The sequence below is a fragment of the Vicia villosa genome, linkage group LG7 (assembly GCF_029867415.1).
Source record: "Vicia villosa cultivar HV-30 ecotype Madison, WI linkage group LG7, Vvil1.0, whole genome shotgun sequence".
Taxonomy (NCBI): Eukaryota; Viridiplantae; Streptophyta; class Magnoliopsida; order Fabales; family Fabaceae; genus Vicia; species Vicia villosa.
The window spans coordinates 99,314,227-99,374,477 of NC_081186.1; the positions used below are offsets into that span (position 1 = coordinate 99,314,227).

The 60,251-nt window shown below is 32.7% G+C and overlaps 7 protein-coding genes and 1 long non-coding RNA gene across 9 annotated transcripts; 2 read left to right on the forward strand and 6 right to left on the reverse strand.

The window, feature by feature from the left end:
- Positions 1 to 11,768: 11,768 nt before the first annotated feature.
- LOC131617985 (uncharacterized) lies at positions 11,769 to 12,280 on the forward strand. Its single transcript, XR_009288712.1, has 3 exons — positions 11,769 to 11,824; positions 11,950 to 12,021; positions 12,181 to 12,280. It is a non-coding gene; the product is annotated as an uncharacterized LOC131617985 (long non-coding RNA).
- Positions 12,281 to 15,329: 3,049 nt separating this feature from the next.
- LOC131617986 (methyl jasmonate esterase 1-like) lies at positions 15,330 to 16,824 on the reverse strand. The gene is made up of 3 exons (XM_058889257.1): positions 16,361 to 16,824; positions 15,856 to 15,987; positions 15,330 to 15,763 (listed from the first exon to the last, which is right to left on the reverse strand). The coding sequence occupies exons 1-3, from the start codon at positions 16,784 to 16,786 to the stop codon at positions 15,476 to 15,478; spliced, it is 846 nt and encodes a 281-aa protein (XP_058745240.1). The 5' UTR covers positions 16,787 to 16,824; the 3' UTR covers positions 15,330 to 15,475.
- A 4,353-nt stretch (positions 16,825 to 21,177) lies between these two features.
- On the forward strand, positions 21,178 to 31,265 carry LOC131617988 (uncharacterized). Of its 2 annotated transcripts, XM_058889258.1 has the most exons (4): positions 21,178 to 21,379; positions 21,487 to 21,624; positions 21,692 to 21,914; positions 30,867 to 31,265. In XM_058889258.1, the coding sequence occupies exons 1-4, from the start codon at positions 21,248 to 21,250 to the stop codon at positions 30,941 to 30,943; spliced, it is 570 nt and encodes a 189-aa protein (XP_058745241.1). In that variant the 5' UTR covers positions 21,178 to 21,247; the 3' UTR covers positions 30,944 to 31,265. The 2 variants fall into 2 exon arrangements, with proteins under 2 accessions (XP_058745241.1, XP_058745242.1); XM_058889259.1 differs by lacking the exons at positions 21,178 to 21,379; positions 21,487 to 21,624; positions 21,692 to 21,914 and adding exons at positions 30,257 to 30,486; positions 30,566 to 30,749.
- Positions 31,266 to 32,020: 755 nt separating this feature from the next.
- LOC131617989 (methyl jasmonate esterase 1-like) lies at positions 32,021 to 33,153 on the reverse strand. The gene is made up of 3 exons (XM_058889260.1): positions 32,697 to 33,153; positions 32,497 to 32,628; positions 32,021 to 32,422 (listed from the first exon to the last, which is right to left on the reverse strand). The coding sequence occupies exons 1-3, from the start codon at positions 33,120 to 33,122 to the stop codon at positions 32,135 to 32,137; spliced, it is 846 nt and encodes a 281-aa protein (XP_058745243.1). The 5' UTR covers positions 33,123 to 33,153; the 3' UTR covers positions 32,021 to 32,134.
- Positions 33,154 to 40,166: 7,013 nt separating this feature from the next.
- On the reverse strand, positions 40,167 to 41,388 carry LOC131616115 (methyl jasmonate esterase 1-like). Its single transcript, XM_058887364.1, has 3 exons — positions 40,938 to 41,388; positions 40,723 to 40,854; positions 40,167 to 40,613 (listed from the first exon to the last, which is right to left on the reverse strand). Exons 1-3 carry the CDS (start codon positions 41,361 to 41,363, stop codon positions 40,323 to 40,325), a joined length of 849 nt encoding a protein of 282 aa, XP_058743347.1. The 5' UTR covers positions 41,364 to 41,388; the 3' UTR covers positions 40,167 to 40,322.
- Positions 41,389 to 45,761: 4,373 nt separating this feature from the next.
- On the reverse strand, positions 45,762 to 47,687 carry LOC131616114 (methyl jasmonate esterase 1-like). The gene is made up of 3 exons (XM_058887363.1): positions 47,240 to 47,687; positions 46,253 to 46,390; positions 45,762 to 46,179 (listed from the first exon to the last, which is right to left on the reverse strand). Exons 1-3 carry the CDS (start codon positions 47,663 to 47,665, stop codon positions 45,892 to 45,894), a joined length of 852 nt encoding a protein of 283 aa, XP_058743346.1. The 5' UTR covers positions 47,666 to 47,687; the 3' UTR covers positions 45,762 to 45,891.
- A 4,189-nt stretch (positions 47,688 to 51,876) lies between these two features.
- LOC131616116 (methyl jasmonate esterase 1-like) lies at positions 51,877 to 53,715 on the reverse strand. The gene is made up of 3 exons (XM_058887365.1): positions 53,286 to 53,715; positions 52,454 to 52,597; positions 51,877 to 52,355 (listed from the first exon to the last, which is right to left on the reverse strand). Exons 1-3 carry the CDS (start codon positions 53,643 to 53,645, stop codon positions 52,068 to 52,070), a joined length of 792 nt encoding a protein of 263 aa, XP_058743348.1. The 5' UTR covers positions 53,646 to 53,715; the 3' UTR covers positions 51,877 to 52,067.
- Positions 53,716 to 55,231: 1,516 nt separating this feature from the next.
- On the reverse strand, positions 55,232 to 57,186 carry LOC131617990 (methyl jasmonate esterase 1-like). The gene is made up of 3 exons (XM_058889262.1): positions 56,713 to 57,186; positions 56,491 to 56,634; positions 55,232 to 56,418 (listed from the first exon to the last, which is right to left on the reverse strand). Exons 1-3 carry the CDS (start codon positions 57,067 to 57,069, stop codon positions 56,131 to 56,133), a joined length of 789 nt encoding a protein of 262 aa, XP_058745245.1. The 5' UTR covers positions 57,070 to 57,186; the 3' UTR covers positions 55,232 to 56,130.
- Between the last annotated feature and the right edge of the window lie 3,065 nt (positions 57,187 to 60,251).

Consider the following 60,251-nt stretch of genomic DNA (forward strand, 5'->3'; position numbering starts at 1 on the left):
TCTAAATCATCCCGTCCTAATTCATAACGGACTTAGATTCCAAAACTTGCATACACATTGCATTGGAGTTACTTCTCAAAGGATACAACGTCATCTACAAGTATACACTTCGCATCGAGGAGACCTCAAAATTGGTTTAATCAAAGGCGATCTTTCTAACAAAGACTCTGGAATGGGGGGATTCACATCTAAGGGGGTTCCCCTTAACAGGGGCAAAAACTCAAAGATCGCAGGGGCATACGAGCAAAAATTCTATTAATTGGGGGCATTCTTCCTAAGGTTCAATCGACTTGGGGCACATCTCGAAACAATCTCAATCAGGGGCACGTCAAACATGGGAGAAATTTTAAAGGATAGAACACTAGGGATAGTCCTCCATATCCGGGAGATCAAGGGCATGCCCTTCAATCTAAACGTCAAAGCATATGGCAAGGTTATTTCCCGGGGCACTTCCTTCATAACTTGGAGATCATAGGCATCTTTCTCCACTAAACATTTGGGGCATTGGATATCAAATCCATAAAGTAAACAATCCAAAAGGTTAAAGGCGTGGAGTAATTCAAAGGGGCAAACTGGGGCAAGGCGCACAGCATAAGGGAAAGGTGTTCTCACACTTTACAACCTCGAACAAATCTTTCTCCTAACTACGATCTTCAAAGTTCAAAAGCAGGTATCGGGCAATCGCGCTAGCATCACACCCCGTCTTATCAAACAAACCCGCAACTCCAGCGAACTATATACGCTTTGGTTATTAATAACCTATCATTGGAGCATCATGCAAATACATAAATCATGCATTACATACATGGGTGGACACATTACACCTTTTTCAGGTAATCTTCTTTAAGATGGCCTTTTTCCAGAAACCTCTTCAGGTAGTCTTCTTTAAGACATTACTTTTCTAAGTTCCTCTTCAGGTAGTCTTCTTTAAGACAGTCTTTTTCTAAGAACCTTTTCAGGAAGTCTTCTTTAAGACAAATCTCACGATCCTTCCTAGGAGTCTCCTCAGGCAGTCTTATTCAAGACGAACTGTCATCCTTTCCAGGAACCTTTCTAGGTAGTCATTTAAGACATTACTTTCTAAAAACCTTTCTAGGTAATCTTCTCTAAGACAATCATCGCTATTTCCAAGGGCCTGTTTAGGTAGTCTTATTCAAGACGAATTGTCATCCTTTAAGGAACTCCTTTCTAGGCGGTCTTCTTTAAAATATTCTACAAACCTTTTTAGGTAGTCTTTGTAAAACATTTTCAACCTCTTCAGGTGGTCCTCTTTAAGATATTCTACGAACCTTTCTAGGCGGTCTTCTTTAAGATATTCTACGAACTTTTTTAGGTAGTCTCTTCAGACATCTTTCAACTTCCTCAGGTGGTCTTCTTTAAGACATTCTACGAACCTTTCTAGGTAATCTTTTCTAAGACATTCATTGTCCCTACTAAGAACCTTTTTAGGTAGTCTCTTTAGACATCCTTCAGCCTCTTCAGGTAGTCGTCTTTAAAGATATTCCTCATCCGTTGCAAAAAAAAATCTCTTTGGATAGCCTTATTGAAGACAAACACTCATTGTCATCCTAATAACCTTTTCAGGTAGTCCTTTTAAGACATCTCTCAGCCTTTATAGGTTGTCTTCTTCAAGACAAATTTCTATCCATTCTAGGAACCTCTTCAGGTAGTCTTCTCCAAGACAAACATTCACATCCATTCAAAAGACCTTTTCAGGTAGTCTTATAGAAGACATTACTTCGTTCCACTCATAACGTCAACCAAACATACGCATGAGCATAAGCATTACCCGCATACATAAACATTACCAAGCCGACATAAGCATAGCCATGGTATAGGTGCAAATATGGTTTAAACAAAGAAGATAAAATCTAGGGGATGACATCAACATCAACATACATGCATAAGCATTAGCATTAGCATATACATATCACAAAAGCCCAATTTTTATTGGCAATCCAAACCCGTCTGGTAGTCAGTTCCCGTCTGACTGTGACAACAGCCCAGTCTCCGACCCTCGAGTCGTGAGTCTAAAAACAGGTGAATCTTTTTCATACGGGTAAGTTCGCTAGAACTATAGCAGGCGGTCACTCTTATGCAGGTACGCTTGTCAGAACTATGGCAGGTAATTTCTTTGGTGCAGGTGAATTGTCCGAACTAGGACAGATGATCCTATTGGTGCAGGTGAACTTGCCAGAACTATGGTAAGTGAGAGGTACAAACTGCGACGTAGCTTGCCAGAATTATGGTAAGTGAGAGGTACAAACTGCGAGTAGCTTACCAGCACTATGGTAAGTGAGAAGTCCACAAACTGCGATTAGCTTACCAGCACTATGGTAAGTGAGAGGTTCACAAAATGCGAGTAGCTTACCAGCACTATGGTAAGTGAGAGGTTCACAAACTGCGAGTAGCTTACCAGCACTATGGTAAGTGAGAGGTTCACAAACTGCGAGTAGCTTACCAGCACTATGGTAAGTGAGAGGTTCACAAAATGCGAGAAGACTTACTAGAACTATAGTAAGGGAGGGGTTCACAAACTGCGAAAACTTACCAGAACTATGGTAAGTAGGGGTTCACAAACTACGAAGACTTACTAGAACTATAGTAAGTAGGGGTTCACAAACTGTGGAGACTTACTAGAACTATAGTAAGTGAGGGGTTCACAAACTGCGAAAACTTACCAGAACTATGGTAAGTAGGGGTTCACAAACTACGAAGACTTACTAGAACTATAGTAAGTAGGGGTTCACAAACTGTGGAGGCTTGCTGGCCATAGCAAGCCAATTACACAACCAACAGAAGGTCCTCGCTATTCCTTTTCAGGAACCTTTCCAGGAAGTCTTCTTCAAGATGTATTCCATCCTTTCTAGGAGCTTTTCCAGGCATACAAGATTTTTCAAACGATTCCTCAACTGGGTTTATCGCGTTAGTCCCTCGGCAGTGATATTCTCCAAAACTTCAACAAACAATCAAAGGTGCTATCTTTCTTTTCAGAATTACTAACATACTTCGGTTAACATAACTAACAACCATGCATCATTTCAACTAACTAACCTCATTCATACATAATGCATATACATACATTGCTCTCATTTATTTTGAGAAGCTCACTGCATCATACATCGCATGCATCATAACATTGCATAAAATCCAGGTTGCCTTTTTAGGCCATACTACAATCAAGCAAGTGGTTCTTTCGAAAGCATTTGCTTCACATGCTGAAAAATGGTGTTTACCTTGGGTGGCATCTCTAAGCCCATCCCCCACATAACTTTTTCCTGAACAATTGCAAATTTCAGGGCATTTCAGTGTCCAATCATCTTCTACCTTTAGATCACGATAGGCAGACGTGCCTATCTGACTCTTCAGGTTTAAGAAGATTGAACAGGGGCAGCTGTCATACCCTAAAAATTTGCCCGATCAAGTTCGCGTCTGTTAATTTACTGAGGGTGTTAAAATTAAGGGCTGCAGCGTTTAATATATCTATTGTTGAACCTGAGCTCTTATGAAACTCTTTTCAAACGGAGGTGTGCAATTAACAGATATTTAGGGCCCAACTGTTGGCCCATATATCTCAGGATTTCTTCTTCACCATTTTTTTTCTACAATACTTATTTATTCATTTTTATGCATGTGTATATGTTACTAACTAATATTATTAATTATTATTGTATTTGTTATTATAGAACCATTAACCTTTTTGTTATTAATTAATTAGGAATTAATCATACATTAGTTATAAGTTTGTTAATATTATTATTAGAATTATTTTTCTTTTTATTTTTATTAAATTAATTAGTTGGGCAATAGGCCCATTAGATTAGAAAACCCTAATTTGACTAAGATAAATAGGGTGCTTTTTTTGTCAACCAGGGAGGCCAATTTTTCTAACCATAATTCCTCCTTTTGCCGTACAGTATATCTTTAAGTTTTCATTCACATATATATCTTTTCATGCTTTTCTCTATAGAAAAAGACTCATTCATGTTATAGTAAGAAGTTTAACAATTACATTCATCACTAATTTTTGTTTTCACTAACAGTAACCAAGATGCTAACACATTGTAACAACAATTTTATTCACTAGAACAACACCACATCTCCTCCGCCGACAGCCAGCATCCCGCGCGGCTTCCATCCGCTGCGGATCTGAGATTCCGGCCACCCCTTTTGCTTTCCGGTCCCTCCCGTGCGCGATACTATTTCCAATAGGGGAGGATGCTTGCAATTTCATTTTCTATTTGATCCCTTATTTATGTGCTTTTTTTGTTTTGTTTATATAGAAATCAAAGAGGAAAAAGACTAAGCTTGTTGTATCTTAATGGTGGTAGAGAAAGAGTGGTCGTGGAAGAGATAAGGATTGGAACACCTTGGATCGGGCCCCACACGGACCTTTACTTTGACTGGGCTATTAACGTTTTTTTGCTTGTATATAATTTATTCCGTTTGCTCTTTCACAAGGGGACTACTTCAGTAGGAGTGGTAACGAGTGGCGCTGGAAAATCTAGAGATGGGGGTTCGAATCCCACCAAAGACCATTTATTTTTAAACTGTGATGTAACTTGATACAAAATCCGGTGCTGTACATCAGCGCTGACACACGATACGTCCTCAAGCCACAGTCGTCAGATCTCATCAGAATTGGATCCAACGACCCAGGAGCTGTAAGCTCATGGTGGACACTCCCAAGTGCATAGCGCAGGATCCAGGTTCCTATTCAATTTTTTCATTTATTTATTTATTAGGTTAAATAATGATGATTTGTACTTAATGTAATGAATTTATTTTTAGGATTAGTATAAATTAGGATTAGGTGATCCTTTGGAATTATTTTCCCGATCATCTCGATTATTCGAGTTAATTGATTTTAATCAATTTTAATTAATATTAAAAATCACAAAAAACCTAGAAAGGTTATATACGTTAGGGTTTGTCCAATCCCATTGCCCATTTGGCAAAGAACACTAACCCTTAATTAATTCTCTCCCCGAACCGACTAAATCTATTAGTCGCATTAGACGAGAGATAAAAATAATAAAAACAATCAATTCTAACTTCCCCTTTAACGGATAAACGGCGGATGAATATCTATTTCATCCCGCCTTCGAATTAGTCGACTCTCTATGTCGTACTGATCAAATATCCGAATAAAGCAATAAAATAATTTAATTAATCCTTTATTTAAATTCTCACCTCGACCCGACTAAATCTATTAGTCGCATTAGACGAGAGATAAGAATATACATAAATTAAAACACAGTCAATTTGCTGCCCGCGACGATCAATCTATCGATCTGAGTAACCAGCAATGCCCCATAATCCGTTAGCTATACTGACCAAATCTATTGGTCATCGCATCTAACGGTGCCATATCAAATAAGGGTTGTACGCCCAAATCTTAAAAGACACTAAACCACGACACTACGGATTTTCATCCTTGTCAATCAGGCAATTCAAAATGCCTTTCAAATCACAACTTCTAAAACTACGATAGGCCATTCAAAAAGCCTCAAAACAACTTCAATTCTAATTCAAAGGCGTACAACCCTGTGCCCGAACTACGTTGACTCTGATTCTCCCTAAGGAGATACGTAGGCACTTGGATAACCAAGGCGAGTCCCCCTCCCTAAAATCTCAATTCACTTAAAATCTCAATTTTGCCCTTTTCACTTCTTTAGCTATTAACCTTAACTTTTAGCCATAAACTGTTGCCTTAGATTCAAAGCCTTAGGAAAGGGTTGAGGGTGCCTAACACCTTCCCTCGACCTGATTATAATAACTTACCCCAATCTCTTAACTGCGTAGGGTTTCCTATTCGCCTTGGTAGAATAGGTGGCGACTCTAAACATTAAAATTTTAGGCAGGTTGCTACAAATACGAGCATTATTTTGTTTCATTTCCCGACTATCTTTCATATATATATATATATATATATATATATATATATATATATATAACAATGTTTAATTTATATCATTCTTTTATTTTTTGTTAATATTAACGTTATTTTACGTATCTGGTAAGAATGAATATCTTTTATGAGAAACGAGAACTATTGATATCAGTCATCAAATTTAATTAACGTTTAGGATTTATTGATTCTATATTAAGAAGAACACTTTACTGAATTTTTATCAATTATGATCAATATTTAAAAATTCCATAAATAAATTATTTTTTTAAAAGAATATTTCTATTTCTTTAATTATTAGAATATTATCAAAATAAGAGAATCCTTTTCAGAATTATATTACACTTAATATTCTAATAATTAAAGAAATAAAAATATTCTTTTGAAAAGATATTTTATTTATGGAATTTTTAAATATTGAGTAAGGTGCTCTTAATATTGAATCAATAAATCTTAAACGTTAATTAAATCTGATGGCTGATATCAATAGTTCTCATTTCTCATAAAAGATACCAGTTCTCATCGGACGTGTGCTCTATATATATGGTAGTGTATCCGGTGAGAACGGATATCTCAAATTTCATTTTTAGTCCCTACAAAATTTTATACATGTAGTTTTAGTCCTTGGTATTTTTTAAAATTTTGAAAAATGTTTAATTACACTTAAAATTTTAAATTTTTGAATAGTTTTTTTATACGTGTTTAGAGTACTATAACATATTTTTTTTTATCAAATTATAGAAATTTTTAAAAAGAGAAGAATTAAATATGAATTTATTAAACTTCAAAAGATAATGATAAAAGTAATGCAAATTTTGACTTAGAATTCAAATTATGAGTTTCTTTTTTTTGAGGAACTTTGTATAACGTTCTAAACATGTATGTAAAATAATCATTTAAAAATACACACCAGTTTAACAATAGGGAGTAACACTACGTGCATAATATTTTGTGGGGACCAAAACATGTCATTTTTTTAATAGGGACCAAAAACAAAATTTGACAATTTTATAGGAACCAAAATCATACTTAATGTAACACCTCAAATCTACTCCAAATTTATACAGGAAAATCAGAGTGCAAAACATCGAAATAAGCAACCAATTTGAGGCGTCACATATTCAACTTAAACAAATCACAAATCCTGCTCATAAAACATGGATACATAACACGTATAATGGAGGAATCATACATCATTAAACTTTCAAACCAAATGGTTCATATTATCGCAGCAGAAATCAATTAACATCTTAATCCAAATCATAATATCTTTGCCAACATGGTATCAATATCCAACACGTCTCAACATAAAGAAAACGACAACAAAATCCAATAAGGTATCACGACATAAACAAAACAAATAAACATTCCCTCCCGACTGTCACATATCAGAGCATAGACACACCGACTCGAGCTAACGGGTAAACGACTACTCCACGTCGTTACCTGCACGTTACCAACAAAGGGTAACATTCAAACAAAAGGGGTGAGATATCATTCATTATAAAGAAACGTATGATAATATTCAAAGCATGTGAAGATTATACATTGGTCACCACTTCTCATCACAACAATCAACACAACAAATTACATCACATAATCAACTTATGAAACGGAAACCATGTCAACAATCGACCATGACAATACATCACAAGTAAGGTTTCAACACATCACGACAAACAATCCATCATCTAATCATCACATCACGACGAACATAATCAAATAAGACTCAATGCAATTCACATGTGACTCGACTTATGCAAATGCATGTGATATTATTTGGAGTAAAACTCCCACGTCTCAAGATTTGCCATTGGGCACACGTCACTAGTTACCGTTAAGGCCACGTCTCTTTTGCCATTAAGGTCACGTCTCTCTTATGCAATAGATGTGACTTGATGAATGCAACATCCATACAAACACAACATATACAACAAATCACCAACATCGACTAAACATCAATATTACTTTTATAGTAAATCATCACGTCACTATGTTATAACATCATACAACAATACATCACTTCACAACGACAATCATAACAACAAACAATACGATTCAAGAAAAGGTTCAATAAGATAATCAAAGGTTTTAAATTCATATTCATTAGATAGACAATTATTAGAGCTTCATGGAGGTTCAAACAACACTTAAAAACGAATTACGGATCAAAAGATGCATCATTTAGAAGTTTGAAAAAGTTTTGTGAAACAGGGTCCGCTTAGCGGCCCACAAGCGCGCTTATGCTCCTAAAATTTAATAACCGCGCTTCAAGCGACGTGTGGCAGAAGCTTTTTATGAAACAGGCTCCGCTTAGCGAGCCTCTTTATTTTTCCAAATAAAACAACATCCACTTAGCGGGAGCGCGATTTTGCAGAAAAATGATAACAACAAAAGACTTGCATAATCACCCTTTCTCCAGCCAAAACTCATTCTAAACAGCAATTAAACATGTATAAATACAAAATCTACCATCTTCTATCATCAAACATCAATCAAAACACATTTCTAATCACAAATTCATGCATTTTATTCATAAACCCCAACATTTCTACACAAAGATAATCCATGGTTCAATCATACAATCCAACCCACCCTAAACTTCATCATACATCCCATTAGCATGAAAGAATCCCACCCCTACCTTAGGTTTTGGATTGAAACCAACTATATCTTCAACCTTGATATTCTCCTTTTCTCTTCTCTCTTTTCTTCTTTCACAAAAATCCCCAAATGAGCTTCTAATTTGTATTTTCTCTAAAACCCTTATTTTGTAAAACTCTTACTAACATTCTAATTACTAATGGGCTTTAATTAACACTCTCCACTTACTAATGTTCACTTAGGCCCAATAACTCATCTAACTCATTAACTCATGTTATTTACTATAAAAACTCAATGAATAACACAAAGAGCACATAAGCAAATAATTAACACATAATAATTAAATAAATCACATAGCTCACAATTAATTCACATAACACACATAAATAAATAATTAAAGAAAAACGGTCGTTACACTTAACCCTAATAAATAAAATGAAACAAAATAAACTTCATTTTGATGGGTTACCTTCCATTCAGTGCTCATTCAAGGTCATTAGCTTGACTTACCCTTAACAGCCACTCAAACACGACGATTCTTTATTTTCTATGATTCCACCTCCATGATAAGGTTTTAACATTTTCCCATTCACCTTAATGGTTATAGTAGTTCCTAGTGCTTCTAATTCCACACCATCATGTGGTAACACAACTTTAACCACGAAGAGACCTAACCATTTAAACTTGGATACATGTTGCCCAACATATAATTCTCTCCTAACTAAGTTCTTGTTATGATATTTCGTAATTCAGATCTTGTATACCTGCATTTGTCGAACACTTGCAATCATATTTCTTATGATTAATTAAGCTTAAGTAAAAAATTTCTTATATGATGTAGCTAATTAAAATTTATAAATTTTATAGACCATTATGCTTTATGTTCAAGCTCTACAAATAACTGATAAGATTTACCATACACCAATTGGCCGGGATATAGTCCAAACTGAGTTTTGAATATGGCACATATGCCAATAACATACCATCTAATTTCTATGTACAGCCCTTTCTGGACGAGTTAACTGTTTTCTCTAGGATTTGCTTAAGTTGTCTATTAGAGACTTCAACCATTCATTTATTTGTGGATGTATGGTGTGACTATTTTGTATTTGACATTATATCTAGCTAGCACATTCACCAAAGAGTTGTTGCATAAATGCCTCCCCTCGTCGCTGATCAGGACACTAGGTACCCTGAACCTTGCAAGAATATTCTTTTTCAAAAAGCTAACCACAACAGGGGAGTCATTAGCAACCTAGATGATTTATTCTAACCATTTTGTAATATAATAAAAAATGGAAATTAGAATACTAAGAGGGAAAGAGAACCATATAGTCATGCCCCAAAAGTTAAAGGGTTCAACCTCTACCATGTCATGGAAATCAGATGTTAATTACCATATACGACGTGACTGTTCCGTCTAGGAATTATAAATAGAGCGAAGTAGGAGTGAGATGTAATGGAACATACTTTTGCTACGGCGGAGCAGGGTGAACCTGCAAGGTTTGAACTCCAACGTCCAAATCAATGAAGGAATGAGAAATAGTATGAGTGTGAAAATGAGTAGAATACTTGAATTTTGTCACATGAATTGAATACTCCAACGTCCAAATCAACGAAGGACTTTATATAGAGAGGACAATTATACCAATGTCCGTTTGATCCAACGTCTCGAGTGGATGTCAATTTTCGATTAGATCTGATTATAAAAAGTTGACGGAAGGTCAAAATCGTGTGCTTCAAACATGAGTAAGGCCGTACTTATTTCTTTATACTTTTCTTCACAACATTTGTTTTTGAAACTTGACAAGCGAGTCTTGTGAACGGTTCAAAATAATAATGATAATTTATTTTGATAAAAAATGGTAATATTACCCGAACAAAATCGTAACAACCGTGTGGAAAGCAAACAGATCCATGACCAAGTAAAAAAAGATAGGACACATTGGTGAATATTTATATTTAAAATAAATAAAGGTTTTTTCTTCACCCACCTCCTAACCTTCTTGCCCACCCCTGGTGAATTTACCACAATACCCCTTGTTTCGGAAGTTCATTTCCGAAACGGTACTTTTTTTTTGGAAAAAAGGTGTTTTCGGAAATGAACTTCCGAAAACGTGTTTTTTTAAATATAAAATATTGATTTCGGAGATGCATCTCCGAAATAAAGTCACTTTTCAGAAAATGTGGTGTTTCGGAAGTTCATCTCCGAGCGCACCCCCCTTGGAGGAATTCGGAAATGCACTTCCGAAAATAGGTCTGGACAGAAGAAAATGAACAATTCGCTTTATTTAATCGGGTGAAAATTACAACGATAATATTACATAAAATTAAAGTTACATATTGTTAAACACGGGTAGGTGGGGATGAGAGAGTGGTGGGGAGAAAAAAAGGCTTCCAAATTTGAAAAGGTTTATTTATTATTTTAATAAAAATACGTACAACTGAAAGTAACAAATGACGGAGGAGGTGTAACCGGAGCCGAAACATATGACGGAGGAGGTGGATGTCCGGAGGAAGAAGACTCGGAGGTACGTCCACCGCGAGACAAAAGAGCCAATCAATGTAAGCTATAATTTATCATTATCATCAGGGGACGTCATTACAAAAAATTGGAAAAAAAATCTTATTATTTTTAATCTTGATTTTTTAGAAATGACGTCCCCAGATGATAATCATAAACTATAGCTTACATTGATTGACTACTTTGTCTCGTGGTGGACGCAGCTTTGGAATTCTGTTTGCACAAATTTTCGCCTCTGCCACTTTTTGTTTTGATTTAGGGTAAATGATTGGGGGAGGGGGAGTGTTTTGATAAATCTGCAGAAATCGCAGTATTTCGGAAGTGAACTTCCGAAATATTGTTTCGGAAATGAACTTCCGAAGTAAGTCAATTTTTTTTAAAAAACACGCTTTCGGAAATGAACTTCCGAAGCAGGGGTAGTTTTGGTTTTTCGCAGGAGGTGACCACCCATAGGGAGGTGGGTAAAGAAATTTTCTAAATAAATATACACATTATAATAATTTTTAACTAACCCATATTTGAGTAAAAAAGCACACTTAGTTCAATGGATACAAATAAATAAATAATCACACGATAATATTCAATGCCATTACTCAGTTCAATGAACACGAAATGGAGATGATCCTCCTCCAATTAATTAATAACTAACTTCTCCAATTTTTACGTGTTGTTTTTAGTTTTTAAGTCCTTTAAATTCATTCCTCTATGTTTTGAGATCTATCTACCCTATTATTGCCAACAAGAAAAAAAATGGAAGATCAAGAACCTAAGTCCTTTGATCCAAGGTATTACATTCCCTATAATTTTTTTACATCATGTATGCCATTCTTTTTCTCTGTTAATCTCTCAACAATTTAAGAAAGCTATATATAAATGTTCTTATAAACATACATTCATGTGGTTTTGATAGAGAAAACAACATGGAATATCATGTAATTGTGATTGAAGAAGAGCCTAAATCATCTTTTCCAATTAATTCAAGGTACTCAATTCCTTTATCCTCTATTACTATTATTATTATTATTATTATTATTATCTTTTAATTAACCCTAATACTATGATTTTTCACTTCAATTTGTTACAATTCAAGAAAACTATATACAATTGTATGTATCTCATGAAATTATATGCATTGTTATAGTGATTGTGAAAGAAACACAACAAATCAAGTGATTGCGATGAAAGAATCAAATTCGTCTGGCGGCGAACAAGGGATGAAGTTAGTAAGCATTCTCTCAATGATATTATGAAAGATATATCTTGATAGTGTAGTCACTATCAAGATAACTATGTACAATTGTATTGTATGTATCTCATGAAAATATATACATTGTTGTACCTTAATATTTTGTACTAAATTTACATGTAATCAAAATATTAGTTTGTTTAAGAATGTGGTTGTTTTGCTAAAAAAAACAAGTTTTGATTCCACATTCTAGATGAAGTCATTTGTAATTTATTTATTTATATAATATATTAAAATAAAGTTGCAAATAAAGTTATCAAAACCCACATTACATCATTTCATCTCTATTTGAATGATGGCTAGATTTAATTAAATGTTTTCTTTTTTGGACATTCACTTATTCTTAACCAATTAAATTAATGTAAAGGAAACGATTCTCACTTCCCAAACCACAATGTTTCTACTCCTCTTATTTCACGTGCTATGAAAATATCTCATATTTAGATTGATGTCGTCACTACTAAAGTTAAACTACCAAATATCAATTATTCAAAAGTTTCTACAAACCCATTATAAAATTGTTGTTATTCGAATCTCTTCTATGTACACATGAGTTGAAGATTGCAAGCCATTTTAATTTTATTCATATCTTGTTTTTCTTTTTACATTTCTTCATCTCAACTATATTATAAGTTGATGATATATATTTTCTTTACTTGAGTAACTTTCATCAATACAAACATGTTTCTATTACAAACTTAATAAATGTAATCTAAATCAATGATTTTTTTTTAACATATTGTTAAGAAATATGGTTGAACCTAACTCATCCCTATAAAACTGAGGATTGTCCTCACTTATAAGAATAAATTCATGCTATATATTATCCGATGGAGGACTATTAACACACTCCATCATGCTATATATTATCTGATGGAGGATTCTTAACACACCCCTCACGCCCAAAACTGGACATCTGAAGTGTGAAAATAAATTGTGGGTGACGCGATAGCGGAAACCTGATAGCGGATGAAATGTGGAAACAAATGGTGGGTGACGTGATAGCGGAAACCTAATAGCAGGTGGTCCGCCAGATCTTAAAAGAGACTCTTGATACCATGTTAAGAAATGTGGTTGGACCTAACTCATCCCTACAACACCGGTTACTAGGGTGAGGATTGCTCCCACTTATAAAGACACGTTCAAGCCATATATTGTCCGATGTGTGACTCTTAACACATACTTACTCTTGATCGATTAAATCAACTTAAGAAATCTAAAAAATTGTTGATATTCTTGACTGTGGTGATATGCAACACGCTACCTAGTTTATCAATACGACCACTAGTTTGTGGTAGAAAATAACATACTTTCTATCACACCCTTCGTTACCATAAACTATCAACCATGATGAAATCTGTTTCCCAACATGTGGTAAAAAATTCTTTTTTTGTAGTAGTGTAAAAAATGCAGAAAAATAGAAACAACATGGCTTTGTTATTCAAATTATAAGAAAATGAAAGAAAAATAGAAACAACATGGCTTTGTTTGGGGGGAGATATTTAAAGGATAGGTTGACAACAAAATACCAAATAGCAAGGAGGGGTGTGGTCTTAAGTAGTAACGATTCTCTGAGCGTATTTTGTCTCTCTTGAGTTAGAAATGATAAATCATTTATTATTGTTGTGTCCCTTTTTGAATGCTATTTGGGCCTCTATGCAAGTTCGTTGGGGATTTCATATGTTGCAGGAGGGCCGCTTATAGATCATATATGGCATACACTCGTTGAGGCTTGTTAGGTGCCAAATTGTGTTTATATTTAGTTTAATTAATGGCACCTTTCGACCGTTTTTATCGGATATTCGTACAATTCCCTGAAGTTTTAGATAATTATTTATAGTTTATAATATTAAGCTTTCATTTTATGTTAATTTGTGTTTTTATTTCTGATTGTGTAGGTTTTGGCTAATTTTGGGATGTTTGGAGCTTACTTTGAGATTGGCAAGTGGGTTCCTGGCAGAAGTATGCGCGCGTCGCGCGGACATGTGGGCGCGTCGCGCCCTGGGCAAGATATTTTGGGAGCTTCAAAGCAGAGATCTGCGCGCGTCGCGCGCATGGGCGGTTTATATTTTTAAGTGTAATGGCGCGTAGCGCGCTGGAGGGCGCGACGCGCCCTGGACAGAAAATGGTTTTACTATATAAAGAGTAATTCTGATTTTTGGAGAAAAACATTACATTTCTTAAGAGCTCATAAACCCTAATCACTGTAGCAAGCTAATAGTTGAAGATTGGAAGCTTTGATCGTCGATTAATCGCCTTTGATGCTTGTTGATCTTCATCCTTCACTTCTTGAGCAAGCTACCATTCTCATGGATAGCTAAATCTCTTTTGTATCAAGATAAGATGTAATCTTCCTAGCTTTTTGTATGTTTTTCTTGTGAATATATGTGTATGAACAAGTGATGATCAATATAGATGGTTTAGTTTGTTTATTTAAGCTTTTCTTTGGTATAAATGTTTGAGACATCAATGTTTGTATCTAGACCTAACTCATCATCTTTCAAACTATAAGTTGCAGACATGGATTTAGAGTTTGATGTTTACTAAGTATCGGATTTAAAACGTTATTTGTATTGTTTAAACGGTGGAGAAATCGTCGATTAAACAATACGGTAAATCTAACTATATCGTTGCGGACACGGACGATATAGGTGTCGATACGTAATTATATTGATCGTTAGCAGGTTCATAAGCATCTATTTATAAGGAAACATACAAATTTAGGTCGATGAAATCGAATCTTGATACATTTTCTTTAACTTAGAACTTTCATTAGTTTACTCTTTGCTACTAAAAGAATTGAATGATCTTTTGCAAACCTAAAACTAAAGTAACATACATTAACTCAAGACAAAATAGGCTATAGAACGGCGGTGATATCGCAATAATCCCTGTGGATACGATAATAACGAAAAGTACACCACAATACTCTTTCAAAAAGGCTCTAAAAGGAAAAGTGTCATCAAAAAAGTTTTTGGTGGTGTGGTTAGCAACTTATTGGGCTTTCTGGTTATTTAGACATGCTGCCATTTTTAAGAATGAAGTAAAAACACAACAAGGGACAATCCCATTATTCTTATTAAATAGAACTCACAATCATAATTCATAATAAAAATATAATCCCAAACACATAAACATAATTGTTTGGGACATGGTAGACACAAATACCATATACCATTATGATTAAATATTAATATTTCCTTGCAATCCTTAGAAGCCTAGAAGTAAGGCTCCTTACTTTGGAGAAAATAACCATGTGATCAGCATTCTTAATCACTCTCACCTCAGCATATGGACCACTTCTCTCAATTATCCACCTTTGAAAATCCTCTGATACTAATTTATCCCTTTGAGCAATGATAAAAATTTTAGGCACCTTTCCATTTCTTTCATAGGTAACTTTTGTTTCCTTCTCCAATAATTCATAATCACTATAAAGTGGCATAGGTCTCACCAGTGTCATTGCAAGGGTCAAATCCTACACATGAAGTTACATTCATTAAATTGCAAAAATAACTTGATATTAAATTTAAATGTCACTAAAATTCATCTGAAAATGTTTATATATACCTCAGGTGGTGATAATTGATAAAACGTGGATGCCAAGTATTTGGGTCCAAACAGTCTAGCAGTTGCAGGTTTGTCTGGTCCATCAAAATAGAAATCTTTTGTATCCATTAAAGAATTATTCCTTCTAGCTTGCTGCAAGATAAAACATGTTTTTCAAAATTATAATGAAAAAATCTTTTGTATCCATTATAGAATGCTAGTTTAATTTGTAGCATGGACGGAGCTACAGCCCAGCGAGCCCGGGCATCTGCCCGGGCTCAATCCCTCCTTTCGTTGTATATTCCCCACCAAATAGTCGATTTTTAGAAAACATCAGGGATAAAATTAAGGGCAAAATTAGTAAAAACAGTGTGTGAAATATTTGGACAAAATAAAGAGCAAAATTTTTAAATAAAATTAAAGACAAAATTAATAGAAACAGAGTGTAAAATTAATAAAAATAGGTTGTAAATTTTTTGGCTAGCTCCCTAAAATTTCTGGCCTCCGTCACTGATTTGTAGAGTACCTCTTTAAGAATAGCAGGGTAAGTGAGGTTTTGACTAAGCACGAATGAAGTTGCGAAAACCGCAACTGAAATTTTCTCTGGAAATTTTTCCATAGCGATAGACATAGACAATCCGGCAAGACTATGACCAACAAGAACCACCTTCTCTTCTAATGGTAGAGATTCCATAAATTTCATCAAAGGTTCATGATATTGTGAAATTTGACGAATCTGTTGGACCTGTATCGGATTGATACCGGAAGCCGCCAATTCAACAGTTGTAACTTTATGACCAGCTGATTTAAGCAAAGTTGCCACCTTATACCAACACCATGCACCATGGCATGCTCCATGAACAAGCACAAAATGGGAACCACTAACACAAATTAAAGGAGAAAGAGTTAATAAGAAAAGAATGTGAACAAAATGCATGTCCCTTTTCATCATCTTGTTATGATACTGTTACCCTTGTTGATCTTTTCTATGAATAATTTCATCGTTTATATAACCGTCACCTTCAACTACTATTTTCCTTTGATAACAACTCGTCATAAAAACTTCCAACCATCATAACCACTTTTCAGTATCTCCTCCACATTTTAATTGTGTCTAGAATTAAGATTAAACGTTAGTTTCTAGAAAAATCGTTATCACATTCATTATATATAGAGACAGATTTTCTGATCATTTTCTGCATCGTTTTCTTAGTCATTTATAGTAATATTTTTGATTGCACGTTTTAGGCTAAAATAAGTGACCGACATTGAGCAGGATAGATAAATAGTTATAGAGGATTCATATCTCAGAGTCTTGGTTAAGAGATTGGTCCCTGCTTCCGATTAAGAGATTGGTCCCTGCTTCCAATTTGTGTTGGTTAGGCATCTAGGGACTTGTCTTTCTCTCGTTCTTTCTTTTATAGTTTTTTTCTTTGTTATTGTATTTTTTCTTTCCCGTTGTATAGTAAATATAGTAAAAAAAATTCATAAACCATGACAATAAAAATATATTTTTTAATATTTTAAATTAAAATGTATAGAGGATGATTATTATTATTATTTTTTTAAAAATATTCATTGTCAAATATAGGATACTTATGATTTATAAAAGCTTTTATATGTATTTGAAACTATTTTGCCATTTCTTGATGTATTTTTGTAAAATTAAATAGTCATAGAGATTAATTAACTTTATACCGTCATCTAATCAGAATGAATGATTTTGACACATAAATATAGAATTTTAAAAAATTAGGCTAAATACCCTTTTTCGTCCCTCATCTTGTACTCGGTGTTCATTTTGGTCCTTTAATTTTTAAAAAGACCATTTAAATCCTTTAACTATACAAATAGAATCACCTTAGTCCTTTCCGTCAATTCCATTAGTCAAAGTCAATTTATAAATCTAGGTGGCAGTGATGTGGAATGCCATGTGGTTTAAATCAATATTGTGATCAATTTAGCGACGGAAAATTCGTCACTAAAAATGTTTTCTGGGTTTTAATTATTTTTCTTCATCTTCATCCCCAAATTCATAAACTCACATATGAACATCCCAATATTTCTCAACAGAAACACATTTCCTACCATATTTCCAAACAACCAATGAACATCCTAACACACTTTCACTGAAAAAATATCCACTAAAAGCAACACAATTTTCATGAGAGAATCACCAACAATAGAAAAATCTAAACTTTTCAAAATCTAAACCTAGATTCAACCACAAACTATCCACTAAAATTCTTCATCTTTAACATCATGGAAACGACAGTGGAACACAAAGACACACATGGCTATGGAACCAACCCAATCAATTAATTGCATCTTATTTAAAATCTAAACCCAGATTCAGCCACAAATATGGAATCCGAACCCAGATCCTACGTTCTAGTTCCTTTTAAATCTGTTATGTATTCACAGTTCACAAGCTGGATTTGCAAGAAGCTGGTTTCTTTTGGAGACACTATGTACTTGTGGGTTTTGTTCTTTGTTGCAAGAAGCTGGTTTCTTTTGCGAGAGGTTCTTAACGAAACAAATTAAGAAGAAGGATTTTGAATATTATAGGAGCTTCACCATTATCTTCTTCCATGGAGCTGACTTTTATTTTCTTTTTTCAATTAGCTGGATTTTGTTCTTTGTTGCAGGTACATATGAAAAAGTGAAAACTTTAATTGGATTCAAAAATTGTATTGGGTAGAAAATTAATAAGTTCATTGCATTCTTGTGTTTTCCAAAAAACCACTTTTAGCAACAGATTTTTTGGTCACTAAATGTCAATATTTCGCGTCATCTGCCACATAAGAAAAAATTAACGCCGTTACTGCCATTTGGACGAAAAGGATTAATATGATACGTTTTAAAAAATTGTGGGATCAAAATGGTCTTTTTAAAAATGAAGGAACCAAAATGGACCCCGAGTACAACATAAGGGACGAAAAAGGGTATTTAGCCAAAAAATTATAATTAAATTATTTTAATAACTACTTCCATAATTTTCTATTCTCATATGTTAAAATGTTTCATTCTAATTAAATGATGGTGTAAAGTTGTTTTACACTGACAGTATATTTCAATTAATCACATAGTCATAAATGAGTTTAATGAAGATGCACTGACAATATAAAAATAACAGTATGAGAATATATTTTTCTGCCATGTGATCTCAGTAATTGAAAAATAATAGTATGACTTTGTGCAATACATAGTCGTGATTAGTTGACAGTGTAAATTTACCCTCTCATTGCATCATCTCTTTTTTCTTCATATATTTATATTCAACTCATTTATTTTATAATCTTAATTATAAATAGTTTTGAATTTAAATTCAACCATCAATCAAATATGACGAATTAATTAGGGAGTTGAGTCTCATAATATTTGAGTTTATTATGTTGATTGTCTTCTTTGATGATAAAATTATTATTTGATAAACACAAAATAATTCTTCAGAAAGTAGACTTATACCTTATTCTTTTTTATTTATACTCATTTGTATAGGAATTACCTTTGTTATCCTTGATTTCCATGACTCACTTTCTTCTCCCCCTTCGACGTCAATACCAATAAAAATCAAAGTTTTTTTTAAGCCAGATATATTGCAAAGAGAACTAAGTGTTCTCAAAAGGATTACAAAAGAGAATAGGACCAATGTCGACAAAAAGAAAGATTACACACCAATTACAATTCAAGATAAATAAAACAAAGGCAATTTGCTAAATTCATAGAAATTGCAATTTGGATGAGTAATTTTTCCGATGAACATCCATCTCCAAACCATCGCTTTGATGCTCCACACTATGTCTAAAACGTTCCACGTATCTTTTCTAAAAATAATCTCGTTCCTCCGAATCCACACACTCCAACAAGTAGCCATCCAAATCATCCCCTCCTTCCCTCCTCTCACCTTGGCCCCGAGACAATAGGATCTCCAATATAAGAAGCTTTCTTTAAAACACTTGAAGTTAGGATTCTTATAGTATATCCATTCACCTATCTCCCTCCAAATGAGGCTAGCTACTCTGCACTCCAACAAAGTATGATTCAATGACTCGAAACAAAATGCACAGAAAACACACTTGCGTTCGCCAATAGGAATAGAAACTCCCCTAGAAATAAGAAGATCAATAGTATTATTCGGGATGTCTCCCTTCCAAATGAGCTTGAAAACAGAATCTAAAAAGTGAATCAGGCCAAAAGGAATGCGGGACTGAGTCAACAGATTGAAGAAGCTACTGGCCGAGAAGATACCGTCCGGCGTCGCTGTCCATAAGACCAAGTCCCTTTCGAAAGCTACAGGCTGGAAAAGCTGCAGACTGTAAAAAATCTGCTGCAGCTGCTCTAAAGCAGAACTCTGCGGTGTGATTTTGAAATCTCGCCTCCGGATGTATTAGGAACCCCATCAAACAATTTTAATCATGTTTTTTTAAGTATTCTCATCAAAAATTAATATATTATAATTCTAAAATTCAATTTACTTCTTATATAATGAAAAAACATAACATTAAGTGTTTTTCAATATAATATTTCAAATACTTCCTTTTAAAAATTCACGCCGCAACGGCCGCAATGCGCATCGCAACAAGCGCAATGACCGCAATCGCAACATCCGCAACCGCAGCCGCAACCGCAAACGCAATTTAAAACCATGCTCTCTACAGAAAGTTACTTTGAATACACTGAATCTCTACCAAAACATAAGAACTCACCTTATAGAAAGATAAGGAATATATGGGAATTGCATTCAACACCGAATTTATCAACACTACCAGACCAGCCAGAGAGGTGTCTCCCTCTCCAAACAGCGAGCATGTCGTTTAAGTTCTTGAGAAAATCCTTCCACCAAGGAGAACTTAAACGACAAATTGTCAACACTACACGGGAGAAAAAGAGAAGTTGTGTTTACGAACCATTCTCCCGCATTTATACCGTATAACTAGCTTTTGCAAAAATTGACTTTCATCCCCAACATCAATTTGAACCCCGTTAGAATATCTTTTATACCCCACAAATTTTACGAATTAAAAGAAACACTCCTAGTTCAATGTCCGCCATGCTCTTTGCCCATGCCGGTTTTCCTGATCGGTTTAAATATTCTAAATATGTATATATCCGATTTAATTAATGCGGGAAAATTTTTTGTAACAATTTTTTGTTAATTAAATTAATTCAATTTCATTTGTTATTTGAAAAGTTGTATTTATATTGGATTTTGAATAAGGTAAGGAATGAGTTAAAAATAATAGGTTTGAGATAAATAAGTGTTATTATAGAATTATATGATATGATATATTTGAGATTTGGATTTAAAAGTGATAGTATTTTATAGGGTTTGTTATGTTATGGGCTGGGTGACTGATTATAAATTAGGAGAATAGTACTCGTAAGAGCCGTGATTTGTGATTCTTTGCAGATGGATAGAAACTCGAGAAAAAAAGATGATAGAAAAAAACAATTTATGGCTGAAACTGCTGCTTTTAGAAAAAAACAAATTGCCACCAGAATTGCCAGGGCTGAATATGAAAGAATCGCTCGAAACCTAAGTGTATGTATCTCTCTTTAATTTAGATGATTATTTTTGGTGATTAATTTTATTGTTTCTCATAATAATTTTGATGATTAATTTTGTCTTTCACTTGATTCATTACTCAGGTATATGATTTTACTCTTTACCCTCTACCAGGCTACTTTGGTGGTGCCGTGCCTGTTGTCATAGACAAATCAATTCGCCCTAGGCTCATTAAATTTTGTAGAATTGCTTTGAAAAAGTTCAACAATCACAAGAATCAGGTATTAAACCATTCGTCAAATTTATTATTGATTTATTATTATTGTTCTAATTTTCTTATTTATCTAGGGTCCAGAATTTGATTTTCACGACCTTGTCAAGTCAACCCGTACACATACAATGTTTTATATTACCTTTACGGCGGCAAGAAAACAAGATGCTTTCTCAACAATTTTCCGGACTAAGGTTAAGCGGACTATGATTAAGCGTGACATTGATGGTGTGATTAAGCGTGACATTGATGGTTTGATTAAGATCGTGTTTTGTGGTATAAAAAGAAAGACTCGACGTGGTAATGTTCTAGACCTCGCTTTTATAATATCTTTATCTTTGAATCATTTGTTGGGATGTTTGCTATGATGTTTTACATGGTTTGGTGGTCTCCTAGAGCTATATAAAATTTATATGTACTACTCTCTCCGTTTCATAATAAGTGTCTCATTTGCATTTTTTTTTATGTTTCAAAATAAATGTCTCTTTAGAAAACGAATGCAACATTTATTAATTTTTTCCACTACTATATCCCTATTTATTAACTTTCACGTTTTTCAACTACTCTACTACCTATAAGAAATAAAGGTACTTTAGTAAATGATATTAACTTTATCATTAAAACCAACACATCCAATCATTTTCTTAAGAACCGTGTGAAACTCAAATAGGAAACTTATTATGAGTAGGAGGGAGTATTTAGTTTTGTATTTAATCAAACTACCTCTCAATATACTTATGGTTTTGTTCAGGTCTTCGGAAGCTTCTGCCTCAATGGAAACACCTGATTTGTTTAGGTCTTCGGAAGCTCAGAATCCTGGACTGTTGAAAACGACGTTATCGATCAAATTCCTTCATTATTTCCAACCAAAACTATAGATATGTGCTCGTCAAACCAAAACTATTGATATACGTTTATTGTGTGGCTTAGGTGGCCACATTCTGTATCAATGCTTCTGGTCACCTATGGGTGACAACATGCTGAGCATTTGTTTTTGAAACTCTAGCCATGAATATTGACAATTAGTTTTCAACATCTACCAGGATGTTGTGTTGTGTGAAATATTACCTACAAGACTGCTATGTTTGCGTGGTACAACTACAACATATTTGTTTCTTTATTTTTATATGAATATATATGAAACATTTTAATTATGATGTATAAGAAAAATTAGAGATAGACAAATTGATGTAAATTATAAAAAAGAGGCACTCTTATGAATCATACTAATAGTTATGGGAAAAATAATTGAACCACAATATTCTAACTATAACGACTTGAAAAAACTATAAGAGAAACTATGAAGAGAGTTTCGAGGCTAATGGAAGAAAAAAAAACATGATTGAAGTAACAACACTCCTACTTTTCTTATTCAATGACAATAGAAATGGACCATGTGATCACATATGATTATAATCAAGCATACCACATATGATTATAATTAATGATTAGTAGTATTTCTGGGCAATCTCTAGAAGGATACAAGTAAGTGTTAGAAAATTAATTTAAACCGAATAGAATCGAGGTTAGAATCGTGTACGGAACACTTTCCTTATAGTATTTCAAGCACTCCCAATTTGTCTTGGAGTTTCTACGCAGGAATACCCAGGATAATTCAGCCTTCTCGAGTTTGCGCAAGACCGACGAAAACTCGAATGTAGCGAAGAGTGCTCTGGAATTATTCTAAAGGATTTGCATTTTTTCTGATTAAGAATTCTGAATCCAAAGTTATGATTTTATAGGCCATGCTGATATTGTTTCACAAGGTAGCGACCCTTGGTGAAACAATTTATTTTCCAAGAGTTATGACTTTTGGCCCACAGCATGGTTCACCAACAGTTGCAACATTCCATGAAGAGTTACCACTCTTCGAATTCAAAATTCAAATCATAACATAATTTCCTTGTCATTTTGGAACACACCCATATTATTAATTATAATTAATAATTTACAACAATCCCCCACTTGTTCCAATAATGACAAGTCTAATTCCAGAATATAGAAAGCAAAAGAGTGTTAATACAGTTAAGTATCTTACGATTTGAACTTAACCTTAGTAAAGACAACGCAGAGCCTAATCGGAACGTTAGGTAGCTATGCTTTGAACCGTTATCCCATGTGATCAGACCGGCGTTACTATACACACACTCTTTAAAGGTTCTTCGCCTACATATCTCGCCTAGCACTATTTATGGCCATGTGCTTTTCCTGTTTTCATGAATTTTTCATGAGAGAAACTCCAACTCTCACTTTAAGACGGCACCATCTCGAAATTCATATAGGTGAAGTTCAGTTTGTATCTATTTTTTTTTTAGATACATATCCTCCTCGATATAGAACTTCATTAAGAGTTTCTAAAAAACTCAACCCTCAATTATGTAATAGTCAACATTGTCACAAAATGTTGCACCAACTTCCAAATCAACGACTTGTTGTTACCCATTGAATCTTAGGTTAAGATGTATTACCTTCAGATTGGGTTGCTATCATTGTTGGAACACTTATTCAAGGAGTTTCAACCTCACACCTTTTGAGATTGTCTTTACTAATCCATGACCATTGGTTTAGTAAATGAATCATTCAAATTATAGATCGATCGTATATATGTGAATGAAATGATTACATCTTTAATCAATTTTCTCACGAAAGAATGTCTAAGGCCTCAGTGCCCAAACTTTTCATTTTACACTTATCTGAATTCTTTTGCTAAACTGGCTTAACTGTCACATTGTGTTAACACCTTTGAAACACCGTGTTTATAGCCAATGGAACTTCCAACAGAAGGTCCCTCAATCATTCAACTTCTTTGACCAGTGGTAGAGATATCCACACACTATGTCTTCATGGTCAATATAGTCATGCATCTTTATTTATTGCTCTTCCAAGAAATCTCACCCCAACTAGTGTACATATCCACTTAGTTGTAAACATATGAACTCCAACACTCGATATCCAACTCATATTGGTATATCCTTCTACTATGGTAGGAAACCTACCATAATGGAGGTCAAGATTTTGTTTTGAAAGATAATCAAAATCCTTGTGATTTCCTTGGAATGCTCACCATTTGGATTGCTAGTAAATCTACTCATTTACTATTTGCAACTCCTATATCGCATATAGTACATTGCATTAGAAAACCAATTTCACTTGTGTATTCTAATATAGCCATAACTCTTCCATCATTATTTTGACACTAAGATCAAATTGAATATTCACTTTCTTGAAACGAGATAATTTGAACTTATCAAGAACTTTCTCAAAGTGTCTTTGACTAAGTTCATAACCCCCACTATTTTTTGCATTACTTTGATCTCCAAAAGAGTGTCAACTAGTCCAAGATCTTTCATCTTGAATGTGGTTTTCTCAACCCCCACTCTTTCGCTTTACTTTGATCGAAAAGAGTGTCCATTATTTCAAGATTTTTTATCTTGAATGTGGAAGCTAGAAACCTCTTTGTTTCTAAGATTTCATTCATCTCGTTGCTAATGATCAACATGTAATCAATATAGAGACAAAGGAATATCACAATATTCTTACACAACTTTGTGTACAAACACTTATCACAAGAATTAGATGAAGAAGTTTTTTTTAGATAATCATGCATGATGATGCAAGAGGTTTTTAGATGAAGTGAGAGATAAAATTATGAACAATTTAAAATAAATAATATGAATTGCAATGAGTACCTTAGTTATGTTCACTTCTCTCAAATATTCTCTTGAACTTCTATGTTCAACCTTCTTGATTAACTACATCATTGATGTGCATGACACTTTTGATCCTTTTCTTATTTGATAATCTTTGTCTTCATCAAAACTAGATATAAGATATATTCTTCACAATCTCCCCCTTTTTGATGATGACAAACTCTTTGAATTCTTGTTTTGATAAGATTGAAAATTCTCCCCCTATCTTGTGTGTCCCCTTTAGTTTGTGTGTCTCCTCCTTAATCGGAGAATCTTACAATGACAAATTCAAACTTTTAATGTCATTGTTTCGGTGCTTGTTTTAATCCATACAAGGATTTAACAAGCTTATACACCTTTTTGTTCATTAGTAGGAACAATATAACATTCTGATTGCTCCATATAAATCTCCTCATTGAGATTTCTCTTTAGGAATGTCCTTTGACATTTATTTGATGAAGCTAATGCAAACAAAACTATAATTTTCATTATGCTTGCTTCTAGTGCATATGTGTCAAAATAATCAACATCTTTATTTTGTCTAAAACCCTTGGTTACTAATCAATCCTTGTAGATGTTTTAATGTACCATCACTATGATACTTTTTGCTAAACATCCGTTTGCATCCAATGGGTAGATCGACAAATTCCCAAGTATGATTTAACATACTCAAATCCATTTCTTCTTGAATAACATCATGCCAAAAGGATGAGTCCTTTGAAGTTATTCCTTGTAACTCTTAGTACCATCTTCCACTTGAAGAGTAATAGGAATCTTACGAACAAATCTCTCACTATTTCCTTCTACACAAGAGAAATAAGTCGAAAAGCGATTTTGTTCGATTTTAGATCCTTAGCATTTTGGACTTTCTGCTTATTCTAAGTTCGATTTGTTTTTCAACTATCATTGACGAACTTTCGATTTATTTTTCAATAAATCCGTAGAGAACCTTCCTCACGAGGTTTTCATTTGTGGGAATCTTGAATTCCTTATCCTCCGCGATAAGATTCTCCAATTCCACATCTCGAAATTCAATAGTTATATTCGACTCCAAATTCATAAATTTATATAAGTCATGATCCATTTTTTAATGATCTTTATATGCCTTCTAATGGTAAGTCTCATTAAACCCAAACATATAATTTACATTCAAATATATAACACAAATCAATATTCTTAATTATTTAAATTTATATACTTGAATGATTTATAAATCATGCATATAAAATTTAATTTCACAAAATAAATATTACTTTTAATATATTATACATGGATTTAGCACATCATTTATATATATATATATATATATATATATATATATATATATATATATATATATATATATATATATATATATATATATATATATATATATATATATATATATATATATATATATATATATATATATATATATATATATATATATATATATATATATATATATATATATATATATATATATATATTTAATATAATTATGTGCCTTCACCATACAAAAAATTGAGTGTATATTTCTCCATAAAAGTTGAGCCACAAATTAATCACAAAATGATAATTTGAAATCACATAGAATTTTAAAATTGTGTACCTTTTCATCAAATACTGCACTTGATAATGGACCATTATATTCTAATTACGTTGAATTTATTTATCAAAAGTTGCAACGGTTCAAGTGGTAGTCACATTGCTCTAGCAAATAAAGTTCAAAATGTTGTCTCAGTTCATTATGGCACCGGCAGATCCATTGGTCTAGCAAATAAAAGTTCAAAATATTGTCTCAATTCATTATGGCACCGACAGATCCATAGTACCGTTTTGGAGTTGTTGCAGCAAATAAGTTCTTGTATAATAGGATGGCATCTTGCAAGAGATAGAGATAAGAAATTATATTGAAAAAGAATTTTCCATGGCCTATCTATTATGATTATTCGTACAACTTTTTCAATAGTTATGTTTCTTTTCCATAGTCTTTATATTTGACTATATATGAGCATGTCAATCTTTTTTCCAATTCAATGTTGGTGAATTATTATGTCTAACACCACTATTTGCATACTTGAAATAAAAGCCTCGACAATTCTTGAACTACTATAAGATTGTTAGAAAATTAATTTAAACCGAATAGAATCGAGGCTAGAATCGTGTACGGAACACTTTCCTTATAGTATTTCAAGCACTCCCAATTTGTCTTGGAGTTTCTACGCAGGAATACCCAGGATAAATCAGCCTTCTCGAGTTTGCGCAAGACCGACGAAAACTCGAATGTAGCGAAGAGTGCTCTGGAATTATTCTAAAGGATTTGCATTTTTTCTGATTAAGAATTCTGAATCCAAAGTTATGATTTTATAGGCCATGCTGATATTGTTTCACAAGGTAGCGACCCTTGGTGAAACAATTTATTTTCCAAGAGATATGACTTTTGGCCCACAGCATGGTTCACCAACAGTTGCAACATTCCATGAAGAGTTACCACTCTTCGAATTCAAAATTCAAATCATAACATAATTTCCTTGTCATTTTGGAACACACCCATATTATTAATTATAATTAATAATTTACAACAGTAAGATTCTTTGGTTTAGAGAACATAACCATGTGATCAGAATCCTTAATCACTTTCACCTCAGCAAATGGACCACTTCTCTAAATTATCCACTTTTGAAAATCTTCTGTTATTAACTTATCACTTTTACTAATGATAAAAATCTTAGGTACCCTTCCATTCCTATCATTGGTAACTGCTGTTTCCTTCTTCAATAATTCAACATCATTAAAAATCTTAGGTACCCTTCCATTCCTATCATTGGTAACTTTCTGCACTAGTGTATCCCAATGCACGGATCTTTTATTCCCGTACGCTCTCCACAAAAAGTTACTTTGAATACAACGAATCTCCACCAAAACATAAGAAGTCACCTTATAGAAAGATAAGTAATATATGGGAATTGCATTCAGCACCAAATTTATCAACACTACCAGACCAGCCGGAGAGGTGTCTCCTTCTCCAAACAACGAGCATGTCGTTTAAGTTCTTGAGAAAATCCTTCCACCCAGGAGAATTTAAACGGAAAACTGCCAACACTACATGGGAGAAAAAGAAAAGTTGTGTTTACAAACCAATCTCCCGCATTTATACCGTACAACTTGCTTTTGCAAAAATTGACTTTCAGGCCCAACATCAATTTGAACCCCGTTAGAATATCTTTTATACTCCACAAATTCTCGCTACTATCCTCTGCCATAATTATGGTATTATCCGCGAATTGCTGGATATTCACTTCTTCGTTAACGTTAATCTTAAAGTCTACGAAGTCACCTATCTCCACTGCCTTTTGCATTAGCCCAGTTAATCCTTCCATTACAAGAACGAAAAAACGGGGATAATAGATCTCCTTGAAGAAGCCCTCTCTCCATCTTAAAATCCTTCGTCATGCTACCGTTCACTAGCAATGACATAGAGCTAGTGAACACATATCCCTCCATCCATCTAATCTACCTAACTTCAAACCCCCATTTTGTCTAACAAGAAGCTTAAACAATTTCAATTAACATTGTCGTAAACTTTCTCGTAATCAACTTTCAACAACAAGCATCCCCTCTTTTCTCTTTTTTCCATATCCATCACCTCATTTACCAACAAAACTTCATCCGAAATGTTTCTCCCAGGAATGAAAGCTGATTGATTGCACGAAACTAGCTTCCCTACTAAACATCTAAGCCTCGCCGCCAACAGCTTAGATAAGATTTCAATAAGACAAATGGCCCTATATTCAGCCAAAGATTGAGGATTAAGTCTTTTAGAAATTTAAGTTAGGAACGAAGCGGTACAGGCTTTGGTAAGTTTACCTTTAGAGTGAAAATCCTGCACGAAATTCATGACATCCTTCTTAATTAGATTCCAGAACTGTTTATAGAACTCGATGGTGTAACCATCAGGGCCAACTAGTTTTGTGATATGATCTATGAAACATAAAGCACATATATCGGAAACACTATATCCACACTGAGCAAGCCGATAAGAGCTCTTCATCATATTCGACCATTTCAAAAGAAGAATTGACAGTGATTTACCTCACGGAACACATGATATATGTTCATGCCAAAAAGGAAATATTTTCTATTCTTAATTAAAGGAGCGAAGCACTTAGTGGTTGAAGTAGAGGAAAGCTAGAATGAGTCAATTTTCCTAGGGAAATCACACAAGTAGGAAAGAAGAATAGAAAGGCACTTTATTTCCTATTTAGGAATGAGCGGCCTACAGGGTGGAAATGATCCTGCAAAGCCAGTCAGGCCAACTCAAACTTTACGAATTAAAAGAAACACTATCTCCTAGTTCAATGTCCGCAATGCAGTTTTCTTGATCGGTTTAAATATTCTAAATATATATATATATATATATATATATATATATATATCCGATTTAATTGATGCGGGAAAATTTTTTGTAACCATATTTTGTTAATTGATAAGTTGTATTTATATTGGATTTTGAATAAGGTAAGAAATGAGTTAAAAATAATTGGTTTGAGATAAATAAGTGTTATTATAGAACTATATGATATATTTGAGATTTGGATTTAAAAGTGATAGTATTTTATAGGGTTTGTTATGTTATGGGCTGGGTGACTGATTATAAATTAGGAGAATAGTACTACTCGTAAGAGCCGTGATTTGTGATTCTTTGCAGATGGATAGGGTTAGGGTTTTGTCGCCGGAAAGCACTGTTGAAAGAAGTAGGCGGCTGACATCGAAACGGAAAGGCGATCTTGTGGATGCTGTTAAAAGAGGCACGCCAGGCACATCGCTGCCGCTGAAATTGGATAGAAAGTCCAGAAAAAAAGCTGATAGAAAAAAACAAATTACAAAAAGACAAATTGCCACCAGAATTGCCAGGGCTGAATATTATAGAATCGAAGAAACCCTAAGTGTATGTATCTCTCTTTAGCTTAGATGATTATTTTTGGTTAATAATTTTAATGATTAATTTTATTGTTTCTCATAATAATTTTGTCTTTCATATCTCCATAACGTTGATTCATCAGGTATATGATTTTACTGTTGACCCTCCACCAGGCTACTTTGGTGGTGCTCATCCTGTTGTCATAGACAAATCAATTCGCCCTAGGCTCATTAAATATTGTAGAATTGCTTTGAAAAAGTTCAACTATCACAAGAATCAGGTATTAAACCATTCCAAAAACCATTCGTCAAATTTATTATTGATTTATTATTATTGTTCTAATTTTCTTATTTATCTAGGGTCCAGAATTTGATTTTCATAACCTTGTCAAGTCAACCCGTACACATACAATGTTTTATATTACCTTTACGGCGGCAAGAAAACAAGATGCTTTCTCAACAATTTTCCGGACCAAGGTTAAGCGTGACATTGATGGTTCGATTAAGATCTTGTTTTGTGGCATCAAAAGAAAGACTCACCGTTGTAATGTTCTAGACCTCGCTTTTTATAATATCTTTATCTTTGAATCATTTGTTTGGATGTTTGCTATGAATTCCAATGAGAAATTTGTTTTTTTTTTAAAACTCTCTATTTGTTTAGGTCTTCGGAAGCTTCTGCCTCACTGGAAACACCTGATTTGTTTAGGTCTTCGGAAGCTCAGAATGCTGGACTGTTGAAAACGACGTTATCGGTCAAATTCCTTCATTATTTCCAACCAAAACTATTGATATGCGCTCGTCAAACCAAAACTATTGATATACGTTTATTATTCTCTTTTGGTTGAAACGGGAAATGAAGTTTGAGGGAGGAAGAATTTCTCTGGATCTTCAGCAGTTAATTTATTTAATATAATAGCAAGTACCCGAATGATTATTGAATGATGTGTATTTAAAGGATGCTTCAACATATGCAGTACAAGATGCTTGATGATCACTATATCAGATGGAATCTTCAAGATTCATCAGACTAGAAGATCATTTGTAGAACTTCTTTACCCTTTCTAGAGCATAAGTCGCCATGAATGTATAAGAATGAAATTATACACATATAACAAACATTATTAGACAATAAAATTGTTCTCTTATATTGTGTTATCATCAAAACCAAATTAATGAGCATTGTCCTCAAACCATTTTTGGTTCAATAATAATGAATTGTGGCGGTTGAATAAAAGGGCTAAGTGTAGTAAGAAATCCAAAAGGAAAATTATAAAAAGGAAATATAAGAAAAGACCAAGAATGCGATGAGCGAAGTAAGAGATCAAGCTTTTGACGAGTTATACAAATCCTATGGAGCATTGTTTTAGTTCAGGAATAAATGATATATGGAAGAAGTATTTCCATAATTTATTTAATTAATAAATAAATGATTTAGATCTTATCGAACTGGAATAGACTAAACACTAGAGAAAATGATATCGGAACAATAACTATTATCGTTGGATTCAAGAACATTAGGTAAAATAGTTGTTGAAAAAGATGAATAATAGTAAGGAAGTTGGGTCACGCAACATTTCTATTGAAATTTGGAAATTTCCATTTCTATTGAAATTTGGAAATTTCTTAGAGATAGAGATGCATTGAGAGACTCACCAAACTTTAGACAATATTATAGGTCAACTAAATTGCAAAAGAATTAAAAAGAAGCATTTTAATTATGATCTATAAGAAAAATTAGAGATAGACAAATTTATGTAAATTATAAAAAAGAGGTACTCTTATGAATCATACTATTAGTTGACAATAGCAATATAATTGACAAAAGGACACTCCAACTTTTCTTATTCAATAGAAATATAATCCCAACTCATATACATAATTGTTTGGGACATGATAATCAAGAATACCACATATGATTATAATTAATGATTAGTATTTCTGTGCGATCTCTAGAAGGATAGAACTAAGATTCTTTGGTTTAGAGAACATAACCATGTGATCAGAATCCTTAATCACTTTCACCTCATCAAATGGACCACTTCTCTCAATTATCCACTTCTGAAAATCTTCTGTTATTAACTTATCACTTTTACTTATGATAAAAACCTTAGGTACCCTTCCATTCCTATCATTGGTAACTGCTGTTTCCTTCTTCAATAATTCAACATCATTATAAAGTGGATCCGGTCTCACCAGGGACAATGCAAGGGTCAAGTCCTATAATGCAAAATTACTTGATATTAATAATATTTAAATGTTACTAAAATTCATGTGAAAATGTTTATATATACCTCCGGTGGCGATAATTGATACAGCCTGGACGCCAAAAATTTCGGTCCAAGCAATCTAGCAGTTGCAGGTTTGTTAGGTCCATCAAAAAAGAAAAGCTTGCTGTCCATTAAATTAGTGATCCTTATAGCTTCCTGCAAAATAGTAACAAATTTTATATAGTTTTGAGTGGGAATAATAAAATGTGAATTTTGTATACTACCTCTCGACGAATAGTAGGGTATGTGAGATTTTGACTAAGCACGTAAGCAGTAACAAAAACTGCAACAGAAATTTTATGTGGAAACTTTTCCATAGCAACCGATGTAGACACTCCACCAATACTATGACCGACGATTATCACCTTCTCTTTTCGAGGAAGAGATTTCATAAATGTGATCAAAGGTTCGTAATACTGTGAAATTTGACGAATCTGTTGGACCTGTATTGGATTGATACCAGAAGCAGCCAATTCGGCAGTTGTAACATTATGACCTGCTGATTTAAGCATAGTTGCAACGTTATACCAACACCATGCACCATGGTATGCTCCATGAACAAGCACAAAATGTTCACCACTAACACAAACTAAAGGAGAGAGAGTTAACAAGAAAAGAATATGAATTAAGTGCATCTCTCTTTTCATCATCTTGTTACTTTTGCCCTTTTAAATACTTCTTTTATATATAGTGATTCATAAAAACACTTTACTTAATGATGTAATTAATCTTATTAATTTTTTTTAATAATTTCTTCATTCATATCATCATCACCCTCAACGCATATTTTCTTTAAACCTAAAAAAAATATAAAGTTTTAATAACGGTCGCAGTCGCGTTACAGTCACGTAAAAGCTTTCGCAATTTTGATCGTGATCTTGACTTCCTTGGATAACTTGTCAAGACTTCTCAAATCTGTAAGAGACAAAAACCCACTTTCATAAAAACTACCCACCGTCCCCTTGGCGTGAGCTTTATTTGTGTCCATACATTCCTAGTACAATCAACCATCAGAACAACTTTTTCGTATTCCCTTCACATCAACTTTTCGTGTGTAGATTTTTCTCGTAAAATAGTCTTGACATTCATTATTTATAAAGACAGGTCTTTTAATAATTTTCTGCCTTATTTATGATTCTCATCTAATCTTAGCCATCTATGTATTAATTATCATTTTTGATTATGTTATAAAATTGAAAAGTCGAATCACAAAAATTTAATGTGTATCACGTATGGATAAACAACAATTTGTTAAGATGTTATATCTAGGACTCTAACAAAACTATTGTAGTTGCCAAAGCAATAGAAGATGCAGCTATTGATATAATTAAGTGTGTTCCAATTCTCCATCACATTAGAAATATTATGGCGGAACATGAGATTGTTATAGTCTCGCATACTAATAGATTTTCGAATGGGTGTGCGGATATGTTAGCAAAGCGGGGCTGTTCTGATAAAACTTCCATCCTCTATGATGAAGTTCCTGAGTTTCTTGATCCTGGTTGCGGATTCGATTGGAATCAGTAGTAGTTATATGTTTGATAGTTCATAGTTCTCTTTTCTTTTGGGCGTAAGCCCTCTTGTATTCCAAAAAAAAAAAACTAGAGGAAGCTAAAAAATAAAAAGATAAATAAAATTAGCTAATAAAATAAAAGACTTTTTCATTTTATTCATAATTCCAAATCTCTTAATAAGAATAAATATATAGAACTAGAACTAGAAATGGATAATAGAGTAAAAGATCTAAAGATTAAAAAGTTCTCAACAATAAAAACCTAACTAAGATAAATTCAACTTCTAACTTATATATTTAAATTGTCTAAACTTAACTTCATAATCCTATCGAAGACTGTATTACCTAAGAATCCACATTAAGCAAAGAATGGATGACTATGAAAAGACTTTGCGAAATAATAAAAATGTGGTGTTAAAGGTTGAGAAAGCAGAAATCATATTAAGATGGGATCCTCCATAGTGTTGAAACTGCAGTTTTTAACAATTCAGTTGACGTAACCGATTACTGTAACCGGCTATAGGCCCGATATTCAGAAACAGAAGTGGCGCAATTGTGGCGTAATCGGTTACGCAAAATGTTGTAACCGGTTACACTGAAGCAATGCAGTTTTTCATTTTCTGTTTTGGTTGTTTTTTTAGCTTTCCAACTATTTGTAACTTTGTACTATAAAAGGAGTTCACTACTCCATTTTGTTGTTAATGTCAATTTGATCACTAACCCTCAATTACTCTCTCTCTTTCTCTCTCTCTCTCTCTCTCTCTCTCTCTCTCTATATATATATATATATATATATCATTTTCTCTCAATTTCTTTAATCTTCATCTTCTCCAATTGAACCAAATCCTCCATTGATACACCTTGATTGTTTTCGTATGTTCTAACATTTGGCATCAAGAGCTCTGGTACTGATCCAATTCCGCTGCGGCAATGAGTAATGTTACCTATGATCGAATCCCTACCAACCTACCGATTCTTGATTCGAAGAATTATGACAAGTGGTCTAAACAAATGAAGGTTTTGTTAGGGTATCAAGAAGTTCTCGATATCGTCAACAACGGTGTTACACCACTTGGGGCGGAACCCCCTGCTGCACATCAAGCTACATTCAAAGAAGAGAAGAAGAAAGACTACAAAGCTCTCTTCTTGATTCACTCTTGCGATGATGGTGATAATTTCGAAAAGGTCGGTGATTGCGAGTCCGCGAGGCAAGCTTGGGTAATTCCGGAGAAAGCTTATGTTGGGGTTGCGAAGGCGAAGGTGGTTAGGTTACAAACTCACAAGAGGCAATTCGAGTTGACACAAATGGAAGAGAAGGAAACGATCAACGATTATGTGACGTGCATTACACGTTTGGTAAATCGAATTAAGTCGTATGGAGAAACTATTCTAGAGCAGAATGTTGTGTCAAAAATCTTACGTTCTTTGACGTCAAGATTCAACAACATTGTAATGGCTATCTAAGAGTCAAGATTCGTCAGCGAGAGGGTTTAGATATGATTATGGTTTTTGATTATGTAATGAAATTTTATGTAATGAAGTTTTAATCTTTCTGTTTAACTGTCTTAAGGTTATCAACTTAAACTATCAACTCAAACTATCAACTTAAACTGCAAATTGGATAAACTAACAAGCAGATAATGTAATTGAAAATTCAACAGCTTGCGATGAACTTACTCGTAAGAAGCCGTCTTTTAGTTGCATTCCTGTCAAGTTCACTGCATCTTCAACTATCACATTTCATAACAAAGTAAATATTAAACATAAAGTAGATAAGAATCAGTGTAAAATTTTCAAATTTCAAACCCTACTTCAACTAATCTATTTCATATCAACGTAAATATTAAACATGAAGGAGATAAGAAAACACAACAACTTCCAATTTCCAGAAAATCTCTCTGACTTTAGTTTGTTCTTCAAATTCTTGTTCTTTTTTTTAATCTTCATACATAACCTTCAAATAGCCCACAACTTCCAACTCTGACTTCATATAACTCTCATCTCCATTTCCCAATGTTTCTCTCATGTCTTCATCCCATATGAACAAATTACAATTTTTCTTGCATTGATACGAAACCATACGACTATCACAACCACAAAAATTGCCAGATCTAGATTTTACAGTGGAAGAAGACATTTGATACGAAACTGAACAACAATAAGTATGGTTGTTTTTGTCTTCTTCCTGACGATGTTGACGGCGTTGATGTTAGGGTTTGTTTCTTTTTTCAATGAAAAAATGGATACTTAGTGTTTAACATATATAAAGAAGCGTCAGTGTGTAACAATGATTTTATAAAGGAGGTGTAGTGATATACCTATAATTTTTAATTAAATATAAATAAAATTGAATAGGCGCGCATTAACGTAGAATGGATTAACTATTTGAGGAACCTGAGGATCGAACCCATAAAAGTTGGGTTATATCTCCAAGGTTAGGTAATTAACCATAACAATAACCTTAAAATTTTCATTAAAAAAATAAAAACAATTATTAACGCATGAGCTTAGAAGTGTCGTCACGGAATTGTACGTTTCTATATAATGCATAGACCTTGGTATAAGGTGTGAATCATTTGTAAGGAGGGTTGAGAGAAATTGAGAGAATAGATAGGGATGAGAGAGAAAGATAAACTCCAAATGAATAAAGAATGTCCCATCCACTCTTTTGTACTCTAATCAAATGGTGAGATTTGAGAGTCAACTTTGACTCCCTTGCTTGGTTGATCAGCGCCTTTGGGCTTGTCCCAAGTGGGCCTGGCTATTATGCTTTTTTACGCCCCACCTTTGCTTGTTTTTTTCTTATAGTTTTTTATTTCTTATTTTTTGTTTTTTATTTTTAGTTTATTTGATAGTGGGCCTCGAGCCCAATCTCTTAAAATATTCTCTTGGCCTTGCTCTCTTGATTCACCATGTTTGTAATATACCCCTCCTCTTTATTTCCTAATTTTTATTTTATTTGTTTAATATTTATTTAATTCAATTAATTAGTTAATTAATTAGGATAATAGATAAAATCATTTTTTTCTCAAAACCAATTAAAATCAATTTTTTCCTTTAACTTAAAAACCTTTATCAACATGAATGATTTTTCAAAACCAACTTAGACCTCTTTCAAATAAAAAACCTTGATCAACAATGAGGACATGTTTATCCATTCTACCACGAAACAAACAAAACGCTTAAGTCTCTCACACATGAGCATACAAACAAAGTTTACTATTACAATGTGACTCTAACTAGGGGTGGAAAACGGGCATGCCCGCCCCGCAAAAGCCCGCGAAAAAATGGGGCAGGGCGGGCTTTTTTAAGATTGTGGGTCTAAAACCTTGCCCCACCCCGCAAAAAAGTGAGGGCGAGGAAAGCCCGCGGGCTTTCGGCTTTTTAGGCCTAAAAATAGTAAAATTCTATGAAAAAACAAATGCCCGCAAAAGCCCACAAAAAAAAACGGGGCGGGCGGGCACATTAAAGAGAGCGGGCCTAAAACCTTGCCCCGCCCCGCGAAAAAGTGCGGGTAAAACGGGCTTTCCCCACGGGCCGGGCCCGTTTTGCCACCCCTAACTCTAACATTGTTCACTAAAATCAACCAACCCGCAATTCTTTTCTACTAAAAACTACGTAGTTTTGAGTTCTTCATCGCACCAGAGGATGCATAGGAGCAAGATCCAACGTCTTGTTAGACACAATAGTTTTAAAAAAAATCCTAAAAACACTTTCTTTCTTTTTTGCATAATAATTAGAAGATTTCAAATAACATCACGCTAATACTCTTTTGCAAAACTAACTAAATGGGTCTCATTGAGTACAACGGATATGAGATGTGCTAATACCTTCCCCTGTCATAAGCGACTTTCAAATCCGCTTTTAGTTGGGATGACCATATTTTGTTCTTTTAAGAGTTTTATCGATACTTTCTATTTTTTTTGAATAAATAAAGTTTGGTGGTAACTGTGTTGTATTTCGAGCGTACGATAAACTCGGCTATTTTTTCGCGGCACTATAATATTCGTTTGAAAGTTAATTTCTTCTCTTCTAAAGTTGATTCTCTAAAGTTTACTCACATAGTTTTTTCAATGTTATTTCATATTGTTTTATTGATAAATTATTTTTATGATATGTTGATGATTAAAACAGTGAGAATTTAAGTCTTTGTATAGATATTTTTAATGCTTGTTTGAATATCTTCATCTTTATGTAAATGAGCCATTGAGATCATGTATTATTACAGCAAGATATTTCATGTCCATAGAAGTTGTAGAAACTCTTGTATCACATTGCATTATGTTAAATATGTGACACTATACACAAGAGGGTGGTGAAATGGAGAAGGTTGAAAAACTATAGTTTTAAACAAAGTTATTTTTAATTTATATTTTAAAAATATTTTAGTAAAAATGTTTGGATAAGCGGCATAAAATATTGATAAAGAAAATAAACGGAAAGTAAAAGAGTTAAGGGAATAAAGATAACACTAAAGATTTATAGAGACTCGGTCTCAATAAAGTAATTTACTTCTCTCCTTAAGAATTGATCATGAGACTACCCAATAATATGTGAGAGATTTTAGAAGGTTAAGTCCACGAACTCTCTTATACAAGAAAAATGAAGTTTCAGGTTAACTTCTAACCAAACAATGACTAAAAAATGAAACAGATAGTCTTCATGCCAGACAACGAACAGAGCTTTGAAGTTAGTCTCTAAGCCAAACTGATATTTTACACTGCCTAATCTCAAATCAATTTGGAGTTTTAAGTTGACTATCTCTGAACCAAACTAAACCGAATCGAGATTTATTTTTTACCAGGCTGATCTCGAACCTACTGAACTTTTACACAGGCTTAACACTGAAATTAAGTGAGATTTTATATTGGGCTAATTTCAAACTGTTGTGAATTTTTTTCTCTGGTTATTCTTCACAAACTCAAAAGATAGCTTTTCTTCAATGATGGAGCTCACGAACCAAATATAGATTTATACTAATGCCCTCATCTAGAAACACTTCCTCAATAAACTCAAGAACGCTCTCAAAGCGTTGTGACTAAAAATATGTGAGAGAAAGAGAAACAATTTAGAGAGAGATTGAGAGAGAGAGAGAGAGAGAGAGGAAAGTGAAATATCTAAGTATACAAAGTTTATTTTGGTTCACCACATAACTCGGAACTACGTCCAATTTTCTTGTGTATTATTGCTAAGTTGTCTCAAATTTTAACATTGAGAGGAATACATCTAAGTTTTCTTTCCAAGAATAAGAATTGTTGAAGGTTTACAAGGGAACACACTTTTAGAGGACAACAACATGATAATCTTCTAGTGGATCAAACAAATGACTTTAAGTTTCGAGTTGATTAACTGAATTTAATGTCTACTTGAGCGGTATTATATATACAAAATTCTACATTTAATTTTCATTGATTTGAAAAAGACGTATGATAAAGGGCCTAAGAGATTTTGTAGAAAAAATTAAAGAAAAACTGGGTTAGAATTGGTTATATTCGAGCTATTAATGATATGTATGTTGGGGTATTATCTAGCGTCAGGATATATTTGAGCTATAAGAATAGCTTTATTGAACAAAAGCAAGATAGAGTATAAAGAATTAAATTCTAGCAAAAAGAGAAATGTGTATAGCTTATAGATGCAAGTTGGAATCATGTCTTACCAAAATTATGTGGTTTAAATATCTTGAGTTTATAGTAAAAAACAACAACAAAATAAAAGGAGATGCAAAGTATTCATGAATTCAAGTTGAGTGTTTGAAATGGAGGAAGACCTCGCGTGTTTTAGTATTTCGAAAGTACAGCTCAAATTAAATAGAAAATTTCTCTGTACAGTTGTAAGACACATAATGTTATACGAAACAAGAGTGATGAATGGTAAAGAACCAACAAGAAAAATAAACTAATTGTAGTAGAGATTAGGATGATGTGTTGAATATGATAAGATTCTAAATGACAATACTAGAGAGAATCATGGTCACACATATAGTAGAAAAATTGGAGAAACTAAACTTAAGTGGTTTGAGCATATAGATAGAAGATCACTCAATTTTGAGGTAGGAAAACTAGATTAGACAAAAAAAAAAAATAGTCAAACAGTTAGAGATTGAGAGAAAATTTAAAAAAAACATTTTGAGATTAATGAATTAAATAAAAATATAATATTTAATATAACATCATGGTATGGTATTGATTAATCGACGTAGTTTATGCCACTTAACAAACAAGAGGACTCTAATTATTCTTATTCAATGGAATTCACAACCATAATTTATAGTAGAAATACAATTCCAACCCATTGTTTAGAACATGGTAGGCACGAATACCATATATCAATATAATTAAAGATTAGTGTTTGCAATCTTTAGAAGGATAGAAGTAAGTTTCTGTGGTTTGGAGAACATAACCATGTGATCAGAATCCTTAATCACTTTCACATCAGCAAATGGACCACTTCTCTCAATCATCCACCTTTGTAGATCTTCAGTTATTAAATTGTCACTTTTGCTAATAATAAAAATTTTAGGTACCCTTCCATTTCTATCATTGGTAACTGCTGTTTCATTCTTCAATAATTCAACATCTTTATATATTGGTACAGGCCTCACCAGGGACAATGCAAGGGTCAAATCCTACAAATTTTTAACTTGGAGTTAATTTCATTAAAATGAAAAATTAATTTTATTATTAAAATATAAAAAATTAATTTTACCAAAATTCATAAAAAATGTTTACATATACCTCAGGTGGTGATAACTGATACATCCTTGATGCCATAAATTTAGGTCCAACCATTCTGGCAGTAGCAGGTTTGTTGGGTCCATCAAAAAAGAAAAATTGTGTGTCCATTAAAGAAATGTTCCTCCTACCTTGCTGCAAGATAGTCACTAAAAATTACTCCAATTATAATTTCAAGTTAAATTTATTTAACACAAAATGTAAATTTTGTAGAGTACCTCTTGAAGAATAGCAAGGTATGTGAGATTTTGACTAAGCACATAAGAAGTAACAAAAACTGCAACAGAAATTTTGTGTGGAAATTTTTCCATAGCAACAGATGTAGACACTCCACCAAGACTGTGACCAACTAGAATCACCTTCTCATTTGGAGGAAGAGATTCCATAAATGTGATCAAAGGTTCGTAATACTGTGAAATTTGACGAATCTGTTGGACCTGTATTGGATTGATACCAGAAGCAGCCAATTCAAGAGTTGTAACATTGTGACCAGATGATTTAAGCATAGTTGCCACCTTATACCAACACCATGCACCATGGCTTCCACCATGAATCAACACAAAGTGCTCACTATTAACACAAATTAATGGAAAAACTATTAATAACAACAAAATGTGAACAAAGTTAATCTCCTTTTTGTTCATCTTGTAAATATTTAGCTATTCCTATTGGAACCGTGACCCTTTATATAATATTCATGATAGTGTTCATTTTTTGGCCAAATTATTTATATATGGATTAATTTTTTTGCAAGTGTACAACATGTCTATAAAAGTCAATGCCATTTTTATACAATCATTTTGAGACTATCAATTTAGATGGGTTAAAGTCTTTTTTTTATAAAAAATTTAGAGTAGCTCAAGTCTAGCAAGCCAATTAAAAAAAATTATATTTTTTAAAATGAGGAAATGGAATTTTGTTTGTAAAATGAAACAAAATTCAAGCATACCAAAAAAAATTAATGTGTGGTGGCAAAGAATAATGTCAAACAAAACACATGGCATCAAAACAACTCAATAATCTGTCAAAAGTGAAAACAAATACATTAAAAAGGTAGAAGAGATAAAAGATAAAAATTCAAATAAATTTGTTTATCAAGTCGATCAAACATATTCACTCGGGAGGAAAGAGCAAGCTCTGATTCATTATACTCCCAAGAATTGTTGTAATTGATTATAAAATAGTTGCAAGAAAATGATCACTCAAGTTCTCAAGAACAACTCCTATTTTATACAAGGGTTTCTCAATCTTTCCAACTCTCTATAATCACACAAGTTCAATGTATTTCGAAATGTTTCTCAAACCCTTAGACATCTTCAAAGGCTTTTCGAATTTCAATAACACAATCATATGAAACTCTGCCCCCGCCCCTCTAAGTTTTTCATAGGATTTTCACCTCCTCCCATTGTCTTTCAAATTTTTTTAAAAGGCTTTGAAGAAAAAAATGATAAAGTTACATATTTATAATTGTCAAAACCCAACACACTACTATAAATAACGCTTGTAATGTCGGGTGCGAAATGTGCTTAAGCTCGACTACGCATGCGAGGTAACGAAGGGCGACATGAAAAGCTAGCACTTAACACCTCTGTGTTTTAAACAACGAAGTTATAATTTAAAAGGTCATGGGTTCGATCCCTAAGAACTGTATATTTTTATTTTCAAAATTTCGTTGCGTGCATCATATACCTTTCGATTTTATTTAAAATATGAGGTAATAAGGTATTCATTTAGCTCGGTTTTATGTAATAACTGAGAGGTTAAATCTCATTTTTTACTGTATTGTATCAATCTTACTAGCCTAGTTTTTTCCGGTATCAATTTCACTAGTCTGTATCATATCATTATAAATCTATTAACCTGCAATTGTATCATTTTTTACACATAAACTACAAAATATTTAACATAATTGGAATATATCATATCATTTAAAACAAAATGTGCATATTTACATTGTTATCATCAAGACAGAATACACTCATTTGACATGATCATATTTGCACATCAAAATGACAAAACCTCTATTCATATGCAAAATAAGATTATACCAACCAAAAAAACTATTGTTGTTTTTGAGATTCATAATGAGATAAGAAGACACTGGCCCAATGTAATCGGATGTCATTAATTTCTCCTTTTGAGTATAGTGTTTGGTTGCTAAGCTCCTATAATTAGAACAAAATTTAAATTATAATAAGTTAAAAACAACAACATTAACTTAAGAAGTAAACATGTGTGTGTATCTGTGGATTAAGCTAATACCTTGTTCTTCATCCATCCTTGTGTAATGCCTCCGGAGAATTTCCATCCGAATATAGAATATTAAATATCTTTAACACAACATCGACGACGACAAAAACAACAACAACAATGGCGACGACAACAACAACAACAACAACAACTGCGATGACGGCAGCGACAACAACAACAACAACAATAACGACAATGATGGTGGCGACAATAACAACAACGGTGACAACGAACATAACAACGACAACAACAACAACAAAAAAACAACAACAAAAACAACAACAAAAACATAATCAATAGAATCGTTATACATTAAATCTCAACAACGACAAAAAATTAAATCAATAAAATTATTAAAAATAAAATCTCAACAACAACAACAATAAAAACTAAATCCATAGAACCGTTAAAAGTTAAGTCTCAATAAAAACTACAACAAAAACAACAATAAAAAAAAACATCAGCAACAACAACAACAACAACAACAAAAAACAAAATCAATAAAATCGTAAAACATTAAATCTCAAAAATAACAACAATGTTAAATACTTTACCAGACTCAACAACAACAACTAACATTTCTAATTTGAACTCATGTTTTCCTTGCCTCGTTCAAGTTACGGAAGACATGATGGAATTCTGAAACTCGTTAATGAAAGAAATGATGTTTTTAGGTTTCGTTTATGGAAGTAATGATGTTTTAGAGTTTAGTTTAGTGGAGAAATTGAATTTTGCTTATGGAAAATGAAGTTTATAGGTAGAAGATGAAGTTCGTCTAAGTTCGTATAGGAAAAAAGTGAATGAACGTGGAGCGTTATATATCTTGAAAAAATAAAATTGGATAACTTTTCACCAAAATTGAATTTCGCTACCGTGGGGAAATAAAATTTAATTTTAATTTAAGAATAAAAAAAATAGGAAGGTGTCACTTTTCACCACAGTTAGAATGACAACTGTGGTAAAAAGTGGTTTAAAAATAAATAAAAATGTTGGTACTGAGATTTGAACCTATGACCAAACGCCATTTTCACTACGGTTGAAATTCCAACCGTGGTAAAAAGTGGCTTAAAAATTAAAAACAAAATTGTTGATGCTGGAATTCGAACACCTAACCAAGCGTCCCTTTTCACCACGGTTGGAAATTTTGACTGTGGCAAAAAGTAGTTTAAAATGAAAATGATTATAATGCGCCTAATTGAATGAACTCTACTACGGTGGATAATTTGGCCGAGGTGAAATTTCGTTACGAAATCTAATTTTTATAGTATTAGAGCTTTCACACCTATACTCTTTTACAACTTTGAAACTCTAGGTTGCTAGCTACATTATTTTTTACTTAAGAACTTCATTGAAACTTTGAATATTTTCTTGAGGCTTGAGATAACTTGAGAATGAGCATCATCATCAGATACAACTAGAAAGATATCACCATGGACCAACATACATGATCAAGCAAAAGGATTTCACCAAACATCGCAGTTATCATCAAAACCCCCCATGATCAACATGTGTTCTAAGTATCACCTACATTCTTTTGTACTTGCAAGCACATTGATCCACAATAGTGAGTACAAAACATATAATCCAAATACACCCTTTATACCACATTATTTATTATGCCTCATATAACAATTGTATCATGGTTTGTCTTAAATATAAGTTTCTGACACACCTTTTGTTATGGTTTACCTTGAAATAGCCTCAGAGATAAATGCATTTGGGTGGATCTCCAAACTTTTTAAAAAAAATTATAGGTCCAATAAAATTGTAATAGAGAAAAGAAAAACTTTAATTATTATTTAGAAGAAAAATTAGAGAGAAATTATGCAAATTACAAGACAGGTTAAACGAATTAGTCATACTATGAAGTTATGAGGAAACGATTGAACAGATAATAAAAATATATACATAAATTACAGATGATAATTTTGGTTTAATGCTTGAGAGGTCAACTATAGAAGTGATCCATTTACTACAACGGGTAAGTGGTATCAAATGGATGAAAAACATGCACTTGATTTTCATTGATTTGGAAAAGACGTAGGACAAAGGGCTAAGAGATTTTGTAGAAAGAATTAAAAGAGAAAGGGGTTAGGATTGACTATGTTTGAACTATCAAGGATATATATGAGGAACATTGTCTATTGTGATATGGAGACTCAGGCAATTTTTCCTTAGAAGTTGGGTTGCACCAATGTTCAACCTTGACAAATTATCATTTACTTTAGTTTTAAATGTAAGTACTTAATGCATTCAAAAGTTAAACCCAAGATGTATATTTTTTTTAGATGATATAGTCCTAGTTGGAGAAATGTGAACGATTAAATGAGAAACATGAGACTTGAAGATGAACCTTAGAAACATATGGTTTACGCGTGAACGGAAGCAAGACAAAATATACACAAAATAAATTTTAGTACTGTAAAAGGATAAGTGTGTTTAGCTTATAGATGAAAGTTTGAGAACGTGTCTTACCACAAATTACATGATTTAAATATCTTGAGTCTATAGTATAAGAGAGCAGGAAAATAAAAAAAATGCAAACTATATATGAATTCTAGTTGAGTGATTGAAATGGAGAAGAACCTCACATGTTTTACGCAGTTTGAAAGTTCCGTTCAAATTAAAAAGAAATTTTCAAGTAACAGTTATAAGACTCGTGATGTTATACAAAATAGAATGAGGGACTTTAAAAAACCAACACAAAAATAAATTAATTATATCAGAGATAAATTTGATTTCTTGGATATGTAGTAATGCAAAATATGATAAGATTATATAACAATCAAAAGGACACTCCAATTATTCTTATTCAATGGAACTCACAATTATAAATTGATAATAGAAATATATTCCCAACCCATACACATAATTGTTTGGGGCATGGTAGGCACAAATACCATATATGATTATAATTAAAGATTAGAATTTTTGGGCAATCTTTAGAAGGATAGAAGTAAGCTTCTTTGGTTTGGAGAACATAACCATGTGATCAGAATCCTTAATCACTTTCACCTCAGCAAATGGACCACTTCTCTCAATTATCCACTTTTGAAAATCCTCTGATACTAATTTGTCACTTTTAGCAATGATAAAAATCTTAGGTACCCTTCCATTTTTGTGGTTTGTAACTGCTGTTTCCTTTTTCAATAGTTCAACATCATTATAAAGTCGTACAGGTCTCACAAGGGACAATGAAAGGGTCAAATCCTACAAATTTTAACTTGGAGTTAATTTCATTAAAATGAAAAATTACTTTTTATTATTAAAATTTAGAAAATACCTCAGGTGGTGATAACTGATATATCTTTGATGCCGTGAATTTGGGTCCATACAGTCTAGCAGTTGCAGGTTTGTTGGGTCCGTCAAAAAAGAAAAATTGTGTGTCCATTAAAGAAATGTTCTTCCTCCTCCTAGCTTGCTACAAGATAGTCAATATTCAATTCAACAGTGTTGGTATCGTTGGCTTAACTAAATCTTACCTATGAATTACGGACACTTCTAGGTGTGTCGGGGTGTCAGATACACATCATTGTGTGATAGTTGTATGACACGTATCAAAAAAGTCAGACAAGTGTTAGAAAAATTTGTAAGTGTCTTGAAAAATTCTTCTCTCCTTTGATGCTCTTGGAATCGGTGTTCAACTCTCTATGAAATTCATACAATATTTATCCGACAATTCAAAAATGTTTTAAAAAAATAAGTTATTTTTTGATAGGATCGTGAAATTATTAAAGTTAAAAGTAGAATTTATATTTGTTGGGTTTTTGTTGTTTAGTTGGGCTTTTTAGTCATTGGACCTTTATTCTACTATCCATTAGTAGTTCTATATATATACTCTCACTAATAGATGAAAATCAATCAAATGAAATGAAATTTAGTTTAATTCTCTTAATCCCCTTTTATTATAGAAAATTCTAATTTCATAGCTTTTATTATAGAAATAACTTCCCATCATTTTTCCTTTGCTTCAACAAATTTTATTAATTTTTTTAACAAATCTCACACACAGCTAAATAGATAATTGAAGAAATGTTATTAATTAAAAATGAAAGTTATTTTTTTTATTAAAATATTTTTTACTCTTAAAATAAATAAATAAGTAGCAATGTTGATATGGCCTTTAACTTTCAAATTATTTGTGTTGGAATATCCGTATTTGTCATGTTTTTTGTGTTGAAGTCCGTGTTTCATAGAATTTTATCATGACAAATATATTTAATAAAGTTGAAAACAAGTCATTTAATAAGGTGTGAGTTTAGTAGAGTACCTCTTGAAGAAAAATAGGGTATGTGAGGTTTTCACTAAGCACATATGCAGTAGCAAAAACAGCAACAGAAATTTTGTGTGGAAATTTTTCCATAGCAACAGATGTAGACACTCCACCAAGACTGTGACAAACAAGAATCACCTTCTCATTTGGAGGAAGAGATTCCATAAATGTCATCAAAGGTTCATAATATGTTGAAATTTGACAAATATCTTGAACCTGTATTGGATTGATACCAGAAGCAGCCAATTCAACAGTTGTTACATTATGACCAGCTGATTTAAGCAAAGTTGCCACCTTATACCAACACCATGCACCATGGCTTCCACCATGAATCAACACAAAGTGCTCACTACTAACACAAATTAAAGGAAAAACTATTAATAACAACAAAATGTGAACAAAGTTAATCTCCTTTTTCTTCATCTTGTAAATATTTAGCTATTTCTATTGGAACCGTGACCCTTTATATATATACACATGATAGTGTACTTCATGTCCATAATAGTAAATACCATGATAAAACAATCATTTTGAGACTATCATTTTAGTTAGGTGAAAGTCTTTTTTATTACATTTTAGTCTAGCTCATGTCTAACGAGCCAATTAATATAAGGTTTATATTTTTTTTTTAAAAGAAGCAACTCAATGCTTTTCATTCATCAAAATGTTTATTACATTTTAGTCTAGCGAGCCAATTAATAAAAGATTTATATATATTTTTAAGTGTGGATCATGGAACATAATATATATTTTTAAGGGAAGCAACTCAATGCTTTTCACTCATCAAAATGTTTATTACATTTTAGTCATGCTCAAGTCTAACGAGCCAATTAATAAAAGATTTATATATTTTTTTAAATGTGGAAATGGAAAATGATATTTTTTTTTCAAAGGAAGCAACCACTACAACAACAAAAACCATCAATTTGTGAGGTGCTAAACACCTAGCATAGTCATTCTGCAACTTTGTTTTTTGGTTGAGACGTGATTATTACACCGCAATTATCTTCTTCTTTTTTCCGAGGTGAATAACACCTCATATAGTTATCCCGAGTTCGTTGATTTCTTGTAGTGAATTCAATGCTTTTCACTCAACAAAATTAGTACATTTTAGTCTATCACAATTCTAGTGAGCCAATTAATAAAAGATTTATATATTTTTTTAACGTGGAAATGGAAAATAATATATTTTTTTTAAAGAAAGCAACTCAATATATAAATCTATAAGCGCCGAGAAGTTCTTAACAACCTATCAGAGCTTCTTTTAGTTTGTAAGGCTTTTATCCCTTCATTACATCCTCATTTCCATCCTAATAGGTGGTAGTGTAGCCTCTATAAAGAAGGATTTTACTATGTGGCTTCTATGTACGATTTTCTTCTCTCTCGTGAATTTTCTAGATATCTTCAAGTCTCGCTATTGGAGTCGGTTCTCTCTAGTATTTAGTGTACGTAGTTGGGCTCCATTTAATGTAATTGTTTTCTCTAGCCCATTGTTGCAAGATATGATTCCTACCGGAGAGAATTTATTCAATTGGGGGTTTTTGTTGGTTCAGAGGATTTTTCTTGTCCTTTCTACTCGAGATTTCTAAAGTCGTCATCTCACCAATTTATGACTTATGATGTAGTGGCTACGGTTCTGTATAGGATTTTTACTTGGTTAGGGTGGCAGGTTGCTTTACCTAGGGACCTTTTGACCCTTTTCTATATGTTTTTCACTCTTGGAAGTTCGTACAGGCTTAGGGGATGGATTATGATTTGGTTTGTAGTGGCTCGGTCAATTTCAAAATCTATAATGTTCTCAAGTAAATTGTCGACAATTAAGGACATGGAAGATTTGAGCATTATTTTGGCTATGAAATGATATCTCGGTAATTTTGTGAGAAACTTCTATGCTTTCTCAGCGTGGCTCGAGAACCCTATCAGGCATCTGAGCCAATAGAAGCTTGAGTGTCTTCGGCCTCCTTCAGGTATGCTCTTGTTGCTTAGTGAAGATTGGAACCTTTCATTTTGTAGGTATCTGGATGGGGAGATCTAATATGTTCTTCAATCTAGTGCTCTTGGTGTTTACATTGGTGTTTTTTCCTTTTTTTGCTCCTCATAGTGGTGTTTTGTTCTTGTATCATTGGTGTTGTTTTGATCGGTTATTGTTTTGTTTTGTTGGTGGTGACTGATTGTTTGGTAACTCTTGTGTCGTTGATCAACTTTTGTTTTGTACTTAGGCATTTGATACCTCTTTGTTTATATATATAGTTATCTGTTTTTAAAAAAAACAACAAAAACATGTCAAGACACAACAAGGAAAAAGAAGATTAAAGAAAATAACCTAAAGAAATGTATTGATGCAGTTCGATCAAACAGATCTACTTTGGAGTAGAGAACAACTCTCTGATTCACTATATTTTCAAGAACAACCCTCCGTTTTTACCTCAAATATTTTCTAATTTCTCCAATTCTCTATATATCAGTCTCTCGAGTTCAATGTGTTTAGAATTATTTCTCAATCCACTCAGATACATCCAAATGCTTTCCAAATTCCAACAATACAATCATATGAATTTCTACCCTCGCCTCTTTAAGTTTCCCTCAGGATTTTTACCTCTTCCATTTGTCTTTCTAAGTTACATTATGAAGGTTCTTAAGAGAAAAATGATAGAGATACATAACTATTACAACTAAAATACAACAAATCTTTATGGTTCTAAAATTCAATCCATTAATTGTTAGAATAAAAAAATTATAAATATCTTTTATATTAATTTAGAGTATTTCTAAATTAAAATAAAATATATTTATAATATTCTATCATTAATGAGTCGATATAGAAATTCAAATGACCATCCTCGATAACCGCAAATTTCCCAGACCGAACATGCCGCCCACAAGACTTGACTCAACACCGTTAGACTACTGCCACTGTGACACTTGGTGTTGCTGCTAGCCACCACCCGCCAGACGCTCCCGTTACCTTAGCTTCTTCGACTAACTTTTTTGCTATTTTATGGCATTCTAATTTGCGAAAATTTAGAAATATATTTTCTTTTTCTTCATTAGTCATGGTTTTAAAGCATACTTAAATAATTATCCACCTTTGTAATCATTCCCTTATTACTTCTAATATCCATAATAGGATCTTCCACCTCAAATTGAGTCTTCTCTACAATAATTTCTAAAATCTTCATCTTCATGTCTTAGCTCTTCCTCCTCGAATATGACTCCTTGAAAGAATTACATCTACGAATGATGAACTTTGATTCTCCAGGTTCCACTTCCAACTGCTTATAACCTTCATCACCTTCTGGATAGCCTCTAAACACACAATCTCCAACTTTATAATCAAGGTAAATTAGCTTAATTTGATCAATATGCAAAGTTTTACCTTCGAATAAGCGTATTTGTCAAGTTTCCTAATACAAACCAACATAAGTATCTAGAAGTTTGTCCCAGTAAATGCACACTTGGCAGTCAGGTAAAATGTTTAGGCACCATTATTAACCTAGAAAATCAATGAAAAATTGTCGATCAAATGTATTTTCATCCATTGTATCTTGCAAAACTCATTAAATTTCTTTGAAATAATCTTTAGTCATCCGCTAAGCCTTGACCTCAAATATTTTAGATTGTTTTTGTCTTGAAAGTCTTCACTAGTTGATAATGAATGAACAAAACATTAGAACCTTCTAAAATATATAACCCGATCATATTTTATACCTTTTTCATGTTCAACTCTAGTGCTATAGCATAGATCCTGAAACATGCTTATGGATAACAAATTTCACTAGAGATCTATACCTTACCTCATGTTGTGAAGAAGAAACTCATGATCATTGAATAACATAATTCTCAATGTACCAATACCATGAGTCTTGTAAGTCTTATTGTAATCAAACAAAACTACTCCATATTCCTCCAGATTCAATGTCTCAAATTATTCTTTTCTTGGACACATGTGATAAGAACAACTTGAGTAATTGACTCAATTCTCTTTAGTTTCCAAACTCAACACCACCAATTCACCAACACTCTCATAATTATCCTCATCCGAGTCAATTGCAATATAAATATAAATAACACTCTCATAATTATCTTCATGATGAAGTGATTTGTTTTCTAACAAATGAAACATTTTAATCTTAACTTGTCTACCCTCTTTGATTTTGGCATCCCTCTTTGTGCACTTCCTCCTCTTTAGACACTTATAAGCCATCACTACTATCGTCAATTTTCAAATCTTTCATCTTTAAAAACTCATTTGATTTTACGATTGTCTTGACTTCATCCAAAGTGATAGTATCTTTCTTACCATAAAAAGAACATGTTTAATGTGTCCAAAGAATCTGAATAATGAGCTTAGTAAGAGTAGAGTCTTTTCCTCATCGTCAGTTTTCACCTCAATTTTTTTAAAATCATCAAGGATCTTATAAAACAGTGGCAACTCCTCCACGATATATTTATTCCCCCATATGAAAAAATTATAGAATAAATCAAGAATAATTTTTTAGTGTTTTCCAGGTGTCATCTGTTGAGAGCTCTTATTATGACTTTGTTTGGTTAAACTAGCTCATAACTGAATGTTTATATATTTTATTAAACAACTCTTATTTGTTGACCATAGTAATTGCCTAGTTTTTTTTCACTATTTATTATTATCAATTTTAAATTACACATAACACAACAACAATAAAAATAAGTGTCAACAATAATATTTAATCAAATTTTACATTTTTTCAATAGACTTCAAACTTGGCTACAATAATATTGAAATCAAATTGTTACATATTTTTCAATCAAAATTCAAATTATTACTATTAAAAAAAAAGGATAAAAATTAATGTTTATCCGTAATTTGGTGTAAAAGAGAACCAAGTTCTTTTGGTTTGGAAAACATGACCATATGATCTGCATCATTTATCTCATTCACCTCAACATATGTACCACTTTTCTCAATTATCCACCTTTGTGAATCTTCTTTTATCATATTGTCTCCTTTACAAACGATGAAGATTTTAGGTACACTTCCATTTTTCTCCATGCTAACTTTCATCTCTTTCAGAAATAATTCTTTATCTTTGAAGAGAGGAAAGGGTCTTACCAATGACAATGCAAGCCTCAAATCCTACATGTTAATGGAATTTTTTTAACTATGTTTTGTAAAATATAATGGATGATAATATTTTTCAAACAATCAAAATTCAATTGAAATTGTATTTATACCTCAGGTGGTGATAATTGGTACATTTTGGATTCCATAAATTTAGGTCCAAATAATAAGGCTGTTGGAGGGTTGTCCGGCCCATCAAAGAAGAAATATTTTGAGTCCATTGACCAATTCTCTTCTCCCTCTCTTCTTCTATTCAACTGCATTAGGAAATAAATACGTTTTAAGGAGAATCCTACTGCAAAAAATTGAATAGGGTAAAAATATTTAATGTTCTGAAAGCTAAAAATGATATAAAAGTTAAAATGTTACTAACTCAAAGTATAAAGTAAGAAACCAAGAATTTGGATAAACGAGCTCCTATTAAAGACGAAAGTTCGGTCGAATACCGAGTTCGATTTTTAGTAGAAACAATATTTTGCCAGAGTCATGACCTCTTGACACAAATTCTGGATTACTAAGGCCAAATTCCTTAAAATCAAACAAAAACAAACAAAAAGCAAAGGATGCATTTGAGATCATACATCAAAGCAAAAAAAAAGATAACGGCATCACCCAAACAATACAGGCCAAAAACTTAAATCCACCTTTTAAAAAATGAGGGCGGGACGGAGAAATTCTCCAGACATTACATCTTTTAAGCAGTAAAACACAAAAAAATTTATTTATACGACCGTGTCAGTAAAAGCCCACGAAAAAATGGAGGCGAAACGGGACAGATACATGAGAAGGTAAGAACCTAAATTTTTAACTCAATCCCAATAGGCCAGATCCGTTTCGCCACCCTTAATTGAATCTTAACTAACAATATTTAGCAACACTAGTAATAAAATAGAAAAGGGAATGAACAAAAAATAAGAAAAAAATGATATAAAAGAAATTATTTACCTCTTCAATAATATCAGGGTGAGTGAGATTTTCACTTAGAACAAAGGCAGTAACAAAAACTGCAACAGAGATTTTGTGTGGAAACCTTTCCATAGCCATGGAAATGTAGATTCCACCAAAACTGTGACCAACAAGAATCACTTTTTCATCTGAAGGAAGTGACTCCATGAATGTCATCAAAGGTTCAGTATAATCTAAGATTGAAGAAATATCTTGAACCTGAATTGGATTGATGCCAGAAGCAGCCATGTCCAAAGATGTAACATCATGACCAGCTGATTTTAGAAGAGTTGAAACTTTGTACCAACACCATGCACCATAGTTTATTCCATGAATCAACACAAAGTGACTCTTACCCATTTCTAAGTTTTGGAGTTTTATCTTTTCTTTTCTTTGAGTGATGATTAAACTATATCATAAATTTATGTATAATAATTGAGATCGGAAAAGGTATGTACTTTATAATATGATATTATTTTTCATTATTCTATGATAGAAAACGAAACCCACTTGATTCTCGTTTCATGAAACCACGTGGCTATAATTATAACCATGTGGAATATTCTTATGAAAAGTCTTACTATATTTAAAACTAGTAATAAATTCGAAAATTCTGGTACGAGACGCGCATTTGTTTCAGATCTATATTTTTTAATAGAAAAATATATATATTAAAAGTAATAATATTTGGATCAATAACTTCATGTTCCCGTTAATATTCAATATTTTGATAAGTAATTTAATATTCTTGTTAATATTCAATATTTTAATCAGTAACTTCAGATTCCCGTTAATATTCAATATTGTGATCAATAACTTCATATTTCTGTTAATATTCAATATTTGAATCAGTAACTTCAAATTTCCTTTAATATTCAATATTGTGTGATCAATAACTTCATGTTTCTGTTAATATTCAATATTTTAATCAGCAACTTCATATTCTCATTAATATTTACTATTTTGATCAGTAACTTCATGTTCACTTTAATATTCAATATTTTAATCAGTAACTTCATATTCTCGTTAATATTCAATATTGTGATCAGTAATTTCATGTTCCCGTTAATATTCAATACAAATAATCAGTAACTTCATGTTCCCGTTAATATGCAATATTGTGATCATTAACTTCATGTTCCCGTTAGTTTTCACTATTTTGATCAGTAACTTCATGTTCTCATTAATATTCAATATTTTAATCAGTAACTTCAGGTTATCGTTAAAATTCAATATTGTGATCAGTAACTTCACGTTCTCGTTAATATTCAATACAAATAATCAGTAACTTCAGGTTCCCGATAATATGCAATATTGTGATCAGTAACTTCAAGTTCTCGTTAATATGCAATATTGTGATCAGTAATTTCATGTTCCCGTTAATATTCACTATTTTGATGAGTAACTTTATATTCCTGTTAATATTCAATATTTTAATCAGTAACTTCATGTTCTCGTTAACATTCAATATTGTGATCAGTAACTTCATGTTTCCGTTAATATTCAATACAAATAATCAATAACTTCAGGTTCCCGATAATATGCAATATTGTTATTAGTAACTTCAGATTTCCATTAATATGTAAAGATAAATGTTTTTAAGTGTGAAATATTATTCAATATTTGAATCAATAATAAAGTTGTTACTACTTATAACAACAATATTTTTTTATATATGAAAATATTTTAATAAATAATATGTTTTTCCTCGTTTATAAATAATATTTTTGTTTTGACATTATTTATAAAAATATTTGAATCAATAAACAAGTTGTTGTCATATATAACAATATTTGAAACAATAATGTATTTTTGCTCAAATATAAATATTATTTTTGTTTTTTACTACATTAGAAATAATGCATCATACAAAAATTTCAAGTAACAGTTCAAAAGCGAACTTTATAAAGAGAGCTTTATAATACTTCTTCTTCAATTCTTTATGTGCAGCCTTTTGTTCATCTGTCGCGTCTTCGTAAGCGATTTTATCCCTTCTTTCACAAGATCCCAACGATCTTGACAACAGAACACAACTTTCATCTAATTGCATCAATTCCCATGGTTATCTCCTTTCAGTATTTGAAGAGAACTTGCTGGAAAATGTCCATTTGAATTACTCATAGACATCGACATTCTCTTCTCTTGCCTTGAATCGTTTAACCGGAGTTCTAGATACCAGATGTTGAAATTAAACTCAAACCTTGAGTAATTCTTATCACTTACATAATGACAATGAAAGAAAGGGAGTTTGGGGAGAAAAGTGAATTAGGATTTGCGAAAAATAAAAGAAAGAAGATGATTTTCTGTAGAGTTTTTCTTTACTCACAAACTGTGGAAATTTCTTATTCACTTGCAACTGCAAATTTTGTGAATACAAGTTGTCATTCAAAATAAGGGTTCGTTCCTCTATTTATAGTTTTAGGTTTGCTTTCTCCCTAAGTCAAAAGCCCAAAACATAAAAGTCCAAAATACCTATTTTAGATCCAAGTCGAAATAATGTGTGAAGCTAACCACTTCGATAGCTAGCATACAACTCGACTGACTAGCTAATTTTTTGACACGTCTAAGCAACATCCTGCTTCGACAAAAGGATTTACAATTTAACAATTGTTACCGAGCAATTTAATGTACTCAAGCTTCTAAAGTTTTTTTTTTAGAATCAATTTCATCACTGTTCAACCGAAAATTCTTCCTATGTGATTGTAATCGCAATTCTATCACCTTTTACACAAGATCTTAAGAGTTGGTTCAACAGAAAATTGCAAATTTGAACTCCAATTTATCGATGATAATATTATCTTTTCAGAATAAAAAAGTTAAAACTACACCCAAAAAAATATATAAATTAATATTTGTATGCAATCTGTTGTAAGAGAGAGCTAAGTTCTTTTGGTTTGGAAAACATGACCATATGATCAGAATCATTTATCACATTCACCTCAGCATATGGACCACTTCTCTCAATCATCCAAGTTTGTAAATCATCTACCAACGATATGTCATCTTTGCTAATGATGAACACTTTAGGCACCCTTCCATTTTTGTCCATGCTAACTTTTGATTCTTTCAAAAACAATTCTTCATTGTTGAAGAGAGGAAAAGGTCTAACCAATGATAATGAAAGCGTCAAATCCTACATGATAGTTGAATTTTTTAACTATGTTTGGTAAAATATAATATTTTATTCAATTGAAATTAGTTTTACCTCATGTGGTGATAATTGGAACATTTGAGATTCCATAAATTTAGGTCCAAATAATAAAGCTGTTGGAGGATTATTGTTTCCATTAAAGAAGAAACATTTTGTATCCATAGACCAATCCTTTTTTTCCTCTCTTCTTCTCATAAGCTTCATATTATTAAAAAAAAAAATTTTAAATAGAGAATAAAATAAATAGAAAAAGGAAAATAAAATAAAATAAAGTACCTCTTGAAGAATATTAGGGTAAGTGAGATTTTCACTTATAACAAAAGCAGCAACAAAAACTGCTACAGAGATTTTGTGAGGGAACCTTTCCATAGCAAGGGATATGGAGATTCCACCAAAACTGTGACCAACAAGAATCACTTTTTCATGTGATGGAAGTGATTCCATGAATGTTAACAAAGGTTCATTATAATCTAATATTGAAGAAATATCTTGGACTTGTATTGTGTTGATGCCAGAAGCAGCCATGTCCAAAGATGTAACATCATGACCAGCTGATTTTAGAAGAGTTGCAACTTTGTACCAACACCATGCACCATAGCTAGCTCCATGAATCAACACAAAGTGATTTTTCATTGTATCTAAACTTTGGAATTTTATATTTTCTTTGGTTGAGAAATTGGAACTTTATATGAACCAATTTTTGACTGAAATAATTTTCTCTTAGATTTTTGGCTTTAGAATACTTGGCTGGCTTTTATCATGTAGTACATTTATTATATGGTATAAAGAGAAACGTACACGGATCTTATTATTCTATTATTATATGTTGACTTTTAGTATTTACTCTCTTCAATAAAAAAAATTAAAGACAAAATATATATTATAAAATAAAAGAAAAACCAAAGTCTAAAGCACAAGTACAAAGTGATGCGTTTTTGTTGAATTTATTATTATGTTAGTTCGCTTTCGCATATTCTTTACAAATTTCAGCAGATATTTTGATCAATGGCATCTTTAGTGTCATTTCGTTCTTTTGCAAGACTTTGAGATCTCTAAAGTTGAGATGCACAAGCCTATAGTGACATATACATTCTTCTCAACCAGTTGTTGTAGCAAGACACATATGCACCATAAATTTCAACTAAATCTTAAAAATTATATTGGCAGCCATGGGAGTTTTTAGGATCAAAATCCTGTTTGCATCCAGAATGCATAGTGCCTTGTTCTACTTACGCATCTTCTAACCCTTCTCAAATAGTTGGCCAATACTTAGAAAGTTACACTTGATTTTGAGAATATACAATATATCTTTTATCAAAGAGTGTTTATCATCCCTTCTCTCGATCGATACATCATCGATCCTACGTCGCCAGAGTGATGTCATCCGTAAACTTCACTTTGTTAGCACGATTGATTGTAATAAACTAATCTTTCCTACCCGTCATATGAGTGGAACATCTGGAGTCCAAATACAATTGTTCACTACGATAAAATTGCCCCTTTCGTAGTCACCGTGGCAGATTCTTCTAACTGTAATCTGTTACAACATATAGGTAACAAGTTACATCTTGAATTTGCATATTTCTCCAAACTATTGTTGCATTGATCTTGCAGTCTGCTGCTGCATTTCCTTTTTGTGATCATGACCAAGAGAGTGTTCCCTTCACCAAACACTTGTCTTGCAACATTGGCTTCATCCCCTTAAGGTTCCTTTCACTCTCTTGCAAACTGACCAAACTTTTGACATACAAAGTATTGCATCTTGCTCTTGTCAATCCTCCTCCTTTCATCTCTAAAGTTTTTTTGATGACCCACTTGTTGCAACTACTCTTACCCTTTTGACAAGCCGAATTTTTGGAAATTTGGGATTCTTTTCCATCAAAATTTTAAAAATTTCCTTTACTCTTCATGGGCCATTTTCCCTTCAATTTCTTGTCTTTGTCATTAAAACGAGCTTGCAAAGATATCTCCGTCTTTGCCTTATCATAATTTCTCTCCTCCATCCTTTGCTCATGTGCCTCAAGAGAGATTAGTAGCTCCTCTTTGTTCATTATCGTAAGATCCTTCGATTCCTAAACCGCTACGACTATGTTATCAAATCTTGTTGTCAAAGAATGCAAGACTTTCGCGATATCATACTGCTTCGTGATTGTTTCTCCACATGCTTTTACTTAGTTTACCGTCTCAGTAATTCTCGTTGTGAAATTGTTGATGGTCTATTTCTCCTCCATTTGGATCTACTCAAGTTGAAATTTGTGGGTTTGTAACCTCGAAACCTTTGTCTTATCAACCCCGGCTAATGCCTTCTCCAAGAATTTTCATGCTTGTTTCGATGATTCGCAATCACCAACTTTCTCGAAATTATCCATTTCAACACATTATGTGTGTGAGTCAATCACCAACTTTCTCAAAATTATCTATATCAACACATTGTGTGTGTGTGTGTGTGTGTGTGTGAGAGAGAGAGAGAGAGAGAGAGAGAGTGGGAGATTTTAATTGAGGGTGGGATTGCAAATTAACATTGATTGAGATACCCTTTGAGTATTTGTACAAAATTCCAATTGATTGGGACACAAGTAACAAAATTTAAAAACTAAAACTAACTGTCTGTAACCGATTACAGGTGGTTTAACAATTAAATTCAACATAATGGTAACCGATTATCAAAACGCGGTAACTAGTTAAACCTGTTTTAATTGAAAAAAATACCACACTTTGTAAATGGTTTCAAGAACGTGATAACCGTTTACACCACTTGAATTATTGATGTTTTCACAATAATCAATCCTCAAAGGAGTTGGTCCATTCAACCATAATAAATGCCTTATAATTTATATTACATAAATTTCAAGTTATATGTGACATATCAACAATAAAAAAATGTCAGGTTCAAACCCTACTTATAACTATTTAATCAAATTTTATTAATTTTTTCTTTCGAACTCCAAATTATTGTTTAGATTGTAATTTCTTGTGTCGAAGCAGGTTGCTTTACAGAAACAAGGTTTTGTTGAATTAGCCTAGTGTGTGTGTGTGTGTGTGTGTCAAATTGTGTAGTTGTTGAAATGTCGAAGGAGTGTACCTCAGCGGAGATTTCTACTTAGGCCTATTTTTGTAGTTAACAAAATTAGGTGTTTTGGGTTTTGTATTTTGGGATTGGCTTAAAGAGCAAGCAAACCCAAAATTTATAAATAGTAACCCCTATTATTGTAAATGAAATTGAACACTTGCAATTGTAAAAGAAAAAAATCACAGTTTGTAAGCAGAGAGAAACTCTGCAGAAATTCTTCTTCCCTTATTTTGTTCAAACACTAATATCTTTGTTCCTCAATTTCATCTTCTTTGTTCTTCCATTAACAAGTGTTGCACAAAATCATCTTGCAACTAAGATTGGTTGATTCACTGAAGTGAATGGTGAAGAATAAGAGATAATTCAATCGGTTGATTGAATCTTGTTCATCAAGATAGATTCGTAGTTCTCCATAGGTTTGGTATAATTCCCAAATCTGGTATCAGAGCACTGACTGAGCGATTTGTAGGGTAAAACATGATGGCAATGAATCATTTAATTTGGAATTTTCTGGCTAGTCTCCCAATTCTAAAGGGTCAAAATTATGAAAATTGGTGTAAACAGATGAAGGTTGTTCTCTATTATCAAGATCTTTGGGATCTTGTGAAAGAAAGAGTAACACCGCTTGAAGAAGACGCGACTGATAAGTGCCAAAATGTACTTATTTTGTGTATGTAAATAGTGGCACTTATCGATACTTTTGTTAATACCGTTTGAATAATTCCTCGTTTTGTGTATAAATACG

What these genes read in the sequence shown, in the direction of transcription:
- LOC131616116 (XM_058887365.1), bottom strand. Translation starts at nt 53,645, where the DNA reads ATGGGTAAGAGTCACTTTGTGTTGATTCATGGAATAAACTATGGTGCA. An exon ending in ACCCTGATATTATTGAAGAG is followed by an intron (nt 52,598 to 53,285) that starts GTAAATAATTTC and finishes TTCCTAATGCAG; the next exon opens with TTGAATAGAAGAAGAGAGGG. An exon ending in ACCAATTATCACCACCTGAG is followed by an intron (nt 52,356 to 52,453) that starts GTATAAATACAA and finishes ATTAACATGTAG; the next exon opens with GATTTGAGGCTTGCATTGTC.
- LOC131617989 (XM_058889260.1), bottom strand. Translation starts at nt 33,122, where the DNA reads ATGATGAAAAGAGAGATGCACTTAATTCATATTCTTTTCTTGTTAACT. An exon ending in ACCCTACTATTCGTCGAGAG is followed by an intron (nt 32,629 to 32,696) that starts GTAGTATACAAA and finishes ACTATTTTGCAG; the next exon opens with GAAGCTATAAGGATCACTAA. An exon ending in ATCAATTATCGCCACCGGAG is followed by an intron (nt 32,423 to 32,496) that starts GTATATATAAAC and finishes TTTGCATTATAG; the next exon opens with GACTTGACCCTTGCATTGTC.
- LOC131617988 (XM_058889258.1), top strand. Translation starts at nt 21,248, where the DNA reads ATGGATAGAAACTCGAGAAAAAAAGATGATAGAAAAAAACAATTTATG. An exon ending in GAATCGCTCGAAACCTAAGT is followed by an intron (nt 21,380 to 21,486) that starts GTATGTATCTCT and finishes TTCATTACTCAG; the next exon opens with GTATATGATTTTACTCTTTA. An exon ending in AAAAAGAAAGACTCGACGTG is followed by an intron (nt 21,915 to 30,866) that starts GTAATGTTCTAG and finishes CTATTTGTTTAG; the next exon opens with GTCTTCGGAAGCTTCTGCCT.
- LOC131616115 (XM_058887364.1), bottom strand. Translation starts at nt 41,363, where the DNA reads ATGAACAAAAAGGAGATTAACTTTGTTCACATTTTGTTGTTATTAATA. An exon ending in ACCTTGCTATTCTTCAAGAG is followed by an intron (nt 40,855 to 40,937) that starts GTACTCTACAAA and finishes ACTATCTTGCAG; the next exon opens with CAAGGTAGGAGGAACATTTC. An exon ending in ATCAGTTATCACCACCTGAG is followed by an intron (nt 40,614 to 40,722) that starts GTATATGTAAAC and finishes AAAAATTTGTAG; the next exon opens with GATTTGACCCTTGCATTGTC.
- LOC131616114 (XM_058887363.1), bottom strand. Translation starts at nt 47,665, where the DNA reads ATGAAGAAAAAGGAGATTAACTTTGTTCACATTTTGTTGTTATTAATA. An exon ending in ACCCTATTTTTCTTCAAGAG is followed by an intron (nt 46,391 to 47,239) that starts GTACTCTACTAA and finishes ACTATCTTGTAG; the next exon opens with CAAGCTAGGAGGAGGAAGAA. An exon ending in ATCAGTTATCACCACCTGAG is followed by an intron (nt 46,180 to 46,252) that starts GTATTTTCTAAA and finishes TAAAATTTGTAG; the next exon opens with GATTTGACCCTTTCATTGTC.
- LOC131617986 (XM_058889257.1), bottom strand. Translation starts at nt 16,786, where the DNA reads ATGATGAAAAGGGACATGCATTTTGTTCACATTCTTTTCTTATTAACT. An exon ending in ACCCTGCTATTCTTAAAGAG is followed by an intron (nt 15,988 to 16,360) that starts GTACTCTACAAA and finishes TTTATCTTGCAG; the next exon opens with CAAGCTAGAAGGAATAATTC. An exon ending in ATCAATTATCACCACCTGAG is followed by an intron (nt 15,764 to 15,855) that starts GTATATATAAAC and finishes CTTCATGTGTAG; the next exon opens with GATTTGACCCTTGCAATGAC.
- LOC131617990 (XM_058889262.1), bottom strand. Translation starts at nt 57,069, where the DNA reads ATGAAAAATCACTTTGTGTTGATTCATGGAGCTAGCTATGGTGCATGG. An exon ending in ACCCTAATATTCTTCAAGAG is followed by an intron (nt 56,635 to 56,712) that starts GTACTTTATTTT and finishes AATAATATGAAG; the next exon opens with CTTATGAGAAGAAGAGAGGA. An exon ending in TCCAATTATCACCACATGAG is followed by an intron (nt 56,419 to 56,490) that starts GTAAAACTAATT and finishes ACTATCATGTAG; the next exon opens with GATTTGACGCTTTCATTATC.